This window comes from Crotalus tigris, unplaced genomic scaffold (assembly GCF_016545835.1).
Source record: "Crotalus tigris isolate CLP2741 ecotype Arizona unplaced genomic scaffold, ASM1654583v1 scf7180000024309.744930, whole genome shotgun sequence".
NCBI lineage: Eukaryota > Metazoa > Chordata > Lepidosauria > Squamata > Viperidae > Crotalus > Crotalus tigris.
Genome location: NW_024100481.1, coordinates 104,525 through 156,333, shown reverse-complemented (window position 1 = coordinate 156,333; position 51,809 = coordinate 104,525). Strand labels below are relative to the sequence as shown.

The window sequence follows — 51,809 nt, the reverse complement described above, 5'->3', positions numbered from 1 at the left end:
GGGTCTTCAAACTTGGCCCTTTGATGACTTATGGACTTCAACTCCCAGAATTCCTCAGCCAGGCACGTGTGCCTGGCTGAGGAATTCTGGGAGCTGAAGTCCACAAGTCATCAAAGGGCCAAGTTGGAAGACCCCTGGGGTAGAGAGCGTCAGCCTTCCCAGGTAGTCCAGACAGGAAGTACGACCAGATCAGCTAATTCTACTTTGTGGAAAAGTTATATGCAGACTATTGCAAGTCTGAAAGTACAAATCTCCCAGTGAGGCTCTTCTGCTGGGGAATTCTGGGAGTTGAAGTCCACAAGTCATCAAAGGGCCAGGTTTGAAGACCCCTGTCCTAACAGGTCCAGTTTGTGTCCTAGAGCAGGGGTTGTCCAACCTTAGCCACTTTAAGGCTTGTGGACTTCAACTCCCAGAATTCCCCAGCCAGCCATGCAGAAGGACCTAACTGGGAGACCTGCTTCTCTGGGACAGTCCCTCGGATATGTCACGTCTCCACTCAGCCTTCACTGCTTTAGGCTAGACACACCATGTTCCTTCAAGCACTCTTTGTAAGTCAAAGTGTATTTCACGGGCTGCGCTTCCCCCCCCCCCAACAACTTACAAGCTCTGCTGTGTAGACACTAATTTGCGTTCCAGCCTTGGGGGTTAACATTTGCTCTGTATGAATTATCCCCACATCCCCACATTTTGTAGATGTGACAAGCACCAGAACTTGGTCCTTTTATGACTTGTGGTCTTCAACTCCCAAGGCGTGGGTGCCTGGCTGAGGAATTCTGGGAGTTGAAGTCCACAGGTCATCAAAGGGCCAAGTTTGAAGACCCCCATTTCAAAATTGCAACCCACAGCTATAGCTTCTGATTAATCCCAGAATAATCTAAACTTGTTTGGCTTTCTCTTGTATTGTTAGGCCACCCAATACCTTAACTTCTGATTAAAAAAAAAAAAAAGCAAACAGCTTCCTGCCTGCTTATATTGCGAGTTTACTGATCCGATAAAGAGAATTTCCTGGCTTATCGCTTCCCAACAAAACCACGTGTGACTTTCTGACGGGCCCATCTGAAGTTGTTTTTAACCCACAGCTGCCAGTCAGATGGGTCCTTTCTAAAGCAGCGTTTCTCAACGTTGGCAGCTTTCAGACATGGAGACTTCAGCTCCCGGAATTCTGGGAGTTGAAGTCCACAAGTTTTAAAAGTTGCCAAGGTCGGACAGACTGCACAGACTGGACCTGTTAGGATGTCCTACTCCAGAAATGCATGCTTTTTTTTTTTTACTAGCTAAACCAGGGGTCTTCAAACTTGGCCCTTTGATGACTTGTGGACTTCAACTCCCAGAATTCCTCAGCCAGGCACGTGTGCCTGGCTGAGGAATTCTGGGAGTTGAAGTCCACAAGTCATCAAAGGGCCAAGTTTGAAGACCCCTGAGCTGAACCTTTGAAAAAAAAAAGTGAATTACTCGTTTAGTAGATTGGAGGAACGTCCTGGACCTCAGCAAAGGCTTTGACAGATTGTCTCCGGATAGACTTCTCCATAAAATGGTAAAATAGGGGCTAGATCACCACAGCTGCATTCAGGGTGGTAGAAAACGGAAGATACTCCTTAACAAGCTGGCTGGGGGAATTCTGGGAATCAAAGTCCCCAAGTCTTAAAACTGCCGTGGTTGAGTAATAATACTGTTCTGGAGTAGAGATCCCCAACCTTTTGAGCACCAGGGATGGGTTTCATGGAGAGAGATTTTTCTGCAGACCGGAGGGTGCGTGGTTTCGTGTGCTGCCTACATCCCATGGATGGGGCCTTTGCTTGTTTGCGCGGATCAGTTGCTGGCATGCTACGGACCGGTGCAGATCCACAGACCAGGGGCTGGGGACTTCTGTTCTAGAGTATCTTCACTCAGAATAAAGTATGGCGCTAGCCTCTTTGGCCACCTAATGAGAAGGAAGGACTCCCTGGAGAAGAGCCTGATGCTGGGAAAGATGGAGGGCAAGAGAAGAAGGGGATGACGGAGAAGGAGGTGGCTGGAGGGAGTCCCTGAAGCAGGAGGTGTGAGCTTCAAGGGGCTCCAGAAGATGGTAGAGGACAGGAAGGCCTGGAGGAACGTTGTCCTTGGGTCGACTTCGCAACTAACAACAACTAGCCCAGTGATGGAGAACCTTGTAGAGACCGAGTGTCCAAACTGCAACCCAAAACCCACTTATGCATCGTTGGGTGCCGGATGGGTGTGGCCCATTGGGTGGGTGTGGCCCATTGGGTGGGCGTGGCTGCAGTGGTAATGGCAGACTGGGTGGGACTAAAAACTTCAATCAATTCCAACTTTGCAAGAACTTTTTTTTCCCCGCGAGAAGTTGAAATTGACTGATTGATTGAACTTTTTTTTTTTTTTTGCACATGGCGGCGGAGGCCTAAAGCGAAAAGGTTTTATAAAACCCAGCTGAAGGCCTAGGACTGGGGTGACGACGCGCATGCCCACAGAGAGGGCTCTGAGTGCCGCCTCTGGCACCCGTGCCGTAGGTTCACCACCACTGAACAAGCCTCTTTTGCTGAAGGCTTCCCTCGTTATCTTGGCCGTTCTGCCAGTGTTCTGGGACGCTCCCCTTGTCCAGGAGTCCAGATCTTTGTAGCCACCAGAACCGCTGCAGTTGGCCTGCTGGGCAACAGGACGTTCTTCCTGCTTTTCCAAGTCCTAGAGGAGCCGAGGCTTCTCTGGCAGCGGACGCAGAATGGTTAGAGCAGGCGGGAAGTTACCGCTGTGGGTTGGGAGGAGAAGATGGTGGCAGTTGGGACCTCCGGCTCCTGGTTCTTATGAGCTCCAGGAGGAAACTCGGAAGCCTGCAAAGGAAGTTGCCCAACTTCTTGCTTTTGAAATGAGGGGGCAGGACTGACCTTCGTGGCAAGCCCTCCAGGCCTCTAAAGTCCTGTTGCCCTGCCTGGTGACCGGTTCCCCTTTTGGCTATGAGGAGCTGGCTGAGGTGCTCTTTTGTGAGATTTAAAATTTCTCTGGGGCTCCCGGCACATCATCCCAGTGAACAGAACAGTGGTGGCGAACCTATGGCACGAGTGCCAGAGACGGCACTCAGAGCTCTCTTTGTGGGCATGCACATCGTCGTCCCAGTCCTAGGCCTTCAGTTGGGTTTTATAAAACCTTTTCACTTTAGGCCTCCGCCGCCGTGTGCAAAAAAAAAAAAAATGTTGTGGGCATGCGTGCCTTTGTGGGCATGCATGCTGTCGCCCCAGCCCCGCCTCCCCCCATGGCCCCCTCCTCACCAGCAGCCCCCCCCCAGAGGAGAGTTGCCCCTGAGCATGGCCCGCACGAAGAAGCACGGGCAAGACATGGCAGCCGGGCAGCGGGGTCTCCACCCTTGCGCCCCATCGCGCGCAGTTGATGCTGCAGTGTGCGGGTGGAGGGCGTGGCTGCCATGGCGCTTCTGGGCTGCCGGGGTGATCTGCGATGGGCCGTGGAGGCGGTGGGTGGCTCTGAGGGCGGGTGGGACGGAGCAGGGGTGGAGAGGGGTCAAGTGGGGCGGGGCGGTTTGGGGGCACTCGGTCTCTAAAAGATTCGCCATCACTGCCATAGACAGATGCTGCATCACAGCTCTCTCTCAGCCGCTGACAGAGTCGGCATTATTTGCCCCCCCCCCCACACTCTGGGTCCTCCATTTACCGACCTCGGAAGGACGGCAGGCCGCGGCGTCGATCCTTGAGCCCAGCCCGGATCGAACTGCCGGCAGTGAGCAGAGTCAGCCTGCAACGCCGCCTTCTGACCCCTGCACCGCCACGGCTCCGAATAACAGAGTCGGAAGGGACCTCGGAGGTCTTCTAGTCCAACCCCCTGCTCAGGCAGCGAACTCTGTAACGTTTCAGACAAACGGCGGTCCAGTCTCTTCTTACAAATCTCCCTAGCGATGGGGCAAGTCCTTCCGCTGACTAGTTGTTCCCGCTGTCGGGAGGCTTCTGTTCTCCAGGTGCACCTGTGGCTCAAGGTTTTGCAAGTGGTGGCCTTGCTCCCGCCTTCCTTTTGTGCCCAAGGCGGAACTCGAACTCGCCGCCTCCCGCTTTCTAGCTGGGGCCTTAACCCCTGGACCAGCCTGCCTCTCTTGGATGGAAAAGCTGGCGCCAGAGAGATGTGGAATGTCATATTCCGGGGTAGCGGCCATTTACCGTCTCGTGTGCTAACCGGGTCCTCCTTCGGCCACTTTCTGGAGAGACGGGGCAGTGGGGGTCTCCTTCCACTCTCGCCGGCCACCCCGGGGGCTCCCCCCGCTGAGGTCCTGCAGGACGGAGTCCGCCGGCCATTTTAACTCGGCCCTCTCCTCTTTTCCAGAGTGTTCCTCGGACGGGAGTGGAGCCACTGGGCTTCATCCTTGGGGGGCCCCAAGCCAAACCACTTTCTCCTCCGGCTACCCCAGGCTCCGGAAGCCGCATCGGTGGGATTGTGCCTGCTCAGGGAGGAGGAGGCTGACCCTCCCTCCTTCCCTCCCTTCCTCCCTCCCTCCCTCCCTTCCCCATTTGCTCCTCCTGCCAGCTTGCCCTCGTCCTGCCAAGGGGCAGCACCGGCGCACGGGATCCGTCAGGTGAGTGGCCAGCTCTGGGTCAGGGCGGGCCTGAGATGGCAGCGGTCATTTCCACCCAGAAGCGGCTTCTCTCCTGGGGTTTGGTCCTTCCCCCTCCACCTGACCTGCAGGGGGGGCCACCCAGCGATCCGAAAGACCCCAGGAAGCTAGTTTGGGGCATTGAAAGACAGGCGGACCTCAGTTGAGCCCAAAACGTCTTCTTGTTAAGTGAAGCGGTCGTTCAATAAATTTTGCCCCATTTTACGACCTTGCCACTGTTGTTAAGTGGCTCACCGCAGTTGATAAGTCAGTCACACGGTTGTTAACTGAAACCAGCTTCCCCCGTCGACTTTGATTGCCGGAAGGCCGCCAAAGGGGACCGCGTGACCCTCCCCTCGGACGCCGAGACCGTCGTAAATACGAGTCCATTGCCAAGCGTCTTAATTTTGATCAGGTGGCCCTGGGGCTGTTGCGGCGGTTGCTAAGTGTGAAAAACGGGGTCCCAGGTCATTTGTTCCAGTCCCCTGGGACTTCGAACGGTCACTAAATGGACACTAAATGGACTGCTATAACTTGAGGACCACCCACACCGAGAAGCCGTGGAGGGTGGAGGCCGGCCCTGAAGCCAGGCTGTAAGGCGGCCCTCCCCGCCCCTACGATGAACCCCAGTTACCTTTTACCTTGCTTTTTTTTTTCCTTGAGATAAGTTACACGTTTGGTTAAAAATAGCCCTGGAAATAAAAAAGGATCGTAAAAGAGTTATCAGCAAGGTGTGGCTCTGGTGATACTCCCGGTGCCACCCTGGCCTCGGGGCCGTTGCCTATACCGCCTATCCCTTGCCTGAAAAAAAGATGAACCTGCGGGCGGCTGACGGGCGCCTGCCTCTCCTATTGGCCCCAGAGGGCACCTGCAGGCTGGGGCTGGGGCAAGGAGGGGCAGCAGGCAAACCTTGTTTTGCTCAGCCCCCCCCCCCCAGTCACCCAGCCCCCCTATCTGGCAGCTCCAGGTTGGCATCAACCTGAAGGCATTACCCGTTGGTGCCCTTTCCTCTTTTGCAGGTCCTTGGGGCTTTCCAGCCAGAGGGAGAGATTGACAGCCGGTGTTTAAGGTACATTAGGAGGACACCCCTCCCCGAGAGCGGCATTGACACGAACTGACCCGTGGGCTCTGTGCCATCGTCCCCTCCCACCCGGGCTGCCCCCCCTTTCCCTCTGGGGTCCCTGGAGAAACGGGGCACAGCAGTAGCCGCCTCTGCCTTCCAGTTGAAGAGCTGCGCCGTTCCTCGGGCCACCTTCGGCGCTTGGGGGTCTCCCAGGGCGTTGAGGAAGAGAGCGGAGGCGGTTGCAGACGGCCGGAGAGCAGCCCCAGAACGGGAGGATGGCCGCCGAGATGCTGACCTTCGGGCCGGAATGGTGAGTGGGGCAGGGAAGGGCCAGATCTGCAGTAAGAGGGCAGGGGGCCGGCGTCCTGGAACGGCCACTTAAGACTTCTCTGGGCGGTGCCAACGGTCTCCTCTGTGCAGGATCCAGTGCAGTGTTTCTCAACCTTGACCATTTTAAGGCATGTGGACTTCAACTCCCAGAATTCCACAGCCAGCAATGCTGGCTGTGGAATTCTGGGAGTTGAAGTCCACATGCCTTAAAATGGTCAAGGTTGAGGAACACTGATCCAGTGGGAGTCGGTCCCCAGGGCCAAAGTTTTATTCCTCCAAGCTTTCGGACTCTTAGGGGAAAAGTCCCCCAGGATGGGCGCCAGCAGGGGTCCGAAAGCTTGGAAGACAGAGCTTCCGGTCCAGAGTGGATCCCGCAACAGGATCCTGGGGCACGTAGATTCCTTCATTTTAGGATGATGTTTCTCAACCTTGGCAACTTGAAGAGGTATGGACTTCAACTCCCAGAATTCTGGGACTTGAAGTCCATACCTCTTCAAGTTGTCAAGGTTGAGAAACACTGTTTTAGGATGTCTGGGGATGGGGAGGGGGAGAGGGATCCAGCCCCCCCCTCTCTCTTTTCCTCTCCGCTACCTGGCCAGGAGCCCCAAGTCCCAGAAGGAGCCCTTCTCTGGCTGCCTGCCCCCCTAATCCCCCAGCCTGCCCCTAACCCTTCTTGACCTCCCTCTGTGCCAGGTTTCCCCCAGCAGGCAGGCTGCCAGACCCCAGGGTGGGCCACCTCCCCCTCCTCCTCGTCTCCTCTGGCCTCACCTCGGCCTTCTCCTCCCCCAGGCTTCGGGCACTCTCCAGTGGGGGGAGCGTGGCTTCCCCGCCCTCCTCCCCCGCCATGCCAAAGTATAAACTAGCCGAGTACCGATATGGCCGGGAAGAGATGCTAGCACTTTACGTCAAAGACAATAAGGTGAGCCGGGACACCTGGGCAGCCAGCCGGAGGGGCTCGGGGACCGGGCTGGGCTGGCCTCGGGGAGCCTGGGTGCCGGAGAGACGACAACACACTCAAGCACACACATACACTGTCCCCGGGCGGGCCCAGAGGCACCTGCTGCTCAGCGCTCCTGTCCTCTGGGTCGGGTCTGCGAACTTGGCAACTTGACGACGGGTGTGGACTTCAACTCCCAGAATTCCTCAGCCAGCCCTCAGGGAGTTGAAGTCCACCCGTCGTCAAGTTGCCAAGTTCGCAGACCTCTGCTCTGGGTCACGCAAGGGGTCACTGTTCTTCTCCCCCCCCCCCCTGGGCAGGTCCCTGACGAAATGCAAGACAGGGAGTTTTCGGCCATCCTGGAGGAGGACCCCCTGCAGCCCCTGGCCCTGGTGCCCTTAACGGAAGAAGAACAGGTGAGGGGTCTGGGGTCAGCCGACCAGCTGGCCGGGAGGACGCAATGGCCTCGCCCCGCGCTCTCTCACCCCTTTCCCCTTTGGGCTCCTCCAGAGGAACTTCTCCAGGTCGGTGAACAGCGTGGCCGTGCTGAGGCTGATGGGGAAGGGGGCCGGGGTGGCCCCGGCAGGGGTCTCCCGCGGGAGAGGCAGCACGCGGAGCCGAGGTAAGGAGACTTTGGGGGAGGGGGCGGCAGACCCCGAGGGCTTGTGGTCTCGGCTCTCTTTCCGCCAGGGGCAGCGGGCGGCTGCAGTGACGTCTTTCCTGTCCCACCCCCTCCCCAAAACAAGCAGGCCGCGGGCGAGGCGAGAGCGGCTTTTACCAAAGAAGCATCGAGGAGACGGACGGCGGTGCCTTTGGCCGGGGCGGCCTCCGCGAAATCCACCGCAGCCAGAGTTGGGATGACCGGTGCGTAGCAGGGGGCAGGGGGAGCTGACTTGGTGGGGCCGGCCTGCCTGTTCTCCACCCTGACCCCCCTCCTTTTCCTGCAGAGGGGATCGGCGTTTCGAGAAGCCCATCCGGCGGGAAGGAGGTACGTGTGGGGCAGAGGGGACCCCCCCTCCCCAAATGCTTGTAGGCACCCCCGTCCTCCCAGCAGGCCGCAGAGAGGGGGTCCCGCTGGGGCAGAGTGGGGGGCAGCTGTCCCTGCAAAGGGTGGGGTGACGGCTGCTGTGTTTCCCAGCCCGGGCCCCGTTTGAGGAGGCGGCTCCCTCTGCCCGCAAAGACTTCGCCCGCTCGGATAGCGACAACTGGCGCACGCTGCGCGAGGAGCACGAGGAGGAGGAAGAGGGCGCTGGTGGCAGCGGCGGCGCTGGCACTGCGGGGGCCGGGTCGGGAGGAAGCTGGCGGCAGAGCGGGGCGTCCCGGCGAGAAAGCGAGCGCTGGCGGTCGGCCAGCCCAGGTGAGCTGCGCAAGGGCCTGGCTCTAGAGGGAGGGTGTGGGGAGGGGGACCCTCTGGCAAATACAGGCCGTCCGGTTCGTTTAGCGGCCGTTCGGACTTACAACGGCACCAGAAACGGTGATTTATGACCGTTTTTCACTCTGCAACTTCCCGTGGGGTCACACGGCCAAAATTCAGATGGTTCATATTGATGACGGTCGCAGCGTCCCGGGGGAGTCACCGTCTGACAAGCAGAGTCAGTTGGGGGGGGGGCTGCGATTCAGGTAACCACCTTGCTAACCAAACGGCCGCAGCGCTTCGTTGGGAAGCATCCCAAAACGGGGCAAGACGGCTGCCTCGCTTAGCAGGAGAAACGTCGGGCTGGATTGTGGCCGTACGCCGAGGACCGCCCGCAGCCTCGACCTCTCATTGCCTTCCCCTCAGATGGGGGCCCCCGCTCGGCCGGCTGGCGGGAGCACGGCGGGGACGGGCGCCGGCGGAAGTTTGATTTCGACTTCCGGGAGCGGGACGAGGAGGCGCCGGCGCGCGGCGGAGGGCGCCGCCACCGGCAGAGCAGCGAGAGCTTTGAGGAGGAGAAGGACGGCCTGCCCGAGTGGTGCCTGGAGGACGAGACGGAGGAGATGGGGACCTTTGACTCCTCGGGGGCCTTCATGTCCCTCAAGGTGGGCGCTCCCCCCCCATCCCCGCTCCCGGTCTCTGCAGCCCCCCCTGAAAAGGGAGGCCTCTGCATCGCGCCTCCCCCTGGCTTGCAGGCGCTGACTGGGCAGCACCCAGAGCTTTGCCGGTGCCGAGGAAAACTCAAGTCAATCAGAAGAGAGCTAGAAGGGACCATGGAGGTCCTCCAGTCCAACCCCCTGCTGAAGCAGGAGACCCTAGACCAGGGCTCTCCAAACCTGGCCCTTTTAGGACTTGACTGGACCTGTTAGGACAGGGATGGTGAACCTTTTAGAGCAGTGGTTCTCAACCTTTTTAATGCCGCGACCCCCCAACCTGGTCGTAAGTCGAGGACTACTCAACCGGTCGTAAGTCGAGGACTACTCAGCTGGTGCAGCCCCGTTTGCAGAATGGGACTTTTGGCGGGCTCAGCAGGGCAGAGACCGCCTGGACAATTCCTATTGGCTTTGGAAAGCCAATAGAATTAGACTCTATTCAAGAGAGTCTATTCGATTGGCTTTCAAAAGCCAATAGAATAAAAGGGAGTAGCACAGCTAAGGAAAAGGGGGGAAAAAATGGCGGACTGCGTTGTTTGGCGACCCCCGTGAAATGGTCGTTCGACCCCAAATGGGGTCCCAACCCACAGGTAGAGAACCACTGTTTTAGAGACTGAGTGCCCAAAACCTGCCCCCGTCCCGTTCCACCCCCGCCTGCCCCCTGCTCCACCCACCCACAGGGCCGTAGCAGATCACCCAGGCAGCCCTGCAGCGCCGTGGTAGTCACGCCCTCTGCCCACACCCTGCAGCATCATCTGCACGCTATGGGGGGTGAGGGCGGAGTCTTGTCCCTGCTTGCCGGCTATGTCCTTTTCTGCACTGCTCCGTGCAGGCCGCGCCCGGGGGCAGTTCTCCTCCAGGGGGGCTGCTGGGGAGAAGGGGGCCGTGGGGGGAGGCAGGGCTGGGGCGATGGCGCGCGTGCCCACAGAGGGCTCCAAGTGCCGCCTCTGGCACACGTGCCATAGGTTCGCCACCACTGTGTTAGGATGTCCAGAAATGCATGGTTTTTTTTTTTTTTTACTAGGGGTCTTCAAACTTGGCCCTTTGATGACTGGTGGACTTCAACTCCCAGAATTCCTCAGCCAGGCACGCAAGGGCCAAGTTTGAAGACCCCTGGGTTAGGAGGTCCTCCTCTAGAAATGCAGGAATTTCAGAGCACGGTGAGGGATCCCCCACGCGTAAATTAGGCTGCAGAGCTTTCTGCTCTGGAAAGCCTATCAGTTCCTAGGTCTACAACCGAAGCGACTGCAAATCTGTCAAGGAGGGCAGCCTGTTTACTCTCTTGCACCGGTAATCCCTTCCTCTGCAATCTCTACGCTCTAGGCCAGTGTTTCTCAACCTTGACCATTTTAAGGCATGTGGACTTCAACGCCCAGAATTCCACAGCCAGCAACGCTGGCTGTGGAATTCTGGGAGTTGAAGTCCACATGCCTTAAAATGGTCAAGGTTGAGAAACACTGCTCTAGGCAGTAGGAGGAAAAACAGGCATGGCCAGGTGAGGAATTCTGGGAGTTGAAGTCCACACGTTCTCAAAGGGCCAAGTTTGAAGACCCCTGCCCTAGATCCCATTTCAGACAGGTGGGCTGCCCAGCCTCTCCTTAAAAGCCCCCAGTGATGGAGCACCCACAACTTCCGGTGGCGAGCCGTCCCACGGGTTAATTGTCCTCCCTGTCAGGAAGTTTCTCCTTAGTTCTAGGTTGCTTCTCTCCTTGATGAGTTTCCATCCCTTTCTTGCCTTCTGGTGCTTTGCAGAATAAGTTGACCCCCCCCCTCTTTGGGGCAGCCCCGCAAATGCTGGAGTACCGCTAGCCCTTCTTTCCTGTAGACTAGCCAAGCCCTGCCACTGTTTTAGCCTCCGGGGGCAGGAACTCTCCCGCGGCATGTGTGCTTCTCCTCCTGGACGCACACGGGGCAAGCTTCGACTCCTTGTGCCTTGGCCTGTTGTGTGAACGCAGCTTAGGGCTGGCTAGCTTAGAGATACGGGTGGGGCAGGGCAGAGGGTCCGTTGTGCCAAGGTCTTATGCGAGGCTCCCCTTGCCGCCCCTCTGCAGAAGGGCCCCAAGGAGCTGCATTTGGAGGACCAGGAGCTGAGCTTCCAGCCGCTGCCGGAGGAGCAGCAGGAGGAAGAGGAGGAGGAAGAGGAGGAGGGGCAGGAGGAGCAGCTGCCCGAGGCCCAGAAGGGGAACCCCAGGGCCAGCAGAGAGCTGCCCGTCAGCCCCACCGCCGTGGCAGAGAGAGGTGAGGGCAGGGCATGCGGACAGGGCTAGGGGGGGAGGGCAGGCACGGCAACCCGGGCTTTGGAAACGGAGACCTTCCCCCTCCCTCTCCAGATCAAAAGGACCCCCGGCCAGGCCCAGAGGAGAAGAAGCTGCCTGCTCCCCCGGGCACCCCCTGGCAGCCCAGCCCCCCCTTCGGCCCTCTGGCCACCCCCAGCGCTGCCAGCGACTGTGAAAGCCTCGGACCGGGCAACTCTTCCAAAGCCGAGAAGCTGGCGCTGCTGCCCTCCGGCAACTGCGAGGCGGAGGCAGGAGACGGTGGGTGGCCTTGGCAAGGGCGGGGAGGCAGGGCTGAGCGGGCGCCCCCTCGCCTGCCCACAGGAGGGAGGAGCTGGCGTTAGGCTGGGCAAGGGTCCCTGGAGCCCGGGGGCAGGGGGGGTGAGGGAAGGGGCAGCGGGAGCCCTGGGTTTTGATGCCGCCTTGTTCTTACTCTGCACCTGCCCAGGGGACCCTCTCGGCTGCCCTGCCCAGCCCGGCCCGGCCGTCCTCCCTCCCCTCCCCGCGGCCCCGTCTGCTGCTCCTGCCGCCGAGTTCACAGTGGGCGACAACGAGGACGAAGACGGGATGAAGCACCTGCAGCAGGTAAGGAGGCTCTCCTGCCCTCTGTGTTTGTGTGTTGCAGAGGGGTTTGCCAGCAGAGGGCGCCCTCCCTGCTTTCCCGGGCCAGGAGGGGGGGCCTTTGCCTGGCGGGTCCGCCTCGGGTGGCCGGGGGGGGGGGCAAAGTCTCTGTTCCCATCCACAGCCAAGGGGGACCTGGCCTTCCGCCCCCCCAAGCCTCGTCCTCGCTCTGTCCCGCCTCGGGGAGCCCTCCTAATCCTTGCCCCTCGTCCCCTTCTGCCTCCAGGAAGCGGAGAAGATGGTGGCCTCCCTGCAGGACAGCTCGCTGGAGGAGGAGCACTTCGGCCAGGACATCGCCGACCACCGCAACACGGCGGCCGCCTTGCCCCTCTCCCACGAAGCAGCCATGAAGTGGTTCTACAAGGACCCCCAGGGGGAGATCCAAGGTGCGCCCCACATGCTCCCCGAGCCCAGGGGGCTGGAAAGGGTGGGTGTCGGTCGGACTTAACTCTCACGGGCCCTTTCTCTCTCTCTCTCTCTCTCCCCCCCCCCAACCAGGACCCTTCACCACCCAAGAGATGGCCGAATGGTTCCAAGCGGGCTACTTCACCATGTCGCTCTTGGTGAAGCGGGGCTGCGACGAGGGCTTCCAGCCCCTCGGAGAAGTGATCAAGATGTGGGGAAGAGTGCCTTTCGCGCCCGGTCCATCCCCCCCACCGTTACTGGTGAGCCTGGGCTGGGGGAGGGAGGGCCGGGCGGGAGCAGCTGGGCACCTGGCCTGCTTTCCCAGGTCCTTCATTTGACAGCGTTAGGTCAGGGCCCGGGCAGCTTTACAACGTGTGGACTTCAACTCCCAGAATCCCCCAGCCATCAAAGGTTTGCCAGAATTCAACAAGGGTGGCCAGACTATTGCAATTTTTTTTTTGATAAGGGTAAGTTTCTTAGTAGATGATGGGAATGCGGTAAATTTAATCTATCTTGACTTCAGCAACGTGAAAAAAAGCTGGATAGGGGATTCTGGGAGTTGAAGTCCACAAGTTTTGTTAAAGTAGCCAAGGTTGGACACCCCCGCTGTAAAGTTCCTTAAAAAAAAAACAACACCAGGACATCCAAGGGATGTCAATTCCCGGTGGTCTGCTAGATACTATTAGGGGTCTCCAAATTTGGCCCCTTTAACTCCCAGAATTCCCCAGCCAGCCGGCGTTGACTAGGATTCAGCGTGGATAATGGCCAGAGCAAATCTGGCTAGACCAGTGGTTCTCAACCTGTGGGTCGGGACCCCATTTGGGGTCGAAGGACCATTTCACGCGGGTCGCCAAACAACGCAGTCCGCCATTTCCCCCCCCTTTTCCTTAGCTGTGCTCCTCCCTTTTATTCTATTGGCTTTTGAAAGCCAATAGAATAGACTCTCTTGAATAGAGTCTCATTCTATTGGCTTTCCAAAGCCAATAGGAATTGTCCAGGCTGTCTCTGCCCTGCTGAGCCCGCCAAAAGTCCCATTCTGCAAACGGTGCTGCACCAGTTGAGTAGCCCTCGGCTTACGACCGGTTGGGGGTCGCGGCATTAAAAAGGTTGAGAACCACTGGGTTAGACTATTTGTTGCATTTTGCGATAGTTGCAATTTTCTTAATAGACGGTGGGAATGTGGTAAACGTAATATATCTTGACTTCAGCAAAGTGTAAAAAGAGCCGCCTGGGGGATTCTGGGAGTTGAAGTCCACAAGTCTTAAAAGTTGCAAGGTTAGACACCCCTGGTGGATGCAGCGTGTGGCTCTTCATTTAAGCCATTCGGGGCCCTTCTGGGGTGGGTCTTGACGCCCCCTTCGTTAAGAGCAATCCTTCCCCCCCCCCCCACCACATCTGCTCAGACTCCGAGGAGGGGGCGTTAAAGACCCCTGCCCTTCCTTTCACCCTCTCCCTTGGCTTGCGTGGGAAGGGGCCCCCTGGGCGGGGAGGGTCCTGTCCTGGTGCAGGGGGTGGGTGACCTCCCCTACCCTCGCCTCCCCAGGGGAACATGGACCAGGAGCGCCTGAAGAAGCAGCAGGAACTGGCCGCGGCCGCCATCTACCAGCAGCTCCAGCACCAGCAGCTGCTTCAGCTCGTCAACAGGTAGGCCGTGCCCCTTCCCCCCTCCCCCCGCCCCACGGGAAGGGCGTCCCCCTCTAGGGCTGCCCCAGCTGGGCCAGGGGCAGCAGAGGCGTCTGCAGCAAGCGGGGCCTTTCCAGGGGGCTCCGCCTCCCCCCCGCCTGGCTACTCCGCCTTGGTCTTGCAGCCGGCAATACGCCCAGTGTGCCCTCCAGCAGAAGGCGTCGTCGGGGGATCTGGCCCAGCAGCAGCAGCTGACCACCTTCCTGCAGCAGCTGCAGGCGCTCAAGCCCAGGTGAGCCCCCTGCGCCCCCTCCCCAGGGCAGCGGCCGAGGCCCGGGGGGGTGGCTGGCAATTGAGGGGCAGGCGGTGGTGGTGGTGTTTCATTTGGGGAGCCAGGGCGGCTTTAGCTCCCCCCCCCACCCCCTTTCTTGCTTCTCTTGCAGAGCTGGGGAGCAAGGCCTGATCCCCTCCATGAACCGATCCATATCTGTGCCAGACACTGGGTCCCTCTGGGACACACATACCTCAGCCTCACCGCAAGCAGGTCGCTGACGGGCGGGGGGCACCTCCGGGAGGGGGGGTGTGTGTCCCGGGATCAAGGCCCTGGACGGCCAGGGCTGGAATCCAAAGCCCATCGGAGCAAAGTCCCCATCTGGAAATCCCTTGCTTGGCCCGGCAGGGCCAGAACCCGGAGGGAGGTGGAGGAAAGGAAGGCTGCTGGGCTTTGTGGTCCTCTGGAGAGGGTCCTCGTCTGCTCGCGGGTGGCAGAGGCCGGGACCCTGAAGGGCAGCCATTCCAGAGGGGGGGGCAGAGGGAAGTGGGGGTCAGGAGGAAAGTGCGCTCTCTCTCTCTCTCTCTCTCTCTGTCTTTTTTCTTTTTCTCTTTCGTTCTCTTTCTTTTTCTGTCTTTCTATCTTTCTCGCTTTCCCTGTCTCTTTTTCTTTCTTTCTTGCTTTCTCTTTCTTTCTGTCTCTTGCTTTCTCTTTGTCTTTTTTCTTTTTCTTTTTCTTTTTCTTTCTCTTTCTCTTTCTCTTTCTTGCTTTCTCTTTTTCTCTTTCTGTCTCTTTCTTTCTCTCTCTTTCTCTCTCTTGCTTTCTCTTTCTCTTTGTCTTTTTTCTTTCTCTTTCTCTTTCTTGCTTTCTCTTTTTCTCTTTCTGTCTCTTTCTTTCTCTCTCTCTCTCTTGCTTTTTCTTTCTCTTTGTCTTTTTTCTTTTTCTTTCTCTTCCTTTCTTTTTCTGTCTTTCTATCTTTCTCGCTTTCCCTGTCTCTTTTTCTTTCTCTTTCTCTTTCTTGCTTTCTCTTTCTCTCTTTCTGTCTCTTTCTCTCTCTTGCTTTCTCTTTCTCTTTGTCTTTTTTCTTTTTCTTTTTCTATCTCTTTTTCTGTTTTTCTATCTTTCTCGCTTTCCTTTCTGTCTCTTTCACTTCTCTCTCTCCTCTCTTTATCTCTCTTTTTTCTTTCCCCCACCTCTTTCTCTCTTTCTGTTTCTGTTTCTCTCTCTCTCTCTCTCTCTTCCAGTCTGGGGTCCCTTCCTGCTTAACCTCGTTTTCTCTTCCAGGCGGTGAAGCCAGTTTGTGGGATATTCCAATTAATTCTTCAACTCAGGGTCCGATCTTAGAACAACTTCAACTACAACATAAAGTGAGTTGACCCCCCCCCAAGAGTGGCTCTAGGAAGGGGGCGGCCAGGAGGGCCCCCCGTGACCCGCTCTGTCCCCCTCCCCCTCAGCTGCAAGAGCGCCGAGGAGCCGAACTCAGGGCTAAGCGGGACGAGGACGAACGGAAGCGGCGCGAGGAGGAAGAGCTCTACCGGCGCAAGCAGGCAAGGGCAAGTGCCGGGCGGCCCCATGGCTGGGGGGGGGGAGGAGGAGGGAAGGGTGCGTGGGGTGGCAGCCGGGCTCAGCCCACTCTGGCCCAGGGGGAGCGAATGGGGTGAAGAACGGAGGAAGATACCTGTAAAGGAGAATATTTCCAGCTCAAGGGTTCAAATGAGGGGTCCTTGGTGGTGTCTAGGCTGGTTTGTTTCTTGCAGACGTTTCATGACCCAGCTAGGGAACACCATCAGGGCTAGAAAGGAGGAGGAGGAGGAGGAGGAAAAGAAAGAAAAAGAAAGAAAGGAAGGAAGGAAGGAAGGAAGGAAGGAAGGAAGGAAGGAAGGAAGGAAGGAAGGAAGGAAGGAAGGAAGGATGGATGGAAGGATGGATGGATTGTGGGGTCCTTGGTGGTCTCTAGGCTGGTTTGTTTCTTGCAGACGTTTCATGACCCAGCTAGGGAACACCATCAGGGCTAGAAAGGAGGAGGAGGAGGACAAGAAAGAAAGAAAGAAAGAAAGAAAGAAAGAAAGAAAGAAAGAAAGAAAGAAAGAAAGAAAGAAAGAAAAAGGAAGGAAGGAAGGAAGGAAGGAAGGAAGGAAGGAAGGAAGGAAGGAAGGAAGGAAGGAAGGAAGGATGGATTGTGGGGTCCTTGGTGGTCTCTGGGCTGGGTGGTTTCCTTGCAGACGTTTCATGACCTAGCTAGGGAACACCATCAGGGCTAGAAAGGAGGAGGAGGAGGAGGAGGAGGAGGAGAAAAGAACTGGGGGGGGGGGAATCTTTGCTGCTCTCTGAGCAAGCCCCACTCCTTCCTCGCACGGATGACGTTCCCTAGCTGGCTCATGAAACGTCTGCAAGAGAACCACCCAGCTCACGAGACCAGCGCAGAGCCCTCGGGAAGAGGCCCGCCTCGGCTTCCTTGGGGCCCGGGACAGACGGTCTGCCTGGCCATGAGCAGTGTGGGCTTCCTCCCTCCCTCCTCCAGCTGCCCTCCTCTTCCTCGTGGGGCCAGCAGTCTGTCAACGCTTCCTCCGGGCAGAGCAGCTTCAGCCTGGCCGACCTGCAGAAGCTGGGAGACGCTCGGACCTGCCGGGAGCTGCGAGAGGAGGTGAGCCCGGCCCCCTCTGCCCTCCCCCCACCCCACCCCACCCCACCCCAGGGGCCTCGGGCACGGGTCAGGGCGAGTGCCAGATTTATTTATTTATGAGACTTATATACCGCTTTAAGTGCAAGCCCTCTCTAAGTGGTGTACACCAGTAAGCAATGTATATATATTTTACATTGCCCCCAACAATCTGGGTCCTCATTTTACCTACCCCGGAAGGATGGAAGGCTGAGTCCACCTTGAGCCGGTGAGATTTGAACCGCTGACCTGCTGAACACAGTCAGCTAAAGTGGCCTGCAGTACTTGCACCCTAACTGCTGCGCCACTCTAACTGCCAATCGCCCTGCCCCTGTCTCTCCTCCTCCCTCCCTCCCCCCCTTCCCAGTTCCGCCACCAGGAGATGCTGCTGAAGCTCCTCCAACAGCAGCAGCAGCAGCAGCAGAGCACGCAGCCCCTCTGGGGGGGCCTGGCCAAGCAGAGCCCCTCCCTGAAGGCCCTGCTGGAGTTGCAGCAGGAGAGCGAGAGGCACCTGCAGAAGCCGGCCCAGCCCGCCCGGGCCCAGCAGCGAGCGGTGAGTGTCCTCCGGTGCCCTCCGCCCTCTGGAGAAGCAGACCGGCTTTTGAGGAGGGGGGATAGCCCCAAGTCTCCTGGTTGCTCTCGTCCTCCCCCCCCCCCCGCTCCTGCTTGCAGCCCCCTCCCCAGGTCAAGAGGGCACGTTCCAGCCCCTGCCCTTCACAAAGGGGAGGTGTGTTGGGAGGGGGCCGTGCTTTAAGACAAGGAACCCTTTCAGACACTGGGGGGGGGGCGCAGGGAGCACTGCCTGGGGGTCTTGAGGGGGGGAGAAGGTTTACCGCTGGGCTTCCTGCTTTAGGGGTGCTGGGGTTCCCCTCGGCTTTTTTGTCTCCGGTTTTCTCCCCCCCCCCCCCGTCGCAAAAATGGCCGGGAGGGACGGCGGCTGGTGCTCCGCAGAAGCTCCGGGTGACCCGTTTCTCTTTTCTCCCCGGCTCTGCTTGCTAGCATGGCGGACACGGTCTGAGCAGCCTCCCCTCTCAGTGGGCTTCGGACGTGGGCTCGCTGTGGGGCAGCCATGACAAGGCCGGCCCACTCGGCCTCTGGGAGGAGAGCATGAAGGGCCCCGGCCCCCTGGCCCGCAACCTGGGCCTGAGGAACAGCCGGAGCAGTCCCTCGCTAGGGTGAGTCGCCCTCGGGAAAGGGGTAGGGGGATGCCCAAGGGGCTGAGTTGGCCCCCCTCTGTCTCCCCCTCTCCCCCTCTTTTCACACACACACACTCACTCTTTCCCCCCTCTCATTCTCTCTCACATTCTCACACTCTCTCACACATACACTCACTCTCTACACACACACTCTCACTCACACACATTCTGTCCTTCTCACTCACACACTCTCATCTCACACACATTCTCTCTCACTCTCTCTCTCTCTCTCACACACACACTCACACACATTCTCTCCCTCTCTCTCTCACTCACTGTCATCTCACACACATTCTCTCCCTCTCTCACACTGTCTGTCACACACACTCACATTCTCTCCCTCTCTCACTCACACACACTCATCTCACACACATCCTCTCTCTCACTCTCTCTCACACACTCTCACACATTCTCTCCCTCTCACTCACTCACACACTCTTTCTTTTCTTTTCTTTTTTTTTATTAAAAAGTTTTATAAGTTTTACAAAAAGAACAAAACCATACAAAGACAAAAAACAACATATACAAAAAAAACTAAACATTACATAACAAAACCCCCTTTCCCCACCCCCCACCCAAACATCCCCCCTTCCCCCCCCCCAGAGCTTTCCAGGGCAGAATATAGGCTTAATTAAAAAACAATTAAAAATTATATTTATAAAAAAAGAAAATATAACATTAAAACATATATATATATATATATATATATATATATATATATATATATATAAAAATGAAGATTATGAAAAGGCTATATAATATTTTTTTATATCCAGTTTTTTTATATCCAGTCACACACTCTTTCATCTCACACACATTCTCTCTCTCTCACTCTCACTCTCTCACACACTCACACATTCTCTCCCTCTCACTCACTCACACACTCTGTCATCTCACACACATTCTCTCTCTCACTCTCACTTTTTCTCACACTCTCACACACATTCTCTCCCTCTCACTCACATACTCTCATCTCACACATTCTCTCTCTCTCACTCTCACTCTCACTCTCACTCTCTCACACACTCTCACTCACACATTCTCTCCCTCTCACTCACTCACACACTCTGTCATCTCACACACATTCTCTCACTCTCTCTCTCTCACACTCTGTCACACACACTCACACACATTCTCTCCCTCTCACTCACACACTCTCATCTCACACACATTCTCTCTCACTCTCTCACTCTCTCACACTCACACACATTCTCTCTCACTCTCATCTCACACACATTCTCTCTCTCTCTCTCACTCTCACATTCTCTCCCTCTCACTCACTCACACACTCTGTCATCTCACACACATTCTCTCCCTCTCACTCACACAGTCTCATCTCACACACATTCTCTCTCTCTCTCATTCTCTCTCACTCTCACTCTCTCTCACACACTCTCACTCACACACTCTCATCTCACACACATTCTCTCTCACTCTCTCTCTCACTCTCACACACTCTCACTCACATTCTCTCCCTCTCACTCACTCACACACTCTGTCATCTCACACACATTCTCTCCCTCTCACTCACACAGTCTCATCTCACACACATTCTCTCTCTCTCATTCTCTCTCACTCTCACTCTCTCTCACACACTCTCACTCACACACTCTCATCTCACACACATTCTCTCTCTCCCTCTCTCTCACACATTCTCTCCCTCTCTCTGGTGGGCCCAGGGACGCGTATTCGGTCTCCAGCCGGCAGAGCAGGAAGAAAACGGACGAGGAGGAGAAGCTGCTGAAGCTGCTGCAGGGCATCCACAAGCCTCCGCAGGACGGCTTCACCCAGTGGTGCGAACAGATGCTGCACGCCCTCAACGCCTCCAGCAGCCTGGATGGTGCGTCTGGGGGAGGGGTCTTCTCAAGCAGAGCGCCCTTTCGGATGGGCGGGGGTCTGCTGGCTGGTAGGTCAGCCGGGTTAGGGCTAGGGGGGGTGTCCCCTGGGCAGGGCCGGTCTGCCTCCCCGAGAAAGGTGGCCGCTGTAAACAGTGGCTGCCCCGGGTGTCTCCCCCCCCCAGTGCCCACGGTGGGAGCTTTCCTGAAGGAGATGGAGTCGCCCTACGACGTCCATGACTGCATCCGCTCCTACCTGGGAGACACCCTGGAAGCCAAAGAGTTTGCAAAGCAGTTCCTAGAGCGCCGTGCCAAGCAGAGAGCCAATCAGCAGCGGCAGCAGCAGCAGGTACGGGGCGTGAGGCCGAGGGGGAGGGGCACAGCCACACTTCATCGTTGGCAGCCATCGGTTTCTGCTTTCCTGGGCTGTAAGTGGGGCTGGGCGAACGCTGCAGGGCACCATCCCTGCCCCCTTGGCTGGTCGGTCTCCGGGTGTGGGCCTTCCCCTCCCTCCCCTCGGCCCTGAGGCCGGCGCCCAACCGGTCCGAGGACACCAGGCCCCGCCACACTGCAGCTCCCCCCCTTAACCCCCCCGTTGCAGGAGGCCTCGTGGCTCAGCTCCAGCAGCCTGCAGTCGCTCTTCCAGGCCAACCACAGCCCCAAACCGCCATCCTTCGAGAACAGCCAAGCCGTGAAGATCAAGAGGCGCCCGGTGATGCTGCATGCAGACCCCAGCATCCTGGGTGAGCCAGCCCGGAGGGGAGGGGAGGGGAAGGGGAGGAAGGCAGCTACTTCCGGGGACTTTGGGGGGGGGGGCGCTTGGTTGGGAGGAGGGGGTGGCAGCCTGGCACTGTGGGACCGGCATTTCCTGGCCGCGGGACAATTCAGCCATTCAGTTTAACTATTTAAAATAGTTAAAAAATCATTTCAATTTGTGTCGTTCGCCTGTCCGTTTTGTCCCGGCTTTGGCCCCCTTCCTCCAATGACTCCCACCGTTTCTTCGACGTTGGTGTGACTCCGTCGCACGGCGTCGTCGCGTGGCGAGTTGTGGCAGACGCTTCCCTTCCTTCCTTGCAGGCTACGCTCTTCATGGCGCCTCCAGCGAGCTGGAAACCGTGGAGGACTATTGAGCCCCTCCCTCCCTCCAGCCGTGGGACCCCTGTCCTCCCTGCCGCTGCTGCCTTGATCTCACCCATTTCAGTTCCGGCTGAGTGTGCACTGCTGGGGGGCCCCCGGGGCCACATGGGCCCCCAGCGAGGGAGCGCGAGGACCATCAATCAGCTGGGTCAGGCCAGACCGGAAGGCTGTTTGCGCACTTCATTCCTTAAAAAAGCACCTTAAACAACACCCCCTTTTTCTGCCATGCACTTTATCGGAACTTTTGTTTTTGTTGTTTTTTTACAGTGACTTGTTACAAATTGAGAAAAAAAAAGGAAAAAAAATTTTTTTTTTGAAATTGTGAAATATTATTTTTTAAAAAAAGCTTAAAAACTACAAAAAAGTTTATCTTTAAAAAAATCACTTATTTTTCACGTGGGGATATGTTTTAAAAAATGTGAACAGTAATTTCACAGAAGCTTGATATAAAAAGATTTATAAAAGAAAAAAAAACTTGAAGAAATGCACTTAGAAAAAAGGATTTTTTTTTTTTAAAACTGTTTGCATAGATAACAGATGTAAATACTCTTCAGACTCTTGATCCGCACAGTATATTTTTTCTCTTACGAAGAGGCCATTTTATAAGAAGTTTTTTGGGGTTTTGTTGAATATTTTTTTTTTTTTTAAGAAAATTGCACAAAAAATGCCTCCCTCCTCATTTCCTTTTTCTCCACCCCACCCTGGACATTACAATTTTGTATTGTGTTTGATTTAAAAAAAAAAAAACAGAAAAAGAAAAAAAAAGACTGCAAAAAGAGGAATATACACTACTGTTGAAGAAGGTTGCTCCTCCAGAAACTGCTTTCTTCTCCAAGCTGATGACCCGTCGCAGAGCCCCCTCCCTCCCTCCCCCCAGTGGTCAGTTCCTCATCCGTCTGTCCTTCCACGGAGATGCTCACGGCCTCCTGCCTGCCTGCACTGGTCAGCGGGCAGTTTTCCTCCAGCGGCCGATGTGTGGATGCACTTTTTCTAGCAAAGGAAAGCAGAAACCCAATGTTGTGAGTCTCCACGTTTCTCCAGCCCCCTTCCCGTTCCGTGCACGGATGAGAATCATGAATCGTGTGACCTGCGAAGGTGTCCCGCGGGTGCCCTGCCCGTAGCATCGACAACCGGAGCGAATCGGTGCACCCAAAGCCAAATTTGAATGTATCCTACTTGGGTGACGCTTTTGGCTCCAGGCCTCCCTTCTTCCCTCCCTCCCCCCCCCAGTTGTCAGTGGTGGTGCTGGACACAACTCTTAACGTGTGAGTGTGGGACTGTTTTTTGAAACAAGCTGGCCAGAGATGTGACGTTCATAGCACATTCTCCGTTACCCGGGGGCTGCATCCCGATGTACTTTTTTGTGCGCGCACGCACAAGCACCTGCTTGATTTTTGGTTTGCTTGCAAGGACCTTTTTTCGCCTACAATCCATCCTGACTCCTGGGGGGGGGGAACTGCCTGGACACAGGGTACTTGGAGTACATGGAGGGTTGCGTACGCCGCCTGGCGACCCCGGCGCCTTACGAGGGCTTGACGATGGACCAGATTGTGCCCTGCAGCCACGTGGTCTCCTTTTTTGTTGACACCCCTCCGGTCCCACCCCCCCCCCACTTACCTGCCAAGATTTTTCCCCTTGCAAAGGCGAGAGGACACGGAGAGGCTTCTGGAAGTGACCCGTGGCATCTTGTGAGAGAGGGGTGGGGGGGCAGGATCTGCTCCCCCGGAAACGCGTCTCTCAAACTCACAGCAGCACGGAGGACTCTGGAGCGCCAGGTGCCGCTCGCTTTCCCACGGTGCGTTTTGAGTAGGGGGGGCGAGGGGAGAAGAGGGGGGGCATCCGAATCAACCCACTTTTGACTGCAGCAGGAGGGAAACCCCGCCTGGTTGTGACCAAATGCCGAAAGACTGTTTGGGGTTTTCCGCCTTAATGCCAAGCCAGGTAAGACTCCAAACCGGGACTGATGGATCGTGTGTGCGTCTGTGTGTGCGCGCGCGCATGCACATCTGCAAGAGAATTCAGTGATTTTTGTAACTAATACTGTGATGCTTGGAGGGTTCCTCGTTGGCCGGTGGAGTCTCTGCGGGAGTGGGCAGGCCGGCCTTGCTGGGGAGTGCTGGCCCCTGGCCACCCGGGGCCTTTGCAGTATTGAGACCCTTGGGGTCACTGTCCTCAGTCTGCCCCTCCGACCGGGGGGGGGTGAGCTGGGGCTTGGCACCTTCCTGCCGCCACTCGCTGGGGGCCCAGCGTGGTGCCCGCTTGCCATGGGCATCTGTGGGATGCACCTACGCCAGAATGTATGCGCAAAATCGCTTCGCCGCCTGCCTTTGGGCTGGGAGCTGCCTCTGACTTGGAGCCCCCCCTCTCTATCTCCGGCTTTGCTTGCAAATTGGTTGGGGAGGGTCTTCCCCTTCTTCCCCCCCCCCCCGGTTTATTTTCTTTGCACCAAACATTGGGGAGGGATGTGAATTGAAATAATCCTAAGACCTTTTGTTTTTTTGTTTGTGTTAATCAAGGTACGGGAAAAGTTTACAAAACAGGCTGATTGTTTTTCGTGGGGTGTGTGTGTGTGTGTGTGTGTGTGTCCCTATCCTGGGAAGGGGGTACCCCTCTTCAGCTCTGGAAGATGGTTGTTTTGAGGGAGGGAGGGTCCCTTCCCCTTTTGTCATAGAAACCTCTCGTGTGTCCTTCTCTTTTTCAGCCTCTTATGAATCGCGTCGGGATTTTTCTCCCGCGAGAACCGAACAAAAAATGGGAAACTTGTGTGTGCAATTCTGCCTTACTAGTTTTCAAGGAAAAATAATAGGGGAGGGGGGGGACGAGCGTGAAGTTTGTTTTCAGTATTATATAGCTTTTTTTAATATAAAAAAAAATCTAGCAATAAGGAGGGAATGTTTCAACGAGAATTGTTGTAGCACATGCAAAAGCTGGCGATGGAGTTGCAAGGATGGGGAGAAGAGAGGAAAAGGGGGGGGGCTCCTGCCCCCGTCCAGTGGGAAGGGGAGGGGGAGCTTATCTGGCTGCTGGAACAGGGGGCCCCGCTTTCACACACACACACACACACCCCTTGACTTTTGGATCCCATGCTCCACAGCCAGCAGCGTCCGAGTCGGGGCCAGTCTGAGTATTAGTACTACTGCTGCCAGTTTTTTTTCAGACAATGCGTAAGAGTTTTTTTCCTTCCTGTAGCAATGTTTTGTTTTTCCTCTGTTGAAATTCGTTTTTTTGGGGGGGGGGGCAACCAGTTTTGGAATGTGACTATGAATGTATACATGTGTCTGTCTCGGTCCCTTTTCGCAACCATTGGGAGGGTTGTGGGGGGGCTTCAGGGGGGGTGGGGGTGGGTGGGAGGAGTGTTTTAATTTTGAGCTTGGTGTACGCCAGAACAAATAATAGCTCCTGTGCATGTCCAGTTGGAAACAGCTACAGCAAGTGAAGAAGGCAAATTCAAATGCTATGCAGCCGTCCGTGCGCTCTCCGGCTCATCCCTCTCAAGGGGGGGGGCTCTTCCTGGGAGTTCCTCAGAGGAAAAAACCTCGCTGCAGCCCCCCCTCTCCCCTCCCCAGGCTTCTGGAGAAGTGACGGGCTCCCCCACTCTTTTTTGCTCGTTCCAAACCTTCCTGATAACTTTTTGTGTTTTTCTGATGCCTTAAAACTGTACCCACAAACTTCTTTGGAGGGGCAGACCGGGGGGGGGGGGTCCGCTGGAGGAGGCCACTTGGCGAGGAAGACCAGGGAAGCTGGACTGAGGCCAGCCGGCGAGATACCCCTGGAGCCGGGAATGAGGTCTGGGAGCCTCGACTGGACACCTGCCCACATCGACGGCGGCAGCAACGGGAGCCTGGCCTTTGCCCTCCCTGGCGCCCCACGCATGGAGGGCCCCGCCGGCTCGGCCGCCCACTCTGGCCACCATCTACCTCCCCGCTGCGGCTGCCGTCCCCCCAAAGGCAGGCGAGGCCCGGACACTGTCGCGGCCCTTCCTTCCCGAGTGTTATGACAAACTGTGATGGAGGCCCGGGGGTCTCTTAGCCCCCACTGAGAGTGGAAAGATGTTTACAGACTTCACCTTTTCCCGGCGTGAACGGCAGGGCCCGGGAGAGGGACCCCAGACCCCACCTCCCCCCGCCTCGGGTGCCGGATGCTTCCCCATGGACCACCTGCCTGAAAGACTTGAGGGGGGGCACCCCCCATCTCCGCCCAGGCTGGCTGGCTGCCCACGGGACTTGGCTCTTCTGCCGGAAGACGAAGCCGCAGCCGGACCGGCCGAATTGGACTGCGAGGGGCAGACGAGGAGTCCTGTTGCGGCCCTTCCTCCTGCCAAGGACGGGCCAGCTGGAGCCAGTCTGCTCCTGCGCCTTAAACTGGGGACGGGGTGTGTGTGTGTGTCTGCTGGTTGCGCGCAAGACGGCTTTGCTCTCTTAAGCTGCATAGAGACTGGCTTTCGCTGGGGGCAGACCCTCCGAAGGGGGCGCGAGGCTGAGCCCCCTCCCCTTCTGTACATATCTTTCCACTTGCTGCGTGTTTTGTAAATGGTTTTTTGTTCCGTCCCTCTGCTCTGCCTGTCTGCAAGGAAATAAATGCTTAGATGTTGTGGAATGACCTGGACTTTTTCACTCCCCTCCTTCCTCCCCCCCCCAAGATAAAGGTGACCCTTGACTCAAAACTGTTTACTGACCGTTTGATGTTACGACAGCACTGAAAAAGATGATTGACCACCATTTTACACACTTGCGACTGTTGCGGCATCCCTGCGATCAGGCAATCAAAACTGGGACGCTTGGCAACAGACTCGTACTTACGACAGTCGCAGTGTTCCAGAGGGACCACGTGATCCCCTTTGGCGACCGTCTGACCGGGAAAGTTGAAGGGATTTGCTTAATGACCATATTACTAACTTAACAACTGCCGCGATTCACTTAACTGTGGCAAGGAAGGTCATAAAATGGGGCAAAACTCAATTTTTCACTTAACATGAACATTGGGCTCAATCCTGGTTGTAAGTTGAGGACTAGCTGCACCTGTTGGACAGCTTTTTACTGACGGCCAGGCCAAGAGCAGCTCAAGAGCTGAAGAAGCACAGAGCGCCTCCTTGTGGCCAGTCTTTGAGGAGCGGGGTCAGCTGCTGCAGCATCAAAATCACCCCCCCCCCCCAAGATTGGTGCTAACCCTTAGGCCTGACTCTTCTGGCCAATTGAGCGGGAGGGAAAATCAGGCGCAAATAGCAACACTTTAGACTCATCATACGGCTTCACGGCCCCCTCTAAATGGTTTACGGAGTCAGCATATGGAGCCTAATGACCCGGGTCCTCATTTTATGGGCAGAAGGGGCGGAATCAACCTTGAGCCAGTCAGGATCGAGCTGCTGGCATCTGGCAGTCAGCCGACATAGACTGCAGTACTGCCCTTTAGCCACCAGGGATGGCCAGCTAAGAAAAGAAAAAAAGGGGAGGAGTTTCTGAGCTGAGCCCCCACCTCAGGAATGTTGGACCCAATCGCCTTCCTGGCGCAAACTAGACAGGCTGAACAGCTGGATTGAGGTACTCCCATTTGCAGGTTAGAGCAGAACCAAATAAGGGTGGGCTCTGAGGAAATCTCTGCAGGACACCCCTCTTCCCCCCGAAGAACCCAACAGCCTGGCCCGTGCTGGTGTTCTGGACCCGCATCTGCCCAGGAGGCCAGGATCCAAACGCCACCCAACCACCCCACCCCATTGCTCTAGGGTAGGGTCTCCAAACTTGGCCCCTTTAAGACTTATGGATTTCAACTCCCGGAATTCCTCAGCTAGCCATGCCTGTTTTTCTCCTACCGCCTAGAGCGTAGAGATTGCAGAGGAAGGGATTACCAGTACAAGAGAGTAAACAGGCCATAATGGGTATACCCAGGAGTAGGCAACCTTGGCTCTTTTATGACTTGTGGACTTCAACTCCCAGAATTCCTCAGCTAGCCATGCCTGTTTTTCTCCTACTGCCTAGAGTGCTGAGATTGCAGAGGAAGGGATTACCAGTACAAGAGAGTAAATGAGCCATAATGGTATACCTATTCACAGGAATGCATTAGTCCCAGGGAATTCTGGGAGTTGACGTCCACCAGTCTTAAAGGTGGCCAAGTTTGGAGACCCCTGCTTTAGGTAGTGCTGGGGGGGGGGCACCCAGAAACTTCTCGCTCCCCTCCCCAGCCCTGCAGTTTCCCTCGATGGAATCACACAGTGCTGCGTTGTAACCCCTCAACACCTTTTATTTACGAGGCTGGCACCCCCTGCTGCTCCTCGGCAGCTTCGCTGGCATCCTCCCCCCCCCCTCCATGTTGCGTGTGGAAATCTGGCTTAGAATAATGTTGAAGTGGAGCAGAAAAAGAAATGGGGGGGAACGGACCCCGGGAGGGCAGCCAGCTGAGGGGCAGAGGCTGAAGGCCACAGCAGAGGGGGCAAGTGGGGGGCCGCCAAGGGCCGCCTGCCCTTCTCCCCCCAGCCCCCATCCAGCTGAAGGCTGGTTCAGTTCCAGACTTTCAGGAAGCTGTCCCAGGAACCGGTGGCTACAGCCATGCCGTCGTCCGTCACGCCCAGGCAGCTGACCCGGTTGTCGTGGCCAGCGAGGACCCCTGGAAGGAGAGAGGATTGGTAGCAATGGAGCAGTGCCCGGAGGAATGGTATCGGGGGGCACAGAGCACCTCAAGGCTTCTGTCGGTCAGTCCAGAGGGAGAGGGACCTTACAAACCCCAAGAGAACTTTCCCTTTGCCTGCTTCCCCAATGGGTCCAGCCAGACACCCCCTCACCCCCCCAGCAATGGAGTTTCCCTTTCGGAATGCTGGCCTGGGATAGGGGACTCCAAATGGGCAGATCACCCAATCTGCCTACGGCCAAGATGCAGGCAGCAAAGACCGGCTACGGCTTAGGGCAGAATTTAGTCCACTTTGTGGGACTATCGGGTTGGCCTGCGGTGGAAAGCCGTCTGGATTCCCAGGAGGGAGGGGTGGCTTTCCCGAGGGCAAAGAGGCAGCGGAGCTCGGAGTGTCTGCTAGGCAGGAAGAGGGTCAAGAGGGCCCCTCCCTGGCAGCTCACAGAGTCTGTATAGTTCAGGGGTAGGCAACCTTGGCTCTTTTATGACTCGTGGACTTCAACTAGTTGAAGTCCCCGAGTCATAAAAGAGCCAAGGTTGCCTACCCCTGGTATAGATACTGCAGGCAGTTGCTTCATTCTGGCAAGATTTGTCTACAGCAGTGGTTCTCAACCTTTTTAATGCCGTGACCCCCAACCGGCCGTAAGTCGAGGACTACTCAACTGGTGCAGCACCGTTTGCAGAATGGGACTTTTGGCGGGCTCAGCAGGGCAGAGGCAGCCTGGACAATTCCTATTGGCTTTTGAAAGCCAGTAGAATTAGACTCTATTCAAGAGAGTCTATACTACTGGCTTTCAAAAGCCAATAGAATAAAAGGGAGTAGCACAGCTAAGGAAAAGGGGAAAAAAATGGCGGACTGCGTTGTTTGGCGACCCCTGTGAAATGGTTGTTCAACCCCAAATGGGGTCCCGACCCACAGGTTGAGAACCACTGGTCTACAGGCAAACAACAATAACCAACACGATGTTTTCTAGTTGGGCTAAGAGAGCAGCAAAGACCCCCCCCCAGTCCTTTGCTTCCTCCTCCTCCTCACAGCCCCCACTCCTAGCAGTGAGGGGGCTCCCTATATGGGTCACGAAGTGACTACAAGGTAACAACCAAGCTCGAGAGAGCACCAGGGACCCCTCAAACAACAAGAAACAAGCTACTCAAAAAACTCCACACGGGGTTCTTGGGGCCTGGCAAGGCACAGTTCAAAAACACGGTACACTATGGTCTGATCTGGTTTGCGAGGCCGAGGTGGATGACCTCCTGCTAGCCACTCACCTGCCCGGTCGCCCTTCATGGAGTCCCAAATGTTGCAGTTGAAGTCATCGTAGCCGGCCAGCAGGAGGCGTCCGCTGCGGGAGAAGGCCACCGAGGTGATGCCGCAAATGATGTTGTCATGCGAGTACAGCATCAGCTCCTGGTCGGCACGTAGGTCGAAGAGGCGACAGGTGGCATCATCGGAACCCGTGGTGAAGGCATTCCCATTGGGGAAGAACTGGATGAGAAAGGAAGAGGGGAGACAGCTGAGAGCGCTAGGGGGGTTCTGGGAATTGAAGTCCGCCCACCTTAAAATGGCCGTCGCGGAGCAATCGTCCCAGCTGAGATCAAGTGGGGAATTAGCACGAACTCGTTAACGTAAACACGAGTGAGGACAAAGTCTGCTCTCCCCCTCTAGACTCATCTAGTCTTTCCCAGAGGCAAGCTGCCAGTTGGGAGATTCCTGTACTACAGGCACAGAACAACAAAGTAGCTACTTTGAACTCTACATTTGTAAGTCTGGTTGTTTGTGCCTAACAGCGGCCAAGGTTCAGAAGCTCTGGCCCAGATGCTTGCCACGAGACAGCATCTCAAACAGGGTCTTCTGAGTCTGGTCTCCTACAAACCCTCCCCCCCCCTCTCTCGCTCACACACACACATACACACACACAGAGGTCAAGCTCTGCACTCACACAGACAGCGTTGATGTCGGATTCGTGTCCTGTGAAGGTCTGCCGGCACATGCTGTCTCGGATGTCCCACAGCTTGACCGAAGCATCGCAAGCGCCCGAGACGAAGGAGCGCATGTCGGGGGACAGCGAGAGGGACATGACGTCCCCGCTGTGGCCTGTGAAGGTGGTGGTCTGTTGGCCCGTCTCGATGTCCCACAGGGCACTGGCAAGGAGGAAAGGTAGGTAGGCAGTCAGGCACGACCCCCACGTGGCTTCAGCACTCCAGATGTGATCACAGGGTTAATACACCGTGCCAAGATGGACATGGGACGGTCAGATGGCCTTAGAGAACTTGTTCTGACTGAATCGGAGTGAAATCGCTTTGGGACACGGTCCTGCACCGGCTGACTTTACGGTGTCCTTTTGTAGATTTTTCTTAATTCTAACACACTGGGATGATCGTGGCTCAACAGAGGTAGTTCTGGACTTATGACTAGAATTGAGCTCAAACTTTCCACCGCTAAGCAAGACAGTTGCCAAATTCAGCCCTGTTTTATGAGCTTTCTCGTCATGGCTGTCAAGCGAATCACTTAAGTTGTTACGTTGTTAAGTGAACCTGCCTTCCCCCTTGACTTTGCTTGTCAGAAAGGGGATCACTGGGACACTGGGACCATTATAAATATGAGCCGGTCGCCAATCAATTGTCCGGATTTTGATCACGTGACCATGAGGACATCGCCAGGGTTGCAAATGTGAAAAATGGTTGTAAGTCACATTTTGTCAACAGCGCTTAGACTTATATACCGTCTTACAGCCCTCTCTAAGCGGTTTGCAGAGTCAGCATATTGCCCCCCCCCCAACAATTTGGGTCCTCATTTTACCGACCTCGGAAGGACAGAAGGCTGAGTCAACCTTGAGCCGGTGAGACTCAAAACTGCCGAACTGCCACCCCTGTAACTCTGAACGGTCAATGAACAAAACGTTGTGGGTCAAGGACTACTTGTTATCCACTTCTGGGTGGGTCTCAGCCACAATGACGGCTCCAAAATCTGTCTAGCAAGTGAGTCACTGATCTATCACAATACACATACACACACCCAGCCCTTGGCTTGGCGTCCACTTGGTTCAAAGTCCTGCCACTCACCAAGTGGTGTCTCCCGAACTGGTGATGATCTGGTTATCGGTCAGGAACCGGCAGCAGGAGAGGTACCCTGGCGGAGGAGAGGACAGTCGGTCAGGTGAGGGAGACGGCGGGGGCCCAGCCCCCTCCCCAGGGGAAGAGCGAGTCCGTTGCCTCACCTGTGTGTCCTGGCAGCTCCCGACTGACCCGGACGTTCCCTTCGCGGGTTTTGAGGCTGTAGATGGAACAAATGTTGTCCAGGCCTCCGCAGGCTACGTAGTTCCCGGAGGGCGCGTAGGCGCAGGTCATCACCCAGGATGACCGGAGCGGAATGGCGTGAACCTGGAAGGAGAGTGGCATTCAGCGGGGTGCGGCCCCAGGGCCCTAAGCCCTGCGTGGACCGTCTCCAGGTGCCCCCCGGGCCGCCTTCGGCCTCACCTTGTTAGTGGTGTAGCTGTCCCAGATGATCAGCTTGCCGTCTTGAGAGGCACTAACCAAAAGTCTGGAGCGACAAGGAGGGAAATGGGGCTCAGAGCCTTGGTCGTTCGGGGACAGGGATGGGGACCCCTCCCCAAGGACGTTTCCAAATCTCCCATCCCTCTTTACTGGGGGGAGGGCTTCAGCCCCCTTGCCGGCAGCCCCATCCTGGTCCTCACCTGGAGTCCGTCCCCCAATGCATGGCGTAGATCTTGGCCAGGTGGCCGCGCAGCGTCCGCCTCGTTCGCATATGGATCCGGCCCACCGGGTCGAGGCCAGCGGTGATCTTGAGCAGAGGAAGAGAGGGGTCAGTGGTGGGGGGCCCAAGGGGGTCCCAGAGGCCACCTCCTCCCCCCTCACCGACCCCACCTGCCTCACCTGGGTCAGCGTGGAATCCCCACATGCTTTCCTGGCGTCCTGCAGGAGAGGAAGAGGAAGAGGAGGCTCACGCCGGCTTAATGGGCAGCCCAGATGCCCCTCAGCAGCTTCGCTCGTCCCACCAGGAAATGCCCACTCCCCCCCAGTCCCAACGGCCCCCCTTCATCCCCCTTCCTGGGCAAGTTGGAGTGTTGGATCCTCCAGCACCCCCTTTGCCAGCAGGTTGATGCCGTGAAGGCCACCTTCTGCTTTCTCAAGATGTATTTTGCCGCCTCACTGAGGACTGGAACCTTGTTGCAGCCCCACTCCTCCGAGTAACTCACCCGGATCTGGTTTCGCAGCTGCTCTGCTTCCTGCTTCAACTGCTCCAGTTCACTCATGGTGGCTGGGGGGGTTGGGGGGCCAGGGGCTTGGCCAGCAGCCCCTTTCACTTAGCCACGATCCTGCCTGGGGGAAAAAAAAAAGAGAGAGAGAGAGAATCATAGGAAATTATTAACTGTGATTTTTAAGGAAGAATATCTTGCATTTTTGCCAAACAGTCAAATAAAGGTGCATCACTGAACGGCAGCTAAGAATGCACACACAATCGCAGTACGTCCAGTCCTCAACTTACAATAATTGGTCTAGTGACCATTCGATGTTACAACGGCACCCAAAAAAGTGACTTGCGACATTTTTCAGGATTACGACCTTTGCAGCATCCCCACGATGGTGTGGTCAAAATTCAGATGCTTGCTTTATGACCATCGCAGCATCCCGTGTGTGTGTGTGTGTCACGTGGTCCTCTTTCTTCACCTTCTGACAAGCAAAGTTCAATGGAGGAAGCCACACTCACTTAACAACCGGGTTACTAACTTAACAACTGCAGCGGTTCGCTTAGCGGCCCAGGCAGGAAAGGGGGCAAAACTCACTTAACAAACGTCAACAACAGAAATGCTGGCCTCAGCTGAGGTTGTAAGTCAAGGATAACATCCACGCGGCAGCCCAAAGCGCCTGCTGGATTAAAAATATTTTTCCAGGTTAAAAAAAAACACAATAAAATATATTTTAAAAAAAATATTTTTCCACTTGCAAAGAGAGCAAGACCCCCGAAAAAATGGTGCCCGAAAAAATGGATGCAGCCCCCATTTGCCACTGTGCCTTGCGTCTCCCCTCTGTTTGTCCCTGGTCCGCAAGGCCAGCTGGACCCCTGACTCCCTTTTAGGGGGCAAAGGGACCGGCTGACCGTGTGGTGGACAAGATCCAGGCGCTGCTGCCTTGGAAGGAGGTGGATTTTGAATGTCTGCGGATCCACTCAAGGCCTGACCCTTTGCCACTGCAGGAATCTCACCGTCCCGTGCCTGACCCCACTTGAAGGACCCCTAAAAAGGGGGATTTGAGGGATTGCTCAGCCCCCCCCATTGCAACCCAGGCCCCCCCAAATCCCCTAGCCATGGAGGGCGGCAGGGAGGTGGGTGGACAAGGAAGGCTAGTCTGGAAATTGAAAGTGGCTCCACTCAGCAGTTGCAACCCCAAACACCTACAGGTGCAAGAGGAGGGGGGAAGGGACGGACACACACACACACACACACACACACACACACACACAAAAGTGGGAAGGGTCCCACTTAGAAATATCGTCCCCATCTTTCCTCAATGCCCCTCACCCAAATCCATTGCAGGAATGCATCTCGACCCACCACTCAGCACGAGAGGAGTTGTTTTCCTAGACACCCCCCCCCCATGGTAGGACCCTCTCTCTAATTCCCATGACCGCTTCTGAATGGAAACAAGGCGGGGGGGGGGGGAAGAAACTCAGAGCAGCTGGATTTTCACTTCCTGGCAAAGCCCTGCAGTTGCAGCCTTTGGCAAATAAGGGTGGGGTCGCCCGCTATGGACCCCCCCCCATGTCACTCCAGAGAAGCCAAAAAGACAAGGTTGCTAAGGCGACAGGCCACTCTGTCTCTCTCTCTCTCACACACACACACACACACACTGCTCTATGCTCCGGGAGGCGGTTGCCTGGGCAACGGGATGAGAAAGCCAGGGCGAGGGATGGATCCGGCCTGCTCTAGGGAGGAAGTGGGAAGGGAAGGCAGCCAAGGGCGGCTTCCTCTGGCAGGGGGGGGGGCTGCTCCTTCCTGGGGGGGGGGGCAAGGAAAGAGCTGCCTTTCCCCGCTGCTGCTCAGCCTTCGCTCCGGCCCAAAGCCTAGAGCGGCCTTAAAAAAATCTGCACGGGGAACAAGCCAAGCTGGGGCTCGCCGGCTCCCAGGGTCCCCAAAGCAAGCGGGGGGGGCACCAGGTGGGGTGGAGAAAGAGCTGGAGCACAGAAAGGGAAACGTCGGGTGCCACCTTCCAAAATGGGCATCTTTGCCATGGGCAGGGAACGGACTCCTGGCACTTCTGCAAGACGCCAGACATCCCCCCCCCCATCCATTAGAAATGGAGGGCCGCGTGGCTGCAGGGAGGGAGGCAGGAGGATCAGAGTCCCTCCCCAACACCCCTGGCCCTCCAATTCATCTCAGATCACAGGCTCTCCCTGTCCCTCCGCAGTCCGAAGCTCCAGGCCAGTCCGAAGCTCCAGGCCGCACTGATCCTCCGCTGTGGGAATCTGGAAGCCTTCCTGGGGTGCGGCAAGGGGGGGGGGGAAAGGGCTGGCAAGAGACTGATGGGAGCCCAGCGGGATGGAGGCCTCAGCCTCCCCCTGCTGTAAACCTGCCTGGCTGACAGATTCACAATAGGGGGAAACCCCTGTGTTTATTTAGAATAGAACAGAGCTGGGGAGGACCATGGAGGTCTTCTAGTCCAGCCTCCTGCTCAAGCAGGAGATGCAATACAATTCCAGATAAATGGCTGTCCAATCTTTCCTTGGAAACCTCCCGGGGTTGGAGCACCCACTACTTCTGGAGGCAAATTAAATTGTTTTAATTGTCAGGAAATTCCTCCTAATTTCCAAGTTGCTTCTCTCTTTGGTTGTTTCTTGTCTTGCCTTCAAGTGCTTTAGAAAATAGGTTGACCCCCTTCTCTTCTTTGGGGCAGCCCTTGGAATACTGGAAGACTGCTATCCTGTCATCCCACCTCCTTCTTTTCATTCAAGTAGACCAGCGGTTCTCAACCTGTGGGTCGGGATCCCATTTGGGGTCGAACGACCATTTCACAGGGGTCGCCAAACAACGCAGTCCGCCATTTTTTCCCCCTTTTCCTTAGCTGTGCGCCTCCCTTTTATTCTATTGGCTTTTGAAAGCCAATAGAATAGACTCTCTTGAATAGAGTCTAATTCTATTGGCTTTCCAAAGCCAATAGGAATTGTCCAGGCTGTCTCTGCCCTGCTGAGCCCGCCAAAAGTCCCATTCTGCAAATGGTGCTGCACCAGTTGAATAGTCCTCGACTTATGACCGGTTGAGTAGTCCTCGACTTAGGACCGGTTGAATAGTCCTCAACTTACGACCGGTTGGGGGTCGTGGCATTAAAAAAGTTGAGAACCACTGAAGTAGACAAACTCAAATCCTGAAGCCCTTCTTCTTTGTAGGTTTTAGGCTTCAGGCCTTTAATCACCTTAGCTGCTCTTCTCTGCATTTCCCCATCTTTTTTGTAATGTGGAGACCAAAACTGCATGCTGTATTCCAGGTGTGGCCCTTACCAAGGTTTTATAAAGCGGTATATTATGAAATATAAAATACTTTATTTGCAGAGCACCCCAAATTGCCAGCCAAACCCCACCGGCTGGGAGGGAGATACCCCAGCAACTCACTGGGAACCCCACAGACACCCCCAGCTGCACCCAGAGCGTCTCTCCTCAAGCCACACTAATAATCCAACTTTATACATATCTTCCTTTCCTGGTTCAGCAGCAGAACACTACACTAGAGCCTTTACAAGTAGTCCTTGACTTACAACAGCTGAACCCAAAGTTTCCGTTGCTAAGCGAGACATTTGTTAAGAGAAACATTGAAGTTGTTCAGTTAGTGACACGGTTGTTAAACGGCTTGTCAGAAGGTTGCAAAAGGGGATCACACGACTCCAAGATTTCTGAGACCGTCATAAATATGAATCAGCTGCCAAGTATCTGAATTTTGATCACGTGACCATGGGCATGTGCCAACGGTCGTAAGTGTGAAAAACGGCCGTAACTCACTTTTTTCACTGCTGTTGGAACTTCAAACAAGTCACTAAATGAACTTGAGGACCACCTGCATTTTAGAGCAGGGGTCTGCAACCTTGACCACTTTAAGACTCGTGGACTTCAGCTCCCAGAATTCTGGGAGCTGAAGTCCACGAGTCTTAAAGCGGTCAAGGTTGCAGACCCCTGCTCTAGAGCAGCGTTTCTCAACCTTGGCCCCTTTAAGACGGCTGGGGAATTCTGGGAGTTGAAGTCCACTTATCTGAAAGCAGCCGAGGTTGAGAAACACCATCCGAGGAGGAACAAGGAAGTGGAAAAAACTGTGCACAGGAAGTAAAAAGCAGTGGGGTTGTGGCAGGGACAGGGCTGCCCCCCAACCGCAAAGCCACAGCATCAGCGTCTCCATCGGGGACCCTCACTCAGGGGCAGGGACTTTTTCAACTTTCAACTTTTCACAGCCGGCATTTCCCCTTTCATTCTCACTCCCCCTGCCCAAGTCCCAGGGCAGCTGACCCTTCTCAAAACTCTTGTCTGACTTTGGGGCTCCACCCTCCAAGCTCGGGGGGGGGGGGTCTTTTCCTCACAGCAGAGACCCTCAGAGTTGGGAGTGCGGTAGACCCCCTCCTCTTCTGCAGTGTTGCATCAACTCCAAGCACCCCCCCCCCAATTCTGGGGCTCAACAGGTGGTGGGCATCTCACCCGGCGCCGGGCTATAGCCCACCACCCACTTTCCTGCAGGGTGTCCTGCCACGGTTGGGGTCCCCACTGGAGGTTCAGGCTGCCCAGTGCGACCCCCCCCCGTCCCTGGGAGAGCTGCTTTGCCTCCCACCCCACCCGCCCTCCCTTCCGCTGGTGGAGGGGCTGAGGCATCGCAGTGGGTGTGTTTGCCAGCCCAAGAGGAAGTGCAAGAACTGGTGCAAGGCTGGCGGAGGGAGGGAGGGAGGCGAGCGGGGGGGGGGGCTCTTGGGCCTCCTTCGGGTCCGAACTCTGCAAAAGTCACGACGGCACAAAACCCCACCGCAACTGCAAAGAGGCAACGCCACACAGTCTCTCCCCCCCCCCCGCGGGCAAGATGCCATTTGAAGGCAGAGCCCTGGGGCGCCCCGGGGGAAAGCGCCGGCTCTCTCGGGGGACTCATTTGCCCGTAATGACAGCCTCCAGCCGGGCTCATTAGCCCCGGAGGTGCCTCGACGGCTCTCTCGGGGAGGGGGCGCCCACCTGCCAGCCCGGCGGTCTCCACCTCCGCCCTGCCTGCCCCCCCCCGCCACAAGGAGCCCCTCCCAAAGCGCCAAGGGTTGGTGGGGGGTGGGGGATACAGGAGGAAGCCCAGTTTCTTTCGGGGGGGGCAGGGAATGACGAGGAGGGGGGGCAACCCAATGCACCAATTTACACTTGGGGCGATCGCGGACCCCCCCCCCAAAGCGAGGGAGGGGGGACCGCTCTGCTGGCTGCTTTCGGTGGGGAGGGACCGCGGGAGCCCCGGAGAGCCGGGGCTGCGGGGGGAGAGGTCGTGGTAGGGGGCGTAGAAAGGAGCGGGGGGCTCTGGGGGGGGGGAAGAGGGCGGCCGGGCGGCCCCTTCCCACCGCTCGGGGTCGAAAGGGCGGTTGCCGGCGGAGGGGCGGGCGGCGGAGCGCCCGGAGGTTGTGCAATGGGGCGGGCGCTGCTACGGGGCCGGCGAAGGCTGGGGCGGCGGGGGGAGCGGCCGCCCCGGACTAGCCAGCTTTCCGAGCTTGCATGGGGGGTCGGGAGCGCTTGGCCGGGGGGCTGCAGGCTGGGGGGGGAGGGGGGAAGAGGGGAAGCCCAGCAGGAGGAGGAAAAGAAGGGGGAACTGCACGGCCTTCCCCAGTCGGCCTCCACCTACCTGCTGCTGCTCCTGCAGCGCCGCCGCCGCCGCCGCCGCACGAGGGGGCCGGGGGGCGGGGGACTCGTTTCCGCTGCTCCAGGGGCGGAAGGATCGCGCTCGGCCGCTACTACTGCTGCTGCTTCTGCTGCTCAGAGCGCGCGGCAGCGGCGGCGGCGGCAGCCGGGACTCGACTCGGGAGCGCGCGGAGCGATCTCGCCCCGCCGGCCCAGTGATGAGGCTATCCCGCCGCGCCCAGAGTCGGACGCGGCCGAAAGGACTCCCCGCAGGGAGGGGGGAGCGGGAGAAACCAAGTCCGCCCGCTCGGAGGGGGGGAGGTCGTGCGGCAAGGGGAGCACGACGGATGCTGGCAGGCTGTCAAGCTCGGGCGGGGGACAAGGAAGACTCTTCCCGGTGTGGGGCGAGGCCGGGCCCGCGCCTCCTTCCCCCCGCCTCGAAAATAATTCTCAAGTCGGGCAATACCAACTCGGATGGGCAGGGCCAGACCACGCATACCGGGGGGGGAGGAGAAGGGCTCGGGGCATACCAATTCTCAAGGGTGGCCCACGGTGAGGGCGGGGAAGAAGCATCCAGACGCCTTGGGACCTGCGATCCCCGAGGGAAGCTGGGCCTTCTGGGGATTGTAGTCTCTCCCGCCTGCGGCCAGGAAGGGGCGAGTGCACGCATTTCTTTCAGGGGAGAGTTGTTTCCCTCCAGGAAAGATGGTACAGTCCGAAACAGCCCGTTCTAACCTCCTCTCTCCGGATGCGTCGGGACTACAACTCCCATCGGTCCCTGCAAAAGTTGGAAAGTGGCCTGTGAAGCAGCCTGGCGAGCAGGCGGGTGTCCGCAGGGGCATCCTTGCAGGGGGCTGCCAGTGGAACCAGCTGGTCACTGGGGTTTCTGCCATTATCCTGGCAGGCAGAAGCTCAGGCCAGGTTCAGCTGCACCTGGGGAACACCTGCCTGCCTCGCAGCCCGGAGAGATGCCAAGCAGGCTGGCTGCAAGGGAAGGCCCCTCGGGCGCATCCCCAGGAACAGAACTGCCCTCTGGCTGCCTCCTGGGTTCAGACCGCTCTGGCTGGCGATAATAGGAATTGGAGTCCGAGCCTGTTTGGGAGGCTGCTCGCACCCGCCACAAGCCAAGAGCTTGGCTCTGCTCCAAGAGCCTGGTTGCTGGGGAGCCGGAGTGTAATTATTACTTATTCAGCATATGGCCTGTCATACCCAGACTAGCAATACAGCCAGTCCTCGACTTACAACGGTTCATTTAGTGTCCGGTCACCGAGAAAAGCGACTCATGAGCGTTTTTCACACGACGTTTGCGGTATACACATAGCCACGTGATCAAAAACTGGATTCTTGGCAACTGACTCGTATTTATGACGGTTGCAGCGTCACGAGGCCACGGGAGTCCCTTTTTGTGACCTTCTGACAATCAAAGCCCATGGGAAAGCCAGATTCCCTTAGTGACCGTGTCACTAACTTAACAACTGCAGCAATTCAGTTCGCAACTGTGGCAAGAAAAGGTCGCAAAATGAGGGAAGCCTCAGTTAACCAATATCTTGCTTAGCAGCAGAAATTTTGGGCTCCTTTGTAGTCGTAAGTTGAGGACTAGCTGCATATATTATTTCACTTAGAGTATTAAAACACAGTAAAATAGGAATGCTAAAAAGGTCTGTGTTCAAACACCCCAAAATCTCTAGTCCAGGGGTAGGCAACCTTGGCTCTTTTATGACTCTTGGACTTCAACTCCCAGAATTCCTGAGCCAGCATGGGGGAACTATGGCTTCCTTGATGACTCATGGACTTCAACTCCCAGAATTCCTGAGCCAGCATGGGGGAACTATGGCTTCCTTCATTACTTCTGGACTTCAACTCCCAGAATTCCTGAGCCAGCATGGGGGAACTATGGCTCCCTTTAGGACTCGTGGACTTCAACTCCCAGAATTCCTGAGCCAGTCATAAAAGAGGCGAGGTTGCCTACCTCTGTTCTAGGCCATCTGACCACTGAAGCTGAGCTCTGTTCATATGAAAGAAATCGGATACTGCAGAGATAGATGCCCCCGGCTTTCAGCCGGCATAATATGACCCATAGTTTGACTTGGGGACCCACAGTCCCACCGAGCGGAGGATGCTGTGCCCCATTTATTCAGGGAATCCTGGAAGATGCCGTGTGAGGCGTGAATCCTGTTCAGGCTTGTCCATTGCTGATGTGATTGTTCAACGTCTGCCACCTTGTTTTTGTGGGGCCATCTCTGCGTCTTCTGTGTAATGGGGAGCGTAATGAGGGTGGCAGAGACTGGGGGCCCCTCACAACTGGGGGCCTAGGAATCCATGGGAAGCCTTCTGCCTCGATCTCATACCCCAGCCCCAAATTCTGCACTCCACTTCTAAGTAGCTGGGGAGGGCTATTCCTGTCCTTGGTGAAAAATGGGGAGGGAAGAAAGGAAGGAAGGAAGGGAGGGAGGGAGGGAGGGAGGGAGGGAGGAAAGAGGTGGGAGGAGGAAGGAAGAGAGAAAAGAGGAAGGAAGAATGAAAGAGGGAGGGAGGAGGAAGGAAGGAAAGAGATAAAAAGGAAAGAATGAAGAAAGGAAGGGAGGGAGGGAGATAGAAAGAAGGAAGGAAAGAAGGAAAGAGGTGGGAGGAGGAAGGAAGAGATAGAAAAGAGGAAGGAAGGAAAGGAGAGGGAGGGAGGGAGGGAGGGAGGAGGAAAGAAGGAAAGAGATAGAAAAAGAAGGAATGAAGAAAGGGAGGGAGGGACGGAGATAGAAAGAAGGGAGGGAGGGAGGCGGAAGGAAGACAAAAAAGAGGAACAAATGAATTAAGGCAGGAAGGAAGGGAAGAGAAAGGAAGGAGGGAAGAGGGAGGGAGGGAGAAAGGGAAAGAAGGAAGGAAGAAGAAAGTGAAGGAGAATGGAAGGAAGCAAGGAAAGAGGAGGAAGGAAGGAAAGAGGAAGAAAGGAGGGTGGAGAATATAAAAGGAAGAGAGAGGGAAAAGGGAGGAAGGAAGGAAGGAAGGAAGGAAGGAAGGAAGGAAGGAAGGAAGGAAGGAAGGAAGGAAGGAAGGAAGGAAGGAAGGAAGGAAGGAAGGAAGGAAATTTCTAAGGGGGGGGCAAGGAAAGGGCACATCCGTGGGCGGAATGGCCGCGCCGATCTTATGTTACAACCGGTTCCCTCGTAGATCCAAAACCCGACTGAATTCTGCACGCGGGTCGTGAAGACGCGTCCTCGTCTGGAATAGCAAGGGAGGCCGATACGGCGTTGAGCGTTTGCTCTGCACGAGCTCAGAGGCACAGTCCGCTTCCCCCTCTGTCCCTCCGCCTCTTTTTTTTTTTTAAAAAAGAATCGCTTGCTCTCCACACGTGCATACCGGCACACCCGGGTTCTCGTAGCGTCAGCCCCGACCTCAGTTATGCAGCCTCTTTCAAGCTCGCTTGGGGGGGGGGGGATGATGCGAACTGGAGTTGCAGCCGGGCCGAGCGGTAGGGGGGGGGCTGGCCCCAGATTGGGGAGTGGGGGAGGAAATGAATTTCCCAGACATTCACACCGGGGCCTTTCAACGGCCCGTGGAAGCCCCGCCGGGGTGGTGGTGGTGGGGGGGGTCGCTTCCCCCTGCCGGTTACCTGCCGGCCTCGGCCCCTTTAAGGACCCATCGCTCTTTCTCTTCATTGTCTCCGACGGCGGCCAATCAGGGACCCCCTTGGGGAGGGGCGGGCAGCCCTGATTGGCCGAGACGCGGCCCTCCCTTCCGCCCACCCCCTTCCATCTTCCCTGCCCCGCTCCCTTGGCAGCCCCCTCCCCAGGCTGCTGTCCACCGGCCCAGGTGCTGAACCCGCCGCCGCCGCCCGCGACAGCCCAGCCCCGGGAGAGCCAGCCGGCCGCCCGACCGCCCAGCCCGACCGCGACGCGCACCGGCACCGCATCCGGAGCGGGATGAGCGGAGGGGTCTACGGAGGAGGTAGGGCTGCGCGGCGCCCCCTCGCCCCGCTGGCTCGCTCGCTCGCGGCCGCCGGCTCTGCCCCGCTGCTGGCTAAGCGGGCTGGCTCCGGGCAACCGGGCGCTGGGAATTCTAGCAACCTCGCTAGACCGTCTGAGTCGGGCTTGAATTCTGGTCCTTGAGCGAAACCCCTGTACCTAGCAGCCGAGGGAGGATCGGAGGTCCTCCCCTTCGTTGCTGTGTGTGTGTGTGTGTGTGTGTGTGTGTGTGTGTGTATGTGTGTGTGTGTGTGTGTGTGTGGCTTGGCTCACTTGCTTAAGCGGCCTGCGAAGGGGCTTTCCAGCTCCCGCCGGTGGGGCGCTCTGCTTCTCCGTGAAGAGGAACCGTGGCCGGCATCCCTCCCGCCGGGCGACTGGCCTACGAGGAGGCATCCGCCTTTCCTCCTCCGGGGCTGCGGGGGGGGGCGACTCGGAGGCTCTGGAGGGGTCCATTCCTGCGTCCCCCACCCCCACCCCCACCCCAATTCCGGGGGAAGCTTCCTGAACAGCCAGCAACAGAAGAAGCCAGCTTTGCACGGTGCAAGATGGAAATGATAAAAATCGGGAAGAGCCGGAAGGGGCCCCCCGAGGCCATCCAGTCTACCCCTCCCCTTTTTCCTCCGCCCTCCACGGTGCGGTCCAGGGATCCAAATTGCAGACTGCCGCTCCCGTATCCTTAAATCCGGCGCTTTGGACTTCTACGGGGGGGGGCAGAATTAAGCCCTTGGATGAGTGTTAAAATGCGAGTTAAAACGCCTCCTTGGGGCTGAAAGGGAACCGACGGGAGGCTGCGCCCCCTCCCCTCCGCTCGCTCCCTCCTCACCCGTGTCGCGGATGCCTTCCTTGCAGACGAGGTCGGGGCGCTGGTTTTTGACATCGGGTCGTTCTCCGTGCGGGCCGGCTATGCTGGGGAAGATTGCCCAAAGGTAGGCGGCATCTTCCTAGAGGACCGGGGGGGGGTCCCTGACCCCGGATCCCCCCCTGCCCCACGGCGCCTGCTCTGCTTGCAGGCCGACTTCCCCACCACGGTGGGCTTGCTGTCCCACGACGAGTCGGCCATGGAGCTGGACGGCGACAAGGAGAGCAAAGCCGGCAAGGTCTACTACATAGATACCAACTCCTTGCACGTCCCAAGGGAGAACACGGAGATCGTCTCGCCCCTCAAGAACGGGATGAGTACGAGGGCGGGCGGGGGGGGGGTAGAAGAGGCTCGGGGACGCCCCGAGTGGGAGTCGCGGCCCTCGCCTCCTGCGCTGGGACCCCTGCGCCCCTAATCCTAACTCCACGCGGGTCGCAGTGCACCTCGAAAGGGAGAAAGCGAGGCTCCTCCGCTCGGTGGTTTGAGAAGGCCGGGGGACGGCCCGGGGAGGAGTGTGGGGAGCCGGCAGCCAGCCCCCCCTTTTCCTTTATCCCCCCCTCGTTTCTCCTCCCCCCCCCAAGTCGAAGACTGGGGCTGTTTCCAAGCCATCCTGGATCACACCTACAACAAGCACATCAAGTCGGAGCCCAACTTGCACCCGGTGCTCATGTCGGAGGCCCCCGTAGGTATCTCGGGGGGCGGGGGGCGGGGGGCGGCCCCACCCTCCTCCTTTGTGCGTGGGCTCATGCCCTCTTCTGACCCTCCGCCCCCACCCCTCCCGCCAGTGGAACACGCGCGCCAAGCGGGAGAAGCTGACGGAGCTGATGTTCGAGCATTACAGCATCCCGGCTTTCTTCCTGTGCAAGACGGCGGTGCTCACGGCGTATCCTCTCGGCGCTGCCCCGGGCCGGGAACGGGACCCCCTCCCCTCTTCCTGGCCGCCCCCAGGCCTTGAAGGGCAGAAGACCCGGGATTCCGATTAAGGCCCGTGCCGGCTAGGAGCATCCAGGGAAAAGATTGGGGAGGGGGACACAGCTTCTTCTCCCGAGCCCCCCCCACCGCCCCATTGCGGGACCCCCTGCCTCGCCAAGCCCTTGACGTTGCTCCACCAGCTTTGCCAACGGGCGCAGCACCGGCCTGGTCCTGGACAGTGGGGCCACCCACACCACAGCCATCCCGGTCCACGACGGCTACATCCTGCAGCAAGGTGGGGGTCGCCGTCTTCGGGGGGGGGCTTACAAGTGGGGCTCTGTTGTTGTGAGGTCCGCTGTGTCCCGTGCCAAACTCTGGGGGGCATGGCAGGATGCCAGGGGGGGGGGCTCTGGGCGCAAAATGGCCTGTTCGGGGTGGGTGGCTCTCCTCCGGCGCGCTTGGCCAGGCCTGGCAGCCCCTGGCAGATGCAGGAGGCAGATCAAAGCATTTCCTGAGTTCGGGGGTCCAAATCATTGGGGGGAGGGGTTTCCGTGGGGCAGAAGATGCTGCTGTCAAGGGGACAAAATGAGACATATAGGGGACAGTAGGGCCAGCTCTTTCTTTCTTTCTTTCTTTCTTTCTTTCTTTCTTTCTTTCTTTCTTTCTTTCTTTCTTTCTTTTTCTTTCCTTTCCTTCCTCTCTCTTTTCTTTTCCTTCCTTCGTTCCTCTCTTTTTTCCTTCCTTCCTTCCTTCCTTCCTTCCTCCCTCCCTTCCTCTTTTCTTTCTTTTCTTCTTTCTTTCTTTCTTTTCCTTCCTTCCTTCCTCTTTTTTCTTTTCCTTCCTTCCTTTCTTCTCCTTCCTTCCTCCCTTCTCTCTTTTCTTTCTTTTCTTCTTTCTTTCTTTCTTCTTTCTTTCCTTCCTTCCTCCTTCCTTCCTTGCTTTCTTTCTTTCCCCCTTTCCTTTCCTTTCCTTCCTCTCTCTTTTCTTTTCCTCCCTCCCTCTTTTCTTTCTTTTCTTCTTTCTTTCTTTCTTTTCCTTCCTTCTTTCCTCTCTTCTTTCTTTTCCTTCCTTCCTTTCTTCTTTCTTTTCCTTCCTTCCTCCCTTCCTCTTTTCTTTCTTTTCTTCTTTCTTTCTTCTTTCCTTCCTTCCTTCCCTTCCTTCCTTCCTTCCTTCCTTCCTTCCCCCCTTCCTCCCTTCCCCCTCCCTCCGTTCCCTTCTACCCTTCCTTCCTCCTTCCCTCCCTCCCTCCCTCCCTTCCCTTACTCCTTCCCACCCTCCCCTTTTCACCCTCCCTTCCTCCCCAACTGCAGGGATTGTTAAATCGCCCCTGGCTGGCGACTTCATCTCCATGCAGTGCCGTGAACTTTTCCAAGAGATGAATATCGAAATTGTCCCTCCATACATGATCACAGCCAAGGTAGGGCTCCCCCTGTCCCGTTCCACCCCAGCCCAGAGCTATGGATCCCGGTGGCTGAGTGGGGGGGGGGGCTGGGCAGTCCGCCCACTCTGCTCGCCGAAGCCGGCGGTTGGGAAGCGCCAAAAGTGCACAGACCTTGTCTCGAGGTCTCTGGAAGTGGGGAAGGGGCTGTAGAGAGCCCCTCCTCTCTTACAAACAGCTGGGCCCAGAGAAGATTGCAAGTGGGGTGTTACCACAACCTGCGAGGCTGCCCCTCTTCCTCCGCCTTCCCCAGGAACCTGTCCGTGAAGGGGCCCCCCCAAACTGGAAGAAGAAGGAGAAGCTGCCCCAAGTCAGCAAATCCTGGCACAGCTACATGTGCAATGTGAGCCAGGGGCCCTTGAGGGAGGGAGAGGCCTTGGGGGAGGGAGGGAGGGGCCCTTGAGGGAGGGAGGGGCCCTTGAGGGAGGGAGAGGCCTTGGGGGAGGGAGGGAGGGGCCCCTGCACTGTCAAGGGCCCGAAGGTGCCCAGTGGGTGCTGGCTGGCTGACTCAGTGCCCGTAGCTCAAAAACTGAAGTGGACAGATGAGAGGTTTGGGTCAAGACTTGTTCCTGGGTGGGAAGGGGTGGGCAGGGTGTGTGTTGGGGAGGGGGCTTCTGTCCAGGAGATGCTGACCCCTCTCCATCCCTGCCGACTCCCGCAGGAGGTGATACAGGACTTCCAGGCATCCGTCCTTCAAGTTTCTGACTCTCCGTATGACGAGCAGTGAGTATCGGGCGAGTCTGGCCGTGTGGAAGGCAGGGGTCTCATTTGAAGAAACGGGGGGGGGGCTACGTCTCGGGGTCCCTCGGTCTAATCTTGCCCAGCTTCCTGGCTGCCTTCCTGATGGGTGGGGACCGCATCTCCCAGAATCCCCCTCTTTCAGGCATGTTGCTGGGAATTCTGGGAGGAGGATGAAAAAGGACAGAATCTCTTCCCTGGTTTGAGAGTTCAAGGCTGTGGAACCCAAGGTTCTTTCCAGAAAAACAGCCCCGTAAGGTAGGCTGCAGAAGACAGAAGACAGACTCCCATGAAACAAACCAGAATAGACAGGGAATTGCACTGCGTCTTTGATGGGAGAAATGAAATTGCTTTACAAGAAGAAAAAGAGGATCTAATCTAACCCAGGAGAGAAGCAACCTGGAACCGAGGAGACACTTCCTAACAGTGAGAACAATTAACCAGTGGAACAGCTTGCCACCAGAGGTTGCGGGTGCTCCATCACTGGAGGTGTTTGAGAAGAGATGGGACAATATTTGTCTGAAATGGAATAGGGTCTCCTGCTTGACCAGGGGGGTTGGACTAGATGACCTCCAAGGTCCCTTCTAAAGATGATTGATTGTATCTTTCTGAGATAATAGTAGTAGTAGTAATAATAATAATAATAATAATAATAATAATAATAATAATAATAATATTGAACAACTGGAGCACCACTTGAACACCATTGGCATTGACAAATTCGCTATTAGTCAATTGCAAAAGGCGGCCTTCCTAGGAACTGCTTCCATCCTGCGACGATATCTGTAATACCATCAAACATCCACATCTGCCTATCCCAGGTCCTGGGTAAGGACTCGATAGGTAGACAAAATGCCAAATCCAGTCTGAACATCTGGCTGACTGTGCGATGATCAATAATAATAATAATAATAATAATAATAATAATAATAATGATGATGATGGTGATGTTAGAAGGGACATGGGAGGTCATATAATCCAACCCCCTGCTCAGGCAGGAAACCCTACACCGTTTTGGACAAATGGCTGTCCAGTCTCTTCTTAAAAACTTCCACTGTTGGAGCATTCCCTGCTTCTGGAGGCAGGTAGTTCCACTGGTTAATTATTCTGTCAGGAAGTTTCTCCTTAGTTCTAGGTTGCTTCTCTCCTTGGTGAGTTTCCACCCGTTGCTTCTTGTCCTGCCCTCAGGCGCTTTGGAGAATAGCTTGACTGCCTCTTCTTTGGGGCAGCCCCTGAGTTGTGAGAAAGGAAAAGGAATTCCGTGGGGTCTGGATCCAGGGGGAGGCCAGAGGGGTCTGGCAGGGACAAGGGTGCCCTGGGTACCATCCTGGGGATCCGGAGACTGGGAAGCAACATTGGTGGGGGTCTGTGAACCCCCCAAAGCCATTTGGGGAAGGAGGAAGGAAAGAGGAAAGGGAGGGGCAACCCCTGCCTTGCCCTGGCACTGCCGGTCCAGCTACATCTGCCTCGATCTCTGTTCTCCCCCCTTGTTTGGAGCAGGGTGGCTGCGCAGATGCCCACCGTCCACTACGAAATGCCCAATGGCTACAATACGGACTACGGGGCGGAGCGCCTGAGGATCCCGGAGGGGCTTTTTGACCCCTCCAACGTGAAGGTGAGCGGGGCAGTGGGGGAGGGGCAGGGAGAGGGGGGGGGCTGGCGTATTTCCAGAGTATTTGGGAAGGTGGGATGTGCCAGCACTTTGGGGTGGGCCGCAGGGGGCTCCAAGCGTGGCCCCTTTAAGACTTGTGGGCTTCAACTCCCAGAATTCCCCAGCCAGCAGCCAGGCTTGGAGACTCTGACCCACCCTCAAAAAGGGGGCGAGCCAAGCCCCCCCCCGTGTTGTGCAATATGGAGGCCAACCCAGTTGAGGATCTGAAGGGTTGTGTGGATCTAGCCCAGCCCAGTGTGATTGTTTAAGCGTGAGCAGAGCAGGCAAATGGCTGGACTTCCCCCGGGCTCAGTTCGCCTTCCGTGGCTGGTCCCGCTTTGCTCCTGGTGAAAAGGTTGGGGACTCCTTGCGGTGGGCTATTCTGGGGGCCCAGCACCCCCAATCCAGGCCTTGGGGAGAGGCACCGGATGGAACGGGAGGGTGTGGGTTGCATTCAAATTGGTGCTTCCGGTCTGCTTGTGCTCCCCCAGGGGCTGTGCAAATGTGCAAGTACTTGCTCTCCTTTAGATGCACCCCCCAGGGTGGACCCTGGACCCCCCCAGCCAGTTTCCTTCCTTTTCCTTCATCTCCCCCATGGTTATGCCCCTGTTATTACCACGAAATTGCAATTTGGGTATGTGGCTATTTAAGGCTTGTGCATGGGTGATTTTTGCTTTGCACACCTGAACTCTGGATGTCACCAGCGCTTCCCTCCCGCCCCCCCGTTTCTCAGGGTCTGTCTGGGAACACCATGCTGGGTGTCGGACACGTGGTCACCACGAGCATCGGGATGTGCGACATTGACATCCGTCCGGTGAGCCCCCCTCTCCCTGCTCCCTCTCCCCACCCGAGACTTGGCCCCTAGCAAAGCACCCCCAGGACTGGAGCGCTGAATTTTCCACCCAGCCCCTCTGAGCCCCCGGGAAAGGAGCTGCTGCAGCTCCCGAAAGATTCTGCCTTTGAAGAAGAGGGGCTGGGGGGAAAGGGGCTCCCGCCCCCCTCCCCCAAGAAGCACAAAGGGGCAGCTAGATAAGGTAGCTCTAATTCTTGTCCATCTTAAGGTTTTTATATTTGTGTTTTTTTGATGTATTGTGAGCCAGAGTCACCTTGCATAGGGCAATGGGAGGGAAGGAAGGAAGGAAGGAAGGAAGGAGGAGAGGACGGGAGGAAGGGAGGATGGAGATAGGGAAAAAGGACGGAAGGAAGGAAGGAGGGAGGGAGAGGAGGAGAGAAAGGGGAGGAGGGAGAGAGGGAAAAAGGAAGGAAGGAATGAAGGAGAGAGGGAGGAGAGAAAGGGAAGGAGAGAGGGAAGAAGGAAGGAAGAAAGAAAGAGGGAGGGAGAGGAGGAGAGAAAGGGGAGGAGGGAGAGGGAAAAAGGAAGGAGAGAAGGAAGGAATGAAGGAGAGAGGGAGGAGAGAAAGGGAAGGAAGGAGGGAGAGAAGGAAGGAAGAAAGAAAGAAAGAGAGAGAGAGAGAGAGGGAGGAGAGAAAGGGGAGGAGGGAGAGAAGGAAGGAAGGAGAGAGGGAGGAGAGAAAGGGGAGAAGGGAGAGGGAAAAAGGAAGGAAGGAAAGAAGAGGGAGGGAGGGGAGAAAGGGGACGAGAGAGGGAAAAAGGAAGGAAGGAGGAAGGAAGGAAGAAAGAAGGAGGGAGTGAGGGAGGAGAGAAAAGGGAGGAAGGAGAGAGGGAAAAAGGAAGGAAGGAGGAAGGAAGAAAGAAGGAGGGAGTGAGGGAGGAGAGAAAAGGGAGGAAGGAGAGAGGGAAAAAGGAAGGAAGGAGGAAGGAAGGAAGAAAGAAGGAGGGAGTGAGGGAGGAGAGAAAAGGGAGGAAGGAGAGAGGGAAAAAGGAAGGAAGGAGGAAGAAAGGAAGAAAGAAGGAGGGAGTGAGGGAGGAGAGAAAAGGGAGGAAGGAGAGAGGGAAAAAGGAAAGGAAGGAAGGAGGTAGGAGAGAAAGGAGAGGAGGAAGGGAGGGAAGGAAGGAAGAATCCACAGAGAGCTCTGAGCTTTGGGAAGCTTCTTGGGGGCCAGCTGAACAAGAAACCTTAGGCGTCTGAGCTGGCTGTGTGCGTGCGTGTTTGTGTGTGTGTGTGTGTGTGCGCACGTGTACCAGAAGGACAAGCGAAGGGGCTTCAGCCATCGGGTCTCCTGCCCCCTTGCCCCCCCCCCGCCCATCTCTGCAGGGTCTCTACGGCAGCGTCATCGTCACCGGCGGGAACACGCTGCTGCAGGGCTTCACCGACCGCCTCAACCGGGAGCTCTCTCAGAAGACCCCGCCGGTGAGAGCCACACCTGTGCGCATGCGTAGGGCCGGGAGGGCAGCTAGCGGGGGGGCCTTCGGGGGGGGGCGTTTGCCCCGCTTGGTTCACCTGCACAAGCCCCGCGGGCAGCTGCCCCCAGCCGGACTTCCCGGTGGGCAGAGCGGACGAGCGGGCAGCCCCCTCCGATGCCAGCAGCCCCCCCCCCCCGGGCCTCTCAGCGTCTGGAGGGGTCCGGAACTCGCCCGGGGGGAAAAATGGCTTTGAAGCTTCAGGAGTCAATAAGCAGCTTTCCCCGATGCCTCCAGCTCGCTAAATCTTCTCCCCTTGAATATCAATCAATCAATCCATCAATCAGGGTAGAGCTGGAAGGGACCTTGGAGGTCTTCTAGTCCAGCCCCCAGCTCAAGCAGGAGACCCTGCATCATTTCAGACAAGTGGCTGTCCAATAGGAAGGAAGGAAGGAAGGAAGGAAGGAAGGAAGGAAGGAAGGAAGGAAGGAAGGAAGGAAGGAAGGAAGGAAGGAAGGATAACAAGAGTTGGAAGGGATCTTGGAGGTCTTCTAGTCCAGCCCCCAGCTCAAGCAGGAGACCCTACGGCATCCTTTCACACAAGTGGCTGTCCGGTCTCTTCTTCAACCGCCCCCCCCCCCGAACTTCCAGAGGCAAGCGGTTCCACTGGCTAATTGTCCTCGCTGTCAGGAAGTTTCTCCTTCCTTCCAGCTTGCTTCTCTCCTTGATGAGTTCCCATCCGTTGCTTCTTTTCCTGCCTCCTGGTGCTTTGGAGAATAAGGGGACCCCCCCTCTTCTTTGCGGCAGCCCCTCAAATACTGCAATCTCGCTATCAGGTTCCCCGCCCCCCGGGCCTTCTTTTCTCTAGACTGGCCAGACCCAAATCCTGCAGCCGTTCTTCATAAGTTAAATCAGTAGTTCTCAACCTTTTTAACGCCGCGACCCCCAACCGGTCGTAAGTCGAGGACTACTCAACTGATGCAGCACCAGTTTGCAGAATGGGACTTTTGGCGGGCTCAGCAGGGCAGAGACAGCCTGGACAATTCCTATTGGCTTTTGAAAGCCAATAGAATTAGACTCTATTCAAGAGAGCCTATTTCAAAAGCCAATAGAATAAAAGGGAGTAGCACAGCTAAGGAAAAGGGGGAAAAAATGGCGGACAGCCTTGTTTGGCGACCCCCGTGAAATGGTCGTTCGACCCCAAATGGGGTCCCGACCCACAGGTGGAGAACCGCTGAGTTAAATAAAAGAGTTTCTATCCGGCTCCTGAGTTTTTCGGCTGCCTAGCATGGCTCTCTTCGAATGTCGATTAAAACGGGGGGGGGGTTTGCACTGCTCTGGGGAGTCAGGACGGGCAATCAGAATGACAGTTGCTCAGGACCCCCACCACCCCCACCACCGGTGACCCCCTTCTCCCCTTCCCCAACAGAGCATGCGACTGAAGCTCATTGCCAGCAACAGCACCATGGAGCGGAGGTTCAGCCCGTGGATCGGGGGCTCCATCTTGGCTTCTCTAGTGAGTCTGGGGGGGAGGGGCGGGGGGGAATCAAGGGAGGGGGTGCAGGAGGGGAGGAGTCGGGGTCGTCCACAAGGGGCCAAGTCTGGAGAGGGCGTAAACCTGTGTCTGCCTCCTGCAGGGGTCGCCCCAGGAAAGGGCATCAATCTGTGGGTCGGTGGGGAGGGGTCTGTTCCGCCCTCTCACCCCTTTATTTCTTTTTCTAGGGGACCTTCCAGCAAATGTGGATCTCCAAGCAGGAGTACGAAGAGGGGGGCAAGCAGTGTGTGGAGAGGAAATGCCCCTGAATGTCTCCCCTTGCCCCCCCACCTCTGCCCCCTCCCACCATCTCTGGGGCGGCTGCAGCCCTTCTCAGCCTGGATGCCCAAATCCCCTCCCCACCACGGTCCTTGCTGTGCCCTCCCTCTCCTCTCGCCACACCCCCTGTTGCGTCCGAGAGCCCCCTTCCAAGATTGGGGGGGGCCACAGGGGACCCCAGAAAAAGAGAGACTGCCTCGTCTGTTTGTGCTCTGATTTCCCTTCGTCTGTTTCACCAACTGCCCGGGTGGCACCCCGAGATTCCTGAACCGGGGGTCCGAGTTCCGAAAATTGCTCCTGGTTGTGTTTTGTTTGGGGAGGCCTGATTTAAAAATAAATAAATGTGTGGGGTTTTTAAGAAAAAGAAATAAAAGCTTCCTTTCATCTGGATGGGATTTTAAAAGGGGTTCGCCCCAGGCATCTAAGCTCAGCCCCCCCCCCCCACTGCTTGCACCAGAGTGTCAAGCTCTGCTCCCTGAGGGGGCCAACCCAGCCCACTGTGGGGCCTCTGGAGTTCAGTCAGCGGTGTCCCTCCTGCTCCTCACTGCAATCTGTGGGGGCCCCTAAGGGCATCCCTGCCTCCTTTGCCCACCCAGCCTGCTCCTAAGAGAAGCCCCCAGCAGAGATGCCCAAATATAACACGAGAAAGGGCAACTTGTGGATCTCAAGGTGTTTCTCAACCTCGACCACTTTAAGACTTGTGGACTTCAACTCCC

At 56.8% G+C, this 51,809-nt stretch overlaps 3 protein-coding genes across 8 annotated transcripts; 2 read left to right on the top strand and 1 right to left on the bottom strand.

The window, feature by feature from the left end:
• Nucleotides 1–1,512: 1,512 nt before the first annotated feature.
• On the top strand, nt 1,513–22,734 carry GIGYF1 (GRB10 interacting GYF protein 1). 6 transcript variants are annotated; one of them, XM_039324825.1, is made up of 28 exons: nt 1,513–1,534; nt 4,315–4,564; nt 5,602–5,651; nt 5,806–5,955; nt 6,765–6,894; nt 7,233–7,328; nt 7,423–7,534; nt 7,659–7,776; nt 7,860–7,900; nt 8,051–8,269; nt 8,693–8,931; nt 11,031–11,217; nt 11,310–11,513; nt 11,701–11,837; nt 12,100–12,259; nt 12,372–12,538; nt 13,822–13,922; nt 14,086–14,193; nt 14,345–14,445; nt 15,457–15,539; nt 15,627–15,725; nt 16,694–16,816; nt 17,199–17,384; nt 17,831–18,006; nt 19,707–19,933; nt 20,048–20,211; nt 20,464–20,605; nt 20,940–22,734. In XM_039324825.1, the coding sequence occupies exons 4-28, from the start codon at nt 5,921–5,923 to the stop codon at nt 20,990–20,992; spliced, it is 3,408 nt and encodes a 1,135-aa protein (XP_039180759.1). In that variant the 5' UTR covers nt 1,513–1,534; nt 4,315–4,564; nt 5,602–5,651; nt 5,806–5,920; the 3' UTR covers nt 20,993–22,734. The 6 variants fall into 6 exon arrangements, with proteins under 6 accessions (XP_039180759.1, XP_039180760.1, XP_039180761.1 ...); XM_039324826.1 differs by lacking the exon at nt 1,513–1,534 and having other exon boundaries at nt 3,636–4,564; nt 7,662–7,776; XM_039324827.1 differs by lacking the exon at nt 1,513–1,534 and having other exon boundaries at nt 3,636–4,564; nt 15,627–15,719.
• A 4,744-nt stretch (nt 22,735–27,478) lies between these two features.
• Nucleotides 27,479–37,814, bottom strand: GNB2 (G protein subunit beta 2). Its single transcript, XM_039324846.1, has 10 exons — nt 37,466–37,814; nt 31,829–31,952; nt 31,506–31,544; nt 31,307–31,413; nt 31,089–31,152; nt 30,830–30,992; nt 30,675–30,741; nt 29,552–29,753; nt 28,881–29,097; nt 27,479–27,596 (listed from the first exon to the last, which is right to left on the bottom strand). Exons 2-10 carry the CDS (start codon nt 31,883–31,885, stop codon nt 27,490–27,492), a joined length of 1,023 nt encoding a protein of 340 aa, XP_039180780.1. The 5' UTR covers nt 31,886–31,952; nt 37,466–37,814; the 3' UTR covers nt 27,479–27,489.
• A 3,403-nt stretch (nt 37,815–41,217) lies between these two features.
• Nucleotides 41,218–51,466, top strand: ACTL6B (actin like 6B). The gene is made up of 14 exons (XM_039324838.1): nt 41,218–41,403; nt 42,270–42,346; nt 42,431–42,596; nt 42,861–42,961; nt 43,065–43,162; nt 43,392–43,486; nt 44,502–44,608; nt 44,883–44,972; nt 45,291–45,352; nt 46,868–46,982; nt 47,752–47,832; nt 49,195–49,290; nt 50,710–50,796; nt 51,003–51,466. The coding sequence occupies exons 1-14, from the start codon at nt 41,379–41,381 to the stop codon at nt 51,081–51,083; spliced, it is 1,281 nt and encodes a 426-aa protein (XP_039180772.1). The 5' UTR covers nt 41,218–41,378; the 3' UTR covers nt 51,084–51,466.
• The last annotated feature ends 343 nt before the right edge of the window (nt 51,467–51,809 follow it).

Coding starts and splice junctions, on each gene's coding strand:
- GIGYF1 (XM_039324825.1), top strand. CDS start 5,921: ATGGCCGCCGAGATGCTGACCTTCGGGCCGGAATG. Junction 11,514..11,700: donor CGAGGCGGAGGCAGGAGACG/GTGGGTGGCCTT, acceptor GCACCTGCCCAG/GGGACCCTCTCGGCTGCCCT. Junction 15,726..16,693: donor ACCGGCGCAAGCAGGCAAGG/GCAAGTGCCGGG, acceptor TCCCTCCTCCAG/CTGCCCTCCTCTTCCTCGTG.
- GNB2 (XM_039324846.1), bottom strand. CDS start 31,885: ATGAGTGAACTGGAGCAGTTGAAGCAGGAAGCAGAGCAGCTGCGAAAC. Junction 31,414..31,505: donor GGGATTCCACGCTGACCCAG/GTGAGGCAGGTG, acceptor CCTCTGCTCAAG/ATCACCGCTGGCCTCGACCC. Junction 27,597..28,880: donor CATGAAGGGCGACCGGGCAG/GTGAGTGGCTAG, acceptor CTCTCCTTCCAG/GGGTCCTCGCTGGCCACGAC.
- ACTL6B (XM_039324838.1), top strand. CDS start 41,379: ATGAGCGGAGGGGTCTACGGAGGAG. Junction 41,404..42,269: donor CGGAGGGGTCTACGGAGGAG/GTAGGGCTGCGC, acceptor CCTTCCTTGCAG/ACGAGGTCGGGGCGCTGGTT. Junction 43,487..44,501: donor CGGCTACATCCTGCAGCAAG/GTGGGGGTCGCC, acceptor CCCCAACTGCAG/GGATTGTTAAATCGCCCCTG.